The sequence below is a fragment of the Schistocerca cancellata genome, chromosome 1, assembly GCF_023864275.1.
Source record: "Schistocerca cancellata isolate TAMUIC-IGC-003103 chromosome 1, iqSchCanc2.1, whole genome shotgun sequence".
Taxonomy (NCBI): Eukaryota; Metazoa; Arthropoda; class Insecta; order Orthoptera; family Acrididae; genus Schistocerca; species Schistocerca cancellata.
In genome coordinates, this window is record NC_064626.1 from 1,002,585,352 (window position 1) to 1,002,657,440 (window position 72,089).

Sequence of the window (72,089 nt, forward strand, 5' to 3'; positions counted from 1 at the left end):
CTTACGGCGCCTTGCTGCTCGGTATTTACGTCCTGCTGCACCCCCTCATCTATTTCTCGGTTCAATGTGTCGTTTCTTGTTCTGTTCTGAGGTTCCTGTACGTCATCTCGCTGGGTGTCAATCTCTATTCGCTCAAAGACTCGATCTGCCATTGCTACTTTCTCCGATTCCCGTTTCTGCAATTTTACCTGACGTGCCGTACTTTGGAGGGTAATCATGCGATCATATGACCTTGTATTATATTGTATGGAACCGGGGACCTATAAACGATGCCACTCACCCCACCGCCGCCCCACACAGAACTCAGGGTTATTGTGCGGTTCGACCCCCAGTGGACAAACCCCCTCCACCGGGGACGTCTCACACCAGATGAGTGTAACCCCATTGTTTGCGTGGTAGAGTAATGATGGTTTACTAGTATGTGTTAATTAGATTGGTACAAGCTATTTGGCTGGAATAAAGCATACGTCTTTGCCCTCAAATGGGACATAAGCGTTAACAGTCAGCGTTCGTTGCGATTCTCAATAGTAGGAGACTTTGCAGTTTAACTCCTTATGAGGTAAGAGGAGCTGTGTCACATAATGGTTCTCCCAATCATCTCAAAGTGGCGCAAGTCGCTTTGCTCAAACCCTCGACGATTTTCTGCAAGAGAAGAGACGAATTACCCTTTCTGCAATTTGCCTGTATCAAAGCTGGTGGCCACGGATTTTCTTTCTGGCCAATCAGAGCGTTCGTATTTGTCATAAATCCACTGACTGAAGTCTTTTGTAGCCTATCACAGGCGTCGTTTCTTTCGTAGGGCAGAGTTTAACTGCTGCTGCATAATACTAAGATAAACAGGTTTTTCCTTCATGCAAGCTTTAACATAGGTGGCTAAAGTAGTCACTAGTTTTTTGAGTTGGTTACACCGAGCGTTTATCTTCCATCTCCGGCCATGTTCCTGTGGAAAGGCTTTCCAAAAGGCTGTCATTAAAAGCAGGGACAAGGGCAGCTTTGCTGGCAACCTACGCAGTTTCTCTGGCGTATCAATGTGCCATTGTGCCCCCACTGTGAAGCTGTCGACCTACATGGGACTTGCACTGCTGTCGTAAATATTCTCCTTCCCTCAGAACTGCATCTCGTAGCTGAGATCGAGAAAATTACTTGCATGCAATTACTACTGTGAGTGTTAGTGGCTTATACTGATGATATGTTGACTTGTTTACTGGATGTGCATAATAATAAAATTCATACACTTTCACATAACTATGTCATGTGACTTATTGAGTTAACTGGAATTGTTTCAGGAATCCAATGAACGGTACGTTATTTGTTTGACGCCTTACAATCATTTGGATACTTTTGAGCAACGTCACTGTTGCTACTGTTGTGCAACATTGCGAGCAGTAGATCCATTCAATGGGCTACAAAGTAATGTAATGTAGTTTGTTGCAGCGTTTTTATGGCTGCCACCATTCCAAGAAAGAAACTGTAAAGGGATTATTTTCCAGAACGGGCCCACAACTTATACAGATTCACAAGATTCAAATTAGAGATCCATCATCGACAAGTGTAATTAACTTACAGAAACTGTTGCTGTTAAATGTACAAGTGGTCTTTACTTGCAATATTATAGAAACGAACTTGCATGCTAATAGGAAGTAAGGAAAAGTTTAAGAAGTAACTTGTATGACACAGCCAGTGAAACAAACGCCAGTATGCCCAGGTGCCCTGTGGTGCTTTTTCTGAGAAGTGATGATGAGGAGTACGGGTCGCACATTGGCCAAGAGGTGGTAAAGATTTGTCTGACGCCTTGCGGTGCACCGTGCGAATTCCGGAATGTGGGAAGCGACCTGTAGTGACCACCAGTGAAAACTTTTTATGAGATGGAGTGAGAGAAAACCTTATCATAAAGTGCTATTATCTGCTGAATGTAGACAAGACTTTTAGGACGCACTCTAGAGATCACAATCAGGAAGGTGGAAAGGTCTTGGAAAAACGTGGAACACAGCTGAATGCGCGGTTCTTACACAAAACTCTTTGTTTAAGAATATAAGGAAGACAGACGGTGGTTCATCTGGAACTTTTCCAAGAGTGACCGAGAGCACGGTAATGCCAAAAGGAGCTCCACTATCGGCTGAAGAAGAGACAGTAAGAAGAAGGAACGCCTCTTTTCTTCTGGAGATTGTTAGGAAGAATTTCACTGGTTAACAAACTTAAACATATCCCAAGAAAGGCGACCGGTGCTCTTGGGAACGCATTTTTAGCGTTCGGAGGTTGTAAGAAATACTATAGCTAATCAGGTCCCACCTGTAACGAAAACGCGGTAAAGCGAGGCTTCCTAAATGGATCATGTCGCACAGTAAAATGACAATTCACGTTACTCTTTTCTCTTCTTGGTCGCCTCAAAGAGTTTCGATGCAGAATCTCTACTTAAGTTACCATCACAGACTTTCAACTTATGACGCCACACTACAAGGACGTCGGCGCTAGGTTGAGATCACTGTATTTCTGCTCCCAATAGCTGCAATATGATGAAACCAAGCCACTTCTGCATGAGATGCAGCTAAAGTCTAATCAGTTTACAACTTTAACATCTTAGCGCTTGATTCTAACGGCTTATGTTGCAAGTCGTGAAACGTTTGCTTCCCAATTCCATAATGTGTACGAGATACTATCTTCCTTAATTCAATAGCTCTATCCTTTATTGACTCCTTTCACGGCAGTTTTTGCCCTGAGCACCATGTCAGGTTAACAGATTTGCGTTTGCACGGGTTACATAAACGTTTATCGAGATTTTTGTCACAGGACGTCTTTATGAAATTTTATTAAGAATCAGGCATTTTCATCATTATTGTTAATTCTTTAGATGATAGATAAGCCAAATAATTAATATATGCAATTGCAATCAATTACACATTCCTAATATAAAATCCACCTACGTTTTTGACGACCCTGCCAAGATGCTTATACTGAGTCAGACTGTAAAGAAAAAACTTATAGAAGATTACGCCACACTACCTTAAAAATAAAATTACCTAAAAATTAAATTACAGGCTGGTTCATAACTACATATGTGGTTTTTCTAGCAAGAAGCTGAGGAGTTTGGTTGGTATTTATCTGTCATTGGGGAGGAGGGAAATTTTATTTTTGTGTATTATGTGTGCTAGGAAAGGTTTGTGTTTTGAATTGTCAGGTATTTCAGGAAATTCTAGAGTGAAGGGACAGAGTTAAGCTTGAATAACTCAAACTTCGAATAATTCAGATAAGTGTACTGAAAATTTCGAGATACAAGTACCACCAGACAGTACTCATTGAGTAAAGAGATGCGAATTGACGGAAAAGGTCAATTAGGCAGATTTGAGAAATGTGATCAGGAAACAAAGGAAAAGGAGGAGAGAGGAGACTGGGTTTTCATCTGGTACAAGAAATTTAGAAGTTAAAGGACATGAAAGTATAGAGCATACTGTTATCAGTAATGAACCAATACCGTCGCCACCTGTCCCATTAGATTTTCGAACCTACTTACATGAACAGTTCTGTAGAAGTCAAGAGAAAAATGATGAGTAAATTAAATGTATTGAAGAAAAGAGTGAGGAACGATTTAAATAGGATGAATATTTACTTAAGGAAAGTCAAGAGAAGAATGATGCGCAGTTTAAATGCATCAAAGAACATCTTAACCTGTAAGTTACACAATAATTGTCCTGTTCCAGTAACTGAACACTATTTTAGTTAGCATGACTTTAATTAAACAATAATATGTACATTTTAGACGTAATGGTGCTGGCATAACCACTGCGTATTTGCTAAGTATGTTAGATAAATAATTGAAACTTTAAGATGTAGAAATCTGTAGGTTACACCAGTATTGTCAACATATGTACATATTTTTGATAGATATTTTAGATGTGGTACTAACACGGAAACGCTTGCCAAGCATATATTTTAGCTGAGGTATGTTTTTTACAGTTATAGAAAAATAATATAGACAAATTATATTTGGGGCTCCATTATGACTTACAACAAGTGTGGTACAATGATGGCTCTATAGTCATTGACGAATGCTTCTTAAACTGTTATTTAGATCAGCAGTAGTGTCACATATAATTTGATAAATAATACAGCCATTTTAGACGCAGATATATTTAATTTTTTCCTCTATTGTGCCGTTCCATGATTAAATTTTGCTCACTGACAACTGTAGCTTGTCCTAAAAATTAGATAACTAGTGCTGGAAAGTGAGAAATTCCTTACATATTTTGATAAATAATTCAGATAATTTAGATGAGGAAATATTTAAATTTAGGCTCCATTGTGTCTTATACCAAGTATGGTACAATAAGTGAACAATCCTCAATGAAGAGTATAGCTTCACCTGTGGGTTAGATCAGCAATAAAGAAACATGTATTTCAATAAATAATAAAGATGTTTTAGACATAGATATATATAGCGTTAAAGCCCATTATTACTTACAGTATATGTGGTACAGTAACTGAACTTAGGTCATTGGCAAGTTGGAGGTACAGAGAACGAGGTTGCAATTGATTGTTTCGCTTTAATGGGTTGTAATATACTGGAATATGATTTGCTGTTTCACCTTAATTGCTGTTAAAATACTGGGTTTTGATTGGGAGAACAAAATATGTATGTGTGCGCATGTATGTGTGTTTGTGTGTGTGTGTGTGTGTGTGTGTGCGTGCGTGTGTGTGTGTGTGTGTGTTGTGTGTACGTGAGAGAATGAGAGAGAGAGAGAGAGAGAGAGAGAGAGAAAGAGAGAGGGAGACAGAGAAAGAGAGCGATAGAGAGAGCTATGAAGAATAGTGATGAGGCGAGTCTTCGCTGATGAAACGATATACCACGTTACTGCTTACACAATGTCCCGCTTCATCATGTTGGCATTCCATGTATATGATGCCTTAGCTATGTTGCTGAGCTATGAATATGTTGCCATTGTGATTCCACATCGGTCAAAGTGTGCTGTATAGTACTTTACCATACTACTGTTAAACAATACTAAAAAAGACGAGCTATTTGTCTCAGTCAAAAAAAATGGTTCAAATGGCTCTGAGCACTATGGGACTTAACATCAGTGGTCATCAGTCCCCTAGAACTTAGAACTACTTAAACCTAACTAAGCTTAGGACATCACACACATCCATGCCCGAGGCAGGATTCGAACTTGCGACTGTAGCGGTCAGGCGGTTCCAGACTGAAGCGCCTAGAACCGCACGGCCACACCGGCCGGCTTGTCTCAGTCGCTGGACTGCTTAATTTACTTGTAGCTCAAACAATCTGCAGGTCTGTTCGCACACCATCTTTACTAATAACATTGTCAAGGCAATGAACAGCTTCTAACACAAATTGAGACTTCCATAATATTTCTGTTGTGCCACTCACAAGCTTTGAAGGACATCATGCAATCATATCATGTCATCTTGTATGTCCTTAGAAAGCACTATGACAGTCTCTAAATATATAATAGGGTTTCAAACTCCTAATATCCTGTCCAATAGGCTTTAGAATATCACCAGTGTAATTTCAAAATAAATTACTTTTGGTGGTACTGGTATTGGCTGTATGGAACTCTAAATTCGATATTAGGTGTGTCCTCCAGCTCATCACCATATGGTGGTACCGACTGGCAAATCCATAAGATTAAGATTAAGACCTTACCCGAGGCTGTTCAAAGTTTCTGTGACGTTTGGCATGGGATACCCATCTGTGATCATGCACTAATTCTAATACTGATAACCACAACAGACTCTATAAGCCCTACAGCAATTTTAGCTATTTTTTGTTGTAATAATTATCCCCACAGACTAGTGATTTCTTCTTTTACTTCATCAGTGATTTGCTAGTTTAAAAATTCCTCCATCACTGGTTGGAGGTGATATGGTATTCAGTGTTGCTTCTTATACACTGATGGTTCATTTCCAGTGGAAAACCTATGCTGCATTATTGGTATAGCTGGTAATGGTACAGGAGGATAGAATAATTTTTCCTGTTCTGGTAATAATTTTCCTATTACAACCCTTTCGTCACTTTGCATATATGACACTTCACCACACATTGCAACTAAGTTGGCAGACTGATGCAGCTTAGAGCCCTTTACTCTGAAATCTCTGTCCAATTATCCTTCGTCTAATTCTTCCAGATTGTCTGCCAGTGTGCCACATGATAACCCCACCCCATAGAACTAAAATTAATCAGCCTGACTGGCACTACTCGATTATTATAAATCTCTCATACATGCCACAAACTATGCCATACAAAAGCCATGTGATTTGGCCAGTTCTCTCTCCCACTCTGAAGTTCACATATGTTGTCCTAGCGAGTGAACGTTACCCCGGCTATGTCACTTAATCTGCAATGAGGCAGGTTCAGCATTTTTCACACCAAGTACACCTTGATTTGCTATGGATATCTGTGATCCAGTATCCAGTACAAATTAGCATTCCCTTGCTCTTACGAAGGCAGTTAACAATTGTTTGCCAATGATACTGCACTTTGCTATCCAGTTCTCACATTCATTGAGAGCTACGGTTAGTGAAATTCTGGGGACCCCCCCCCCCCCCCCTACTTGTGTAAAGCGCCCTCTGAACTGGTTCCTGCAGAGTGGTCTTGTTGAAATTGTCTTCAGTCCCCTAGAACTTAGAACTACTTAAACCTAACTAACCTAAGGACATCACACACATCCACGCCCGAGGCAGGATTCGAACCAGCGACCATAGCGGTCGCGCGTATCCAGACTAGCGCCTAGAACCGCTCGGCCATCACGGCCGGCCGTCCCCGAGCGTCTGGAAGAGATGTTCAACGAATCAGCCATAGTTTCACAAGGGGCCCGCAGAAATCAGTTCGCCGTGAAGCTCGACAAGCCCCCAGTGGCCGTCTGGCATGTGTTTCTCGACGTTTGCACATTAAACTATACAAAAGTCAGCAATTGTAAGCTCTTTGTGAAGGTGACAAACAACAACGACTGGACGTCTAAAATTTTCGACCTTGGCAAGGTGAGGATGACAGTTTCCTTCCATACTTAGTGTATAGTGACGAGGCAACATTCATGTTATGGAAAGATGAATCGTCATGATGAGAGAATATGGAGTACAGAACAACCACATGAAGTTGTACAACATGAGAGGGACTCTCCAAACTTTAATGTGTTTTGTGCAGTTTTATGGGAAAATGTGTATGATCCACTTTTCTTTGCCAATAACACTGTTACAGGAAGCACATATGTCGATATGTTTGAAAACTTCCTTATCCCACCGTTACAGACTGATTCGAACAACTTCATTTACCAGCAGGATGTGGCATCTGGAAGTGCGGGAATTTTTAAATCAAAGGATTACTGAACGATGCATCGGTCACACTCGACCAGATGATTCAGCCTTACAAATTGGAAATTTGTGGTAAGGTCTTATGTGACCAAAGTATTGAGATCCTCTACCCCTAAGCTTACGCACTACTTAATCTAACTTAAACTAACGTGAACTAACTTACGCCATGCCCGAGGGAGACATCGAACCTCTGATGGGTGGGGGGGGGGGGGGGGGCGCAGCGCGGACGTGACACGTGACAAGGCACCCTAGACCGCGCGGCCCAGCCTTACATTACTGGCCTCCAATGTCACCGAACCTAACTGTGTGTGATTATTTCTTGTTGGGCTTTATAAAACACTGTTTATGTGCCTCCTTTACCAACAATGAACTGAGACATCGCACGACAGCAGCTGTGAAAGCTGAAAATGAAGACATGCTCACTGAAGTGTGGGAAAAATTTGAATAACGCAATGACATATGCCGTGTATCTCAAGGGGGCATGTTGAACACCTACGAAATGGCATCAAAAAATAGTTTTGACTTTCCTATTCATCAAAAAAGAAAATGCATTGTATACGTTTATTAGTTTTTTTAAATATAGACGTGCGAAATCGGATGATTTTTTTATGGTACACCCTGTGTTATTCATATGGCTATCTTCAATGTAGCTATCCCAAAAATAATGTTGACACATGTGATATAACTGTTTTGATGTGAACATCACTTTTTTTCAGCAAGACGGTGTACTATGTTGTCATGAGTTACGTTTTAAAAATGTTAATTATGTCTACTAATATACTCTGCGTTGTCGTGATTTGATTAATTAATATTTACTCTTCATTATCTACATCCCATTGAGTTCATTGAACGACAATAGAGAATCTTTGCAGAGCAGGTATAACTAATTTATTTGGTCACAGTTCTTTATGTTTTTGTCCTGCAGACACTTTTATCCATATATCGCACAAAAGTTAATCGATGCTGTTGGGATAAAAGAAGTGGAATAGGGAGAATGAGGAATAACGCCAATTTATTTTGATTACAGTATCATTTTATTTCATCTGTAATTTCGTGAAATACACATTACCAACATGTCTGGAAAAACGGCTGAGTTCGAGACTCATGTTTTGCTTCCAAGGACAGTCCTACGTATTCTGTGCCATTGCTCCATCCTTCCTCTTACAGCTCTCTTCTTGCGTCTTACAATTCCTCTCAGCGAGAAGAGCAGGTACGGTCACGTACAGACCCATTGTCTGGAACCGTTCATTGTGATCAGGATATTCCTGGTTTAGCGCCGTCAGCAGGGCGACGGTTTCGACAGCGGCGGCGTCATACGGATGGCTGCCGGCTTGGACAGCGGCGGCGTCGTGTGGAAGCTCGCCGACTGCAGCGGCGCAGCTGGCGGGGCTTCTCCAGGCCTGGACAGAGGGCCGCTGGAGCCCCTGCCCGACGGCTTGGGCAGCGGCGCCGTGGTCCGGAACCCCCTGGACGCGGGGCCGGAGTCCAGAATTCGCATCCCGCAGGCGGCTACCCTGCCGGACGCGCTGGCTAGCTTCGTGACAGTCGACATCTTAGCGGCGCGAGAGAGTGGCGGTTTCTCGGAGAAGAGATCCTCACAAGTGTGAAACCGTGGGAAGAGTACCGCTCTTGATGCCTGGCGGAGCTTTTATACTGATACCATCGGTCTACCACCTGTCGCCGAGTCACGCTCCCAAGGTTGGCGGGGATCTTTATCTGGCGAGATATTCCCGACGTTATCTTCGAATCCTGCTGGTTTTTCCGATCTCGGTGAACTTCTGTTTCAGCTTGGAAGTTCCCACTGCAAATGTAACTCCATGTAAATCCTGCATGCTTAAGTCTTCACATAAAGCAGTTCATTGGCCTAGATGCAATACTACACTACTGGCCATTAAAATTGCTACACCACGAAGATGACGTGCTACAGACCCGAAATTTAACCGAGAGGAAGAAGATGCTGTGATATGCAAAAGATTAGCTTTTCAGAGCATTCACACAATGATGGCGACGCCTACAACGTGCTGACATGAGGAAAGTTTCCAACCGATTTCTCATACACAAACAGCAGTTAACTGGCGTTGCCTGGTGAAACGTTCTTGTAATGTCTCGTGTAATGAGGAGAAATGCATACCATCACGTTTCCGACTTTGATAATGGTCGGATTGTAGCCTATCGCGATTGCGGTTTATCGTATCGCAACATTCCTGCTCACGTTGGTCGAGATCCAATTACTGTTACCAGAATTAGGAATCGGTCGGTTCAGGAGGGTAATGCGAAACGCCAAGCTGGATCCCAACGGCCTGGTATCACTAGCAGTCCAGACGACAGACATCTTATCCGCATGGCTGTAACGGATCGTGCAGCCACGTCTCGACCACTGAGACCCTCCGCCACACACCGTCAGGTGGCTTGCGGAGTTCGGATGTAGATGTAGATGTAGATGGGGACGTTTGCAAGACAACAACCACCTGCACGAACAGTTCGACGACGTTTGCAGCAGCATGGACTATCAGCTCGGAGACCATGGCTGTGGTTACCCTTGACGCTGCATCACAGACAGGAGCGCCTGCAATGGTGTACTCGACGGCGAACCTGAGTGCACGAATGGCAAAACGTAATTTTTTGGATGAATCCAGGTTCTGTTTACGGCATCATGATGGTCGCATCTGTGATTGTCGACATCGCGGTGAACGCACATTGGAAGCCTGTATTCGTCATCGCCATACTGGCGTATCACCCAGCGTGATGGTATGGGGTGCCGGGGTCCCATTTGTTACACGTCTCGGTCACCTCTTGTTCGCATTGACGGCACTTTGAATAGTGGAAGTTACATTTAAGATGTGTTACGACCCGTGGCTGTACCCTTCATTCGATTCCTGCCATTCTGGATACAGAAAATGTTCGACTACTGCCCTGGCCACCACATTCTCCAGATCTCTCACCAATTGAAAACGTCTGGTCAATGGTGGCCGAGAAACTGGCTCGTCACAATACGCCAGTCACTGTTCTAGATGAACTGTGGTATCGTGTTGAAGCTGCATCGGCTGCTGTACACGTACACGCCATCCGAGCTCTGTTTGACTCAATGTCCAGGCGTATCAAGGCCCTTATTACGGCCAGAGGTGATTGTTCTGGGTACTGATTTCGCAGGATCTATGCGCCCAAATTGAGTAAAATTGTAATCACATATCAGTTCTAGTATAATATATGTGACCAATGAATACCAGTTTATCATCTGCATTTCTTCTTGGTGTAGTTATTTTAATGGCGAGTAGTGTACAATAATGATGTTAGGATTGATTTCAGTTGCAGTATTTCATTTTCTGACAGAATATAGTGCAATTCAATGATACTTGAGTTACTAATATAGTAACTATGTTTTTCTGAGTAATTTACTTTTTTATGTTTTGTGACACTTGCAATAGTTTTGCCGTTGAACTAGAGCATTAAAGAACATTTATTCTTCTTTTCTAACTGGGAGACAATGAATCTCACGTGACGCAATTTAATTCGTAATACAAAATGAAATACAAACTGAAGTGTACACTAGATCTCATTAGAGAAACTTATTTCTTGTTAACCCAATTATATAAGTTAGACTTTGCAGATTGTTGGAAGGGAAAATCTAGAAATGAGTAAAAACGTGCAGAAATGTTTCGATCAATATAAGGAACTAAATCAGAAGTCTGTGGATTCTAGCATGTCCTTATTTTCATTAATGTAACTAATTTAACATATTTGGTATTTCAGAAGCAGCATCGGCCACAACATTTTTTGCTAGTATTTGTACTTGGCAAATTTCACTATAGACCTGGAATACACCTGCAGTAAACAGCTGTACACTGCTACTTAGATAATCAGAGATGTTAAAACCTGTTACGCCAGAAGGACATAGTTTAGACTGAAACGTAATGTGCCACAACAAATTGTTCCTCTGTAATGTGAGCAGTACCGTATTATTGGCTTGGTGACTTAAGATCAAGGATTTTAATTTTAATGGATTTTCGAAGTGTAGTAAGATTGTGGAATTTTAAGCGTATACAAGGTAGAATTAAGTTCGATCACTTTTCAGTTCTCAAAAGAGTTTTCTGTTCAAGAGGATAAACTGTGCTTTTCATTGGAGGACTTTTCTTTGCAAAAGTTAAGAAATTTCCTTTTTTTTTTTTAAGAAAACGCTTTTATTCTCGAGGAGAGATTTTAAATTTTCTAGCAACCCGAAATGGTGTCCCAGTGCCTTTCATGTTGAAAATGGTTATCTAATGGTAGAGCCAAATGGATGACCAATTTGGAGTAAATAAATGAGACTGCATGTAGCTCAAATTTTCCGTCTCCCACAGGCTCTTTTGTGTCACTAATTCTTTCATCTCGGGTGATGATTAGTGTGTGTCATGTGTGACAAATTGCACTGTGGTTCAGAGTTCGTATAAAACTGTGGCTCCCCTTATAAGGTTTTGGTTAAGTCAGGTCAAAACAGGTGATGCCTAGTACGTGAAACACACTGATATTCAAACCAACTATCGGGCCAAATTCACCATCGCACCAAGATACATGGACTGATTTTCAGGTGTGAATGTTGCTTAGACCTTGAGTGTAGAGTATAGTAACGAACAGTGTTAATACGAACTGCTTTACTTTTTCGATATAGCTTCCGTTGGTTCCTCATCAGTGTTCAATTATATTGTCTAAAGTTTTATTCAGTTGGAAAAATGGAACCCATTTCCAAGATGAAAGCCATGAAACCTGCACTAAGACAAGTATCAGCTCCGGCTTCCTAAGGGGAACATCAGTGCTAGAAGAGCACAGTGGCAAATAAATGGCTCTTCAAGAGTGCTGTCCAGTAGGGTCTTACAGAAGTAGACACCAGATAATCTCGTTTTCTGTTTGGCCCGATTGCGGAGTTACCTTGCTTCTACACCAAGGCCACTATTTGTCAGCATATTTGATAAGGTGTCTGAGACTTCCTTGGCTCAGCAGTACCGATTACACAGGATGTCGTCACTGCGAGATCAGCTATAAACTGCGGTAGGTGTAACGCTGCGTCACCGTGGCCTTCAAGGTGATTCTCTAACTGCTGTTCGTCGCTGTATCCTCGCTAACTCGCTATCTATGTAGCTACTGAAGAACTAATCACCCGCAATGTATGACAAGACAGATTCCGTGTTTTACTGTGAGAAGCGTACGTGCATGTAGAGAGAAACACTACGAGTGGTACAAAGGTTCTTCGTTCGGAATTATCTACCATGGTTACATATTTAGCCTTGTCGTACATAATGCTGCTCCCTATGGGTTAAATGGCAAAGATACGGATTTGGAGGAAAATATATCAGTGTCAAGACGCCAATATTAAATCTGGGACTTTCATACCGTAAGTCGTCATTCTGTAAAGTGCATACATTGTGTATATATATTCATCTCGTCCGAAAAGAGTAATGCGTCTATAAATTATTGGTGACACTACAGAATTATAGAGAGGAAAGTACGATGTGACAGGAAATACCTATCTGTGGAACAGCTCATGAAACAATTTAAATAAATATGAGATGAAACATGTCATACTCTTAGACAATGATTGGCAATAATCGTTAGTCGTTTTTGTTTTACAAATTACCATTAGAGTAAACATAGCATACCACCCACTGTGTACAGACGCTGTGCATAATTCATAATAATAATCTCAGTGTTCTTTTGAAACCTCATACTACCTTTACGCCCAGTAGAAACGGAGTGGCTGCCCCTACTAACGAAGTAGTGGAGAACTGGAATGTATGTGATGGTTATCCCTCATTGTGTCGTTAACACAAAAACCATTAGAGTGACATATCGGTGAGATTCATCATTGACTTTATTGGCTACTCAACATAAAAAATATATATTATGTAGGTATTGTTAGTCGGTGTGAAAATTGTATTAACACCACTGAGTCGACGACATTAGACAAATGTGAATTCAGTTCAATCTCAGATTTGCTTCACCATTTTATAGTGTAACGCGGGAATATATGCAGCACAGAAAATCGACGAATGAGATTACTCTCTTTGTTAATGAATTCATGATACGTATCTTCTATTGTATGGCGTTAACCCCTGTCTTTGAGTTGTGCCAGGTTGCACCAAAGTCGATAAATTCATATCAGATGACGAGTAGTTAACAACAAATAAGTTCGTGCTCTTTTCGTTGACTGCGCGTAGTAAATAGTTTTGTAACGAACCAAAGCAGTCACTTTTCTCTACTTCACGGAAAGGAGACATGAGTTAATTTTATTAATTTTCGAAGCTACATAGCGCAATTGTAAGATAAATGAGCTACAACAAAATATAGAAGCTTATTTACATTGTATTTATTTACTCCATTAGCCGTTTTTGGTGACGAATATATATATAAATGCAAGTATTAGTGTACACACATGTGAAACTATATACCCAAGGGTGTCGACAAGTAACGGAAGTACTTAAATAAAATATTTTACTTCTAGGGATTCATAACAGAGGAGAATAAATACATGTAGAAAAAGAAATTTCACAGATTTTACTGACTTTGTGCATTTTATTAACTGGGTTCTTTTCAAGATATTTATACGTTTGGACTGCCTTTTATGTTTCGACTTCATGTAATGTAACATGGTCATTTCATAACAAGTTCCATAAAGTATGTGCAAATCTGTATGTTATATAATCGGTTAAATTAACTACAGTCTTTCACCATCCCTTTTTTATAACGATCATAAGCATACATAACATCAAGAAGTAACTACGTCAAATATAATTTTAAGTTACTTATTGTGTATGGCACTAGCGCAATATTTCAATATTTACTGTTTTCTTACCAGGGAAATCCATAATGTTAAATGAACCCATATATTGCGTTTCATTTTTTTTAATCAGTCTATCAGTATCTTTGGAGGAGTCGTTGGAGGATGTTCATCATTAACAAGCAAAAGAATTAGTGTAAAATGTTGTTTTAAATACACATTTCTTTTTCAGTAACACTGTGGCTATGAAAAAGGAAGTAAGTATGTGTAGTTACAAAAAGCGAAACATGTAAAAACAAGCCTGGTAAGACTGATTTGTTGTGCTGACGTCTAGAGCATACAGCCGGCGGGATTTACAGATGTCGTCATCCTGTAACTTTTGAAAGCTATAACATTTCATCTTTTTATGATCTTGTTGATAATAATAATACAATAAAAATTGAGCAAATCCCATACACTACAAAAGGGAGGCATGACGCATGCCAATTCCTTTTTACGATCAGTTTTTACCAAGATTCAGGCTGTGAATCGTGGTTGCTGCTTCTGTGTCGTCAATATTAGCACAGCATACACTAGTCTTTTAGATCTCGACACTGCTTTAGAACACTTTGGCATTTCACACATTCGTGATCTTATGAAACCACAGGGGCTAATAAATTCTGGTGTCAGCCTAATGTCTCTCGCCAGCAACACGGGAAACATGGAACTGCCACCGATATTGTTGTAGAAAATTATTTGAATTCTTTTATCACAGGACTGCATGAATATGTGTAAAGGGTGTCCCTCCTGAAAGTAGTCAGGTGATTTTGCTCTGATGTTTCGACAGATATTTTCAATTGCATTGTTGCAGTGTGTAGCTAGAGTCAACCTAAGCAAATGCTGATCAGCAAGTCTTTCATGCAACATCCGGAGACGATGGAAAGCGCAGCTTTGTTGCCTCTTACAAGCAAAATATTTACAGAGAAAAATTTTACATGCCTATTTGTTAGAGCGGTCCCAAATTACTCTCGTGTGGTATTCGTTTCATCGATATGTATTAACACGGACAGCATAACAATAACCAGTACCCCAGCAGCGACAGTGGCGCTTTATCCCATGTATGTATGAGGTGCGACAATAAAGTAATGAGACTGATCTTCTTTGCAAAATGTGACAACTCTACAGGTTTACGTAGGCACAATATCTATGACCTTGGTCTACAAGCTGCTTCTAGTCCAAGCGGCACATCAATGCAACTGCTCAGTCGTATGTTGTGCTGTAATAAGTTAACACGTGTTTGTGTCTCTCGTCACGGAAATGGAACCGCATAATGTTGCGCAACAGTATGCCATTTCTTTTTGCGTTAAATTTGGTGTAAACGCGACGACAACTTACGGTAAGCTTCAGAAGGCTTTTGGAAAAGAGGTTATGTCAAGAGATCAAGTTTTTCGTTGGCATAAAATGTATAGTGAAGGCAGAATGAATGTTGAAGATGAAGACCGCAGTGGACGACCATCAACCTCATGGCCGGATGTTAACTTGGCCAGGGTGCGTGAACTCGTACGATCTGATCGAAGATCATCCGTGACCCCCTCTGTCTAATAGGCATGCTCATACAGGTTGGGCCGTCCGCTGTGGCCGAGCGGTTCTGGGCGCTTTATTCCGGAACCGCGCTGCTGTTGCGGTTGCTGGTTCGAATCATGCCTCGGGCATGGATGTGTGTGATGTCCTTAGGTTAGTAAGGTTTAAGTAGTTCTTAGTTCTAGGGGACTGATGACCTCAGCTGTTAAGCCCCATAGTGCTCAGAGCCATCTGAACCAGTTTTGATGAGGAGCGCCTGTTAGGCGGGGGTCTGACAGCCGATCACTTCCAGTCATTCCACGAGGAAGGATGTACACTGCTCGTATACAAACATGCCTAGACCGTCAATAACGCGGTTCGATAGAGTCCGCATTGTTACTTTGTGCCAGGAAGGGCTGTCAACAAGGGAAGTGTCCAGGCATCAAGCAGTAGAAAATCTCGCCATTTGCAGGCGGACATTATCTTGGTGAAATACAATCCCAGAATGGCTTGCCATGAAATGCAACAAAACGAGACGTAAAATATCGTCGACGTACCGCTGTGCTCCAAGGGTTTCGCAGATATCAACCAATGGATTCCTGCAATGAAATGTCGGCCGCGGTGGTCTAGCGGTTCTGGCGCTGTAGTCCGGAACCGCGGGACTGCTACGGTCGCAGGTTCGAATACTGCATCGGGCATGGGTGTGTGTGATGTCCTTAGGTTAGTTAGGTTTAAGTAGTTCTAAGTTCTAGGGGACTTATGACCTGAGATGTTGAGTCCCATAGTGCTCAGAGAAATTTGAACCATTTTTTTGCAAGTAAATGGAACGGCAACACGGACCGTCACTCTTGTTTTTCTGGCAAAATGGGTGATGACACGTTGATAGATTACTATTTTCCGAGGTGTCTTCGCTGGTCATCGGGGCCTGGAATCTCAATGACAAAAATGGTTCGCCGGCCGGAGTGGCCGTGCGGTTCTAGGCGCTGCAGTCTGTAGCCGCGTGACCGCTATGGTCGCAGGTTCGAATCCTGCCTCGGGCATGGATGTGTGTGATGTGATTAGGTTAGTTAGGTTTAAGTAGTTCTAAGTTCTAGGGGACTGATGACCACAGCAGTTAAGTCCCATAGTGCTCAGAGCCATTTGAACCATTTTTGGTTCAAATGGCTCTGAGCACTATGGGACTCAACTTCTGAGGTCATCAGTCTTCTAGAACTTAGAACTACTTAAACCTAATTAATCTAAGGACATCACACACATCCATGCCTGTAGCGGTCGCGCGGTTCCAGACTGTATGCCGAGAACCGCTCGGCTACTCCGGCCGGCTCTCAATGACAAGTAGAATTTTATTCTGTGATGGGTCTCGCTTCGAACTGAGCCCTGATGACTACGTGGCTAGAGACGCCGAATGCAGTGATTGGATACCAATCTGAGTATCATGCGACTTTTGTCTGACACCTAGAGGTGACGGTCTGCACTGCCATTTCATTTCATAGTGGGACACCTTTGGCTGTCATCAACGGTATATCGACGATATTCTACGCTCCGTCTGTTGCCCTTTGCGGCAAGCTATCATGAGCTAGCATTTCATCAAGATAATGCACTTCTGCATATGGCGAGAGCTTCTACTGCTTGTCTTTGCTTTTACGAAATCCTACCTCATGCAGCAAGGTCGTCGGATCTCTGCCTAATTGAGGACCTTTGGAGAATTATGAGCAGTGTCCACTAACGAACTCGGGATTTTGGCGAATTGATGCGCCAGTCGGACAGAATTTTGCATGATATCTCTCAGTAGGACATCCAAAAATTGTGTCGATCAGTGCCAATACGAATAACTCCTTGCATGAGGACCAGAGGTGGATCAACGAGTTATCGAGTTGCCCGATTTGTAAAACTCTTTCTCTTGCATAGATCATCCAGTTTTTCTGGAATTGTAATCATTTGTTTCACTGTACATGTACGTCACATCTAACGATTTCCGCGACATTCGGGTAATTTCTTCGTGATGTCTCGTTCTCTCTCTCTCTCTTTCTCTCTCCCTCCCCTCCCTGCCACCTCCCCCTCCCTCTCTCTCTCTCTCTCTCTCTCTCTCTCTCTCTCTCTCTCTCTCTCTCTCTCTTTGAGTATAGTTGTGCCTGGGAATTAATAGTTGATTTAATGTCTCCGCGTAGCAAGAGGGAGACACCGGGTTTCTTTAACACTACCAGTGACATTGCTCAAGGGCTTGCTTTAAACGGATCAACCATCCCATCGTCGTGAAGTCGAACGTGTTCCTACTTAACGGCTGTCCGTGAGGAGACTAGAATAGTTCTTGCTCAGCAGAAATAGGGCGCTATGCTTGAACGCAAGGAAATATGAGCCGTGAAATCTGTGGCACTTCATCAGGTTCGAATATAGGTGCCAATGTGGCACAAAGGTCGACGCTTTTGTGAATGGGAACGATCACATAAAAGTAATCTCAAGTAACGCAGATGCCAGACTGAGGGTTACTTAAAGAATCCTCAGTAAGTGAGTTCCACCCACGAAGCAGGAAGCTTACAAAACCGATACTTGGATATTACTCGACAGGTCGGGAACTTTACCAGACAGGATTGAAGGATGAGAAGACACAAAGAAGAGCGCGTTTCGTCACGGGTCGATTTAGTAAACATAAAAGCGTCACGGAGGTGCTCACTGAAATCCAGTGGCAGAGGCTACAAGAAAGGTGTTGTTTACTCTGCAAAATACAACAGTATACGATCCCAGAAGAATCAATTAACAGTAATAAAGGAAATAATAAAATGATAATGGCGAAGCCAAACGACTTTAAATATATCAAGTGATCTAGACGCTTTATTCACAAAATAATCATAATATTACCGTGTACTTCGCAAGAAGAGCATAAACGTGACATTAAAGAGATTCCAGCTCGCTCAAAAGCTACGTAACGAATACCCGATCTCTCATGTACCAGTCGTGACTGTAATTGGAGGGGTGAGATGTGACAATGACACACAAAGTAATCTCCGCCACGCACCGTAATGTAGCATGCGGAATATAGATGCAGCTATAAATGTATATTAAATCGTTTGCCTTTATATAGTCCAACCATTCACATTCCAATTATTCGAATAGTTATTTTATCGATAAAATTTTCTGCAGTCACCGTACTCGGCGTGAATTTGGCGACTGCTTGCTAACTACGCATCTATAGTAGAAAAAGATATCTAAGCTACGGATTTTAGACATGATCCTAACTGAGGGAAGGACATCTTGAATAGGTCAGGTAAACGTTGCCTGTGAGCTAGGATATGCGATATGACTCTCGCCTGAAGTATTACTGATAACAATAATGATATCACATGATGTTAGCTGAGTAAATATACGGTGGGCCAAGGAGCTCGAAAACAGTCCTTGGAGGCTGAGATAATGCCTTCTGATGGTTGGCGGAGTTATCGAGCGCACGCCTATTATCATGGCGTGTTGGACTCGTTTCGGAAGATGAGGGCCACATTTTGCGTCATCATCTGACGTAACGGAAGTGCGCTTAGCCGAGATGACAGGTAGGCCTCCCTTTTGGGCGATATCCGCTGAGACAGGCAACTTCAAAGTTCCGCAACGGCTAAAGAGAACTTACGCGATTGAGGTGTGACAAGTGTAACAGAATGTTCGTACTGTGGTCACACTAGGTTCTTACGGACGCTACTTTTCTCAGTCGCCTAGAGATTAACGAGTCTCTCGTATTAATAGCTGAAAGTAATTTTTCTTGCGTTAGTAGCCAGCCTTTAGATTGACTTTGGTGAGGATTGTGGCGTTGTTGATAAGGTACTCTATCGAGTAAGAGCTCGTCGGATTCGAGCTTCACATTCTCCCTTCCTTTCATTTAACTAAGCATCATTAATAGATTGAAACAAAATACTGTTATGCTTCTGAACGAAAGAAAGCGGGATTGCCTACAGCAGAAAATGAAATATGAAAACGTATAAATATATAGCTTAAATACACCAAACGTGCATTTGTGAACTGGAACCTCCCATCCGACGATCACGCTAAAGGGGAAGACCTTCATTTCCATTTATCGAAAGAAGACGTCAAAGGAAAAGCTTCTTTGCGCTAAAAACTCGAAGAAGAGCAGTAAAATTTTCAGTTTTACAAAAAGGTAAATATCTAATGCCAAAATAAAATAATGTTTTTCATTGTCTCTGTCGGGCCTTATCTGCCTCGTAGTATAACAATGAATGTAGTGTAAATTTAGTTCCAAATTACATTTATATGGGATAACCGCAAAATTTTTGGAAGGCATTATTTGATAAAAAACAAGTGATTATTATCGTAACAGAAGTTCGTCCTGGAATTGAAAGTGTCCGTGGAAAAAAGTACATACCTACGGGAACAATATTGCTGTAATACATTTGGTTAAATTTAAAGGCAAAATCTTAAACACAATACGATATAACCTGGTACATATAGAACTTTCTGTTGTCATCCTCTACTCAAATCGAAAACACTACAGGACGTGTGAGCAGTCTAATCTTTACTAAAGTGAGGGTTAGGTTTTTCCAGAGCCAGGGAAAGGATTTGTCATTTTGATGGGTACCATGACATTCAGGGTAACAAAACAGCAGATGCTGCAGCTATGGATGCCTGTTTGGAAGTTACAATTTCTGAAAGTGCTTCCCCTGTCCATGCACTTACCTCGCTATTGAGACTTAACACCATGCGTCTGTGGGAGTGTTTAGGATTGGGAAGCTGAGGCTCGGGAAACCAACCACAGGACCGTGGAGTTTCTCCTTCCGGACACAGCGACGGGAGCAAGTACTTTGAACGCGCCTCCGCATAGGACACTGAGGAATGGAGTCCTCTTTCAGCGGGAAGACCCACGGTACGCAGCGCTTGTGGTGTACGGATTTCTGTACGCTACATTTTAACTGAATGCATTTAATACCAAGCGATGAGGGCCACTACTCGTTTACCAGTTGACCAGTCCTCTACTTGAGGTAATGATGAATCGAATGTGGTTCATGTTTTAAGATTCTGTGTGATGTCTGGTCTTCTCAGTAGTATCTTGGGTATAAGGTTTCAGTGTGTTTCCAGGGTGGCTGCTCTATAGTTTATTTGCAACTGATCACGTAGTCACAGTTCCTTGTTCCACCATTTTAGAAGGTGTCTGGTTTTAGCCTATGTATTTCACTCAAGCACTGCCCTGAGGCATCCGTCTTTTGCTGTATTGCGTGATAGTGTGCGTGTGGGAGTCACAGGATGTCTGCGGATTCTATTTTTCAAAAATGGTTCAAATGGCTCTGAGCACTATTGGACTCAACATCTTAGGTCATAAGTCCCCTATAACTTAGAACTACTTAAACCTAACTAACCTAAGGACATCACACACACCCATGCCCGAGGCAGGATTCGAACCTGCGACCGTAGCAATTCCGCGGTTCCGGACTGCAGCGCCAGAACCGCTAGACCACCGCGGCCGGCTTCTATTTTTCAATTTACATTTTGCTACATGCTTCCAACAACTCATAACTACACTTGTACTCTTACCTCCAACGCCACCACATAACTCTTTCCAGTGCCGACACCTTTCATTCACTCCACTCTGAGTAACATTCCCAGTGCCTGCAATACACGTATCTTAAGGAAGTGTAATTTACAATGCTACTTGTATAACACAGAATTTTCTGACACGTGGAGCAATAACAGTTTCAAATTTTAGTTATGTGTCAGAATAAGTAGCGGCGCACAGACTTCCTGCTAATGAAGTACTTCTCCTGCCCGTGCCGCTATGTACGTATTTGTTTTTGTCGACATCACTTACTACGTTGCCCGACAGCGTAAACATATTTGCAGCAACAGACGACAGTAAACATGGTATCTGTGTGATGTAAGGAGCCCGCGTTATCGGAGCGGATGAGCTTTCGAAGACCTGGCTACGACAGCAAGCAGCAGATGTCACTGCTTGCTCTTCTGCGTATATGACTGTCGTCACTAATCGACAGATTGTGGACTATCGGAGCGCCTATAAATGCGACCTTGATTGCTAGAACTTTTACTTCTGTCTCTGGCTCACAGTTGAGCAGACCACATTTAACTCACGGTTGTTAAAATGTCGTCTTTCCTCCTAAGCATGTGAGGCAGGGCAGCCATCAACAACTTCCTGCCACAGTGTTTGGTTCCGTCGTTTATTGGTGCCCACGGATCGCTGCCACTTCACTCAGCTGCTGTCCTGCGCTCTGCCCTAGCTATGCAGACACAGGGAACTTCTGCGACGAACCTGGCAGCATTTCACACCACTGCACCTTTGCAAAAGCCGGCGTCAGACAATCATGCGTCGCCCTTACTGTGGAAGCCTACAGAATTTCCCACTACACCTCCTCTGTCAAAACCACAACATATATGGATGAAATAGAGCTTCAAGAAGTTATTGTTATAAATTGCATAATGATGGCGATGAACGTCTTGGAGAACAAAGAGGGTGTCTTTGAGAATCACTTCGTATCTCGCAGATGACAATCGTAAGCGCTTGAGGTCTACGAGCAGCTGGAAGATATCAAATCGGTGCGGTCGCCGTGAGTAGAGACATCGTTTACGAAGAAGCTCTCCCAAAACTTTACGTTTGTGAATATTGTAGAAAGTAAATGTATTTCACAAGTAATTAATAAAATTAAACCGAAGGTTATGCTCCTTTTATTGATTTACTATCTATATTACCACTCACATATGTTATCCTATTCCCTAATCTTCCCTCTAATACTGTAACACCGTTTTCTACCATGTCTGTACTTTGAGACATAAAAATTAGAGTAAAAATGAAAAATAAATCATATTCCATAGCATTACGTTCCATAACCACCGAAATGGATGTTGCATGGTTCTCAAGAAATGAAAATAACGTAGCATTTCGAGAGAAACTCTTTACGTTCGTATAGTTACGAAAAAGTGATCGAATTAAAATTGTTTTGATATGTTGTCATGATACTACGAATTTTTGAGAAACATAGCACGTAGTTTAAATTAGATCAATGTACAAAACATACAAAACGTGCAAGGCGTTTTTCGCCTTCACCTATACTGGGCGCTCTAATTTTTTGAAAGATGGAACTGAGATGAGTAACTTAAAATGTGAAACAAGAATTGCACAGTCTGACTTTCGGGCAGACAGATGATCCAGCCGGGCGGAGTGGCCGAACGGTTCTAGGCGCGTCAGTCTGGAACCGCGCGATCGCTACGGTCGCAGTTTCGAATCCTGCCTTTGGCATGGATGTGTGTGATGTCCTTAGGTTAGTTAGGTTTAAGTAGTTCTAAGTTCTAGGGGACTTATGACCTCAGATGTTGAGTCCCATAGTGCTCAGAGCCATTTGAACACATGATCTATTATTCAGTTATTAAGATTGATTTTACATAGGTAATTAATTTTTTGTTTTGTTTTGTTCATCCGTACACTTGTCAGGCAGTAGATACCGAAATGTGACTTGGGAATAATGACAAAATTTTAGTTTCAACTTGCCTGAAATTTTAAAACAATTGCAGCCTAACAAGCTATAAAATAAATTCCTCATATCCACGTTAACTATTTTGAATGACAGCTATAAATTCTGCACGAAGCGTAAGGAAAGTAAAATTGTTTACTAGTAGTCCACCTCCTGGTAGTATCTTACTGGCTAAAATCTCCACGTTGTAATGTTACCATTCTAAATATTGAAGTAAACCGGAGTCTTTACCTGTCACATTTCATATACAGGGTGTAAACTGTAAGTGTTTATAACTTACCACATTGGTGTAGGGGATGCAGAAAAGATCAATTTAATATGGAACACTCGAAACAGCCTCAAAATGACAAAAGTCACTTAAGTTGCAGCGCTTTCGCGTCGCGTTAGATTCTGAATATCCTCTCGCCCACTAACTCTATCGATTTGTCGATCATAAGTGTTTGAAGGTCATTTCTTTTTCTCGCTAAAATCGTCCTTCAATATTAAACACATATTGTTCTACGATTTACAAAATGCAGAATGCCCTTACATAGTGTAAAATTGACATATGTGTTAGTTTTACCTCAAATTTTGTGAATTTTAACAGCGTAAATTAAGAAATTCAGTTGTTTTGTTTCTCTGCCCTTATTGCCGCAAGACTTCCGGTTGTAATGATTAAGTTTAGATACAATTGTTAAAGCAAATGATTTTTTGCGTAACATCTGCAAGGTGTCTTTTCATTTCATAGCCCTCACGGAATATCTTATGTATCTTAACGAAATAAAAAAAAAATCAGAAATATGATAAACTAAGCCGGTAGCTTAAGAGAAAGAGAGGGCATTTAAAGACTATGCGCACATACGCTGTGGCTCACATGGCTTTTGTAGGCCATTTTAATGTTGTTTTCCAGTTTGAGAGAGATAGACCATAGTTGTCCGCTATCAAATTGTTCCTCTTGTCTTCCCCTTAGGCCAGTGGGGCACCTTGTAAAGAGTTCCTTTTTTCCATTACCCTCTCATTGATCAGTAAAACCTAGCAAACGACAAAAATCTGCTGCAAAGGCTGTCGTAACTTGGATTACAGTTTCCATTTTGTCTCGTTTATTACTGCATATTTTCATCTGTGTAGCCAATTTGAAGTTTATGCTATGATCCGCTAAGGCGGACATATTTGCGGAACAGTCAAAACTTAACGCTGGTCATGTACGCTGGTCATGTACAGGGTGAATATTAGTAAAACTGTAGTGACGGATTCTCGATCGGAAGTGGATGAAAACAGGTCTTATGAATATGTGTCCGGAAATAGTTTGTCGCCACGGGTGATGGCGATGACGAATGACAGCTTCTCTGATATTGTACAGTGTGTTCCGTGTGTGTTGCAGGCTGTGTGACTGGCGCAGCCTACCATAAGCAGCAGAATGGTACCATACAATATTTCAAGCTCTTTTTGGGCATTTTTGCGGTATGAAATGGTCGTATGGCATTTATTGGCCGGGGTATCCCCTTCGGGGTTCGGCCGCCGTATTGGAAGTCGTTTCAGTTGACGCCACTTCGGCTACTTGCGTGTCAATCATGATGAAAACGATCAGTATGAGATTTTCACTCTTCAGCGGAGTGTGCGCTGATCTGAAACTTCCTGGCAGATCAAAACTGTTTGCCGGACCGAGACTCGAACTCGGGACCTTTGTCTTTGCACTTGCCCGCGAAAGTCAAATGTCCCTAGTTTCGAGTCTCGGTCCGGCACACAGGTTTGATCTTCCAGGAAGTTTCATGATGAAAATAACAGACGGACGTTCAGGGAGGCGGCGAACTGCGCACACATCTGATTTGTAACAGCAGGTTCTACAGGATGAAATCTGATACAAGCCACCTCCCTGCACATTCGTCTGTCTGAAGGACCATGATCACACAAAAAGGGCTTGAAATATTGTACGATGTCTACTTGGTTTGGTATAGCCGTACTGCCTGTCGACCATTTCCATCTGCTTGACCGTACACAGACATCATATCGGCTTGCTCCCGGCATGAATATCCGACCATTATGCTGCTTACAGTACACTGCGTCAATCACACAACCTGCAACATACGAGAAACAAACGGTACATGGTCAGAGGAAATGTCATTCGTCACTGTGGCAACGGAGCATTTCAGGACACATAGTCATAAGACCTTTTTTCTTTCATTTCCGGTAATTAATCCGTCACTGCAGTTTGTCGGTTTTATTGATATTCTCCCTGTACATGACCCACATTAAGTTTTGACTGTACCCTAAATATGTCCACTTAACGGATCATACCATAAACTTGAAAGCAGCTACACAGATGAAAGCGTGCAGTTGTAAACGAAACAAAATGAAAACTGTAATTCAATTCAGGAATCCATCCCTGCTATTTGTATTATTAATGTTCACCCTGTATTCTAAAATGCAGCTGGATGGTCACTTGCAAGTACAGCAACGAGCTGGACCAAGTACAGCAACACATCGTGGCTTGCTATATACTGTGATATATACTGAGCATCTGTATCTTGCTCACAAATGATTTGACAAGGATTGACTTTCTTTGTACGTCGAATTTGTGTAAATTTTGAAATATACGCCCGCTAATTTTTGAGTTTTTATATTTGCTTACAAACATCGAGCGAGAAGCCGTCTGAGAGAGAAGCGCAGTTCAGATCGTCGCCTAGACATCCAAAATTAGGTTTTGTGTGGTTTTCCTCAATCGCTCCAGGATGATTTCGAATTTTTCCCTTTGGAAAGGGTGTGTTCGACTCTGTTCCCCGTCTCTGTCCAATTCGAGCTTTCGCTTTATAAATAATGACGTCGTCGCCGCCGAAACAAACTTTAATCTCCCTTCCATCATTCTTAACCCCGATGTCGCCTGTAAGGCAAGAGTTAATCGAAACTTTACGGCTGCCACTGTAAGCCCTGAAAATTGAGTTTGTCTGCAGGCAGCTGACGGTTCTAGGACACGACAAAGCGAAACGTCTGCTACGTAGACAATCGTGTATTCCCTACTATCTATATGAGTTACAATACCCCAGTATATGTTTTTTGCTTTTTCTTTTTTCAGATGGGAGAATAATGCGTATTGCGAAACGTTATACACTCCTGGAAATGGAAAAAAGAACACATTGACACCGGTGTGTCAGACCCACCATACTTGCTCCGGACACTGCGAGAGGGCTGTACAAGCAATGATCACACGCACGGCACAGCGGACACACCAGGAACCGCGGTGTTGGCCGTCGAATGGCGCTAGCTGCGCAGCATTTGTGCACCGCCGCCGTCAGTGTCAGCCAGTTTGCCGTGGCATACGGAGCTCCATCGCAGTCTTTAACACTGGTAGCATGCCGCGACAGCGTGGACGTGAACCGTATGTGCAGTTGACGGACTTTGAGCGAGGGCGTATAGTGGGCATGCGGGAGGTCGGGTGGACGTACCGCCGAATTGCTCAACACGTGGGGCGTGAGGTCTCCACAGTACATCGATGTTGTCGCCAGTGGTCGGCGGAAGGTGCACGTGCCCGTCGACCTGGGACCGGACCGCAGCGACGCACGAATGCACGCCAAGACCGTAGGATCCTACGCAGTGCCGTAGGGGACCGCACCGTCACTTCCCAGCAAATTAGGGACACTGTTGCTCCTGGGGTATCGGCGAGGACCATTCGCAACCGTCTCCATGAAGCTGGGCTACGGTCCCGCACACCGTTAGGCCGTCTTCCGCTCACGCCCCAACATCGTGCAACCCGCCTCCAGTGGTGTCGCGACAGGCGTGAATGGAGGGACGAATGGAGACGTGTCGTCTTCAGCGATGAGAGTCGTTTCTGCCTTGGTGCCAATGATGGTCGTATGCGTGTTTGGCGCCGTGCAGGTGAGCGCCACAATCAGGACTGCATACGACCGAGGCACACAGGGCCAACACCCGGCATCATGGTGTGGGGAGCGATCTCCTACACTGGCCGTACACCACTGGTGATCGTCGAGGGGACACTGAATAGTGCACGGTACATCCAAACCGTCATCGAACCCATCGTTCTACCATTCCTAGACCGGCAAGGGAACTTGCTGTTCCAACAGGACAATGCACGTCCGCATGTATCCCGTGCCACCCAACGTGCTGTAGAAGGTGTAAGTCAACTACCCTGGCCAGCAAGATCTCCGGATCTGTCCCCCATTGAGCATGTTTGGGACTGGATGAAGCGTCGTCTCACGCGGCCTGCACGTCCAGCACGAACGCTGGTCCAACTGAGGCGCCAGGTGGAAATGGCATGGCAAGCCGTTCCACAGGACTACATCCAGCATCTCTACGATCGTCTCCATGGGAGAATAGCAGCCTGCATTGCTGCGAAAGGTGGATATACACTGTACTAGTGCCGACATTGTGCATGCTCTGTTGCCTGTGTCTATGTGCCTGTGGTTCTGTCAGTGTGATCATGTGATGTATCTGACCCCAGGAATGTGTCAATAAAGTTTCCCCTTCCTGGGACAATGAATTCACGGTGTTCTTATTTCAATTTCCAGGAGTGTACTTGTTTTTCCACTTTTGTTTTGCAATGAGTTTAAGAAAAACCCATGTCTTTGCCTGCAAAGCACAACCGACCACTACGTTCTTCCCACAAGCAAGCATATGCCCCCATTCCTCACGCAATCTTGGTAAATATAGAACTCAGGTTAGGATGAGTGATTATCTACGTAGCATGTGACATGTACAGTTAATTTTCCACTTTCTTTATTTGCATGAACTCCACCGTATGAACTCGTGAGTTTCACTTTAGCCGTCTATATCTACAGCTATGTCTACATACCGTAGGTCATCTTATTGTTTGTGGTGAGGGGTATTTCTGTGATTGTTATCATTTCCCCCTCCATTGTCCCATTCGCTAATCATACGTCGGGAGAATGATGGCTGGTAATCACCGCACTAACAGTGAAATGGCAGAAATGTCACATAGTGAAATACGTGATCGCAGAGCACAAAATTAACGAAAGCACCTCAACAGTGGAAAGGCATTTGGACTGGATGAGATGCATATGAGCTCCCACAGACATAATGCAAAAGAACCTATTCCGCTCCTAGTAACAGTTTACTGTAGGTCATTGGAGCAACGAAGAGGAAAACTGAGATTGTAAAAAGGCGCAGATGCTTCCGGTTTTCAAGTAGGGTCATCGAACTGGTGCACGTAATTATAGGCCTAGGTCAATCCCTTGTAGAATTCGGAACATATTTTATGCACACGCATTATTTACAGCTAAAATCTCACTGGATAATGATCGACATTTATCCTGGAGCTCACTCTGTTCGTCCACGAGAGCTGGATAGCTGTATGAAGAAGTGCTCTGTGTGTGCCTTGTCTTTCGAAAGGCGTTCGACACGCTCACTATGCACTGGAGAACAAAGTGCGAACTCACCGACTCGCCGACGTCTGGACCGGATTTGTGGCTTTGGTAAGAACTTGCAGTACGAATCGAATACGCCGCTCTAATGGAATAAGAGTCATGTAAAGGTAATTTCAGGAGAACCACAAGGTAGTGTTTTAGGGTCGTTACTCCTCACAATAGGCAGGGTGGTCAGAAGCAGTCTGAAAAGCTTTTAAGGGTGTTGCAGGGTAGGTTGTGCTAAGAAATAGTTGTTAAGAAAGACAGTCGATATGCTGGGCCGTTACGAGTTAATTGATACTGAAGTCAGCCAGTCAGGGCGTTGCGCAAGCAATTTCAAGCCATCCTCCAGAGATGGTGTCACCAAACATGTTCTTCCTTTGGTTGTCTAAAACACAACAAGAGAGCGATATGGGGCGCTAGCAAGGATCGAACCATAGCGAAAGGCTGGGCAGTCTCGTGCGCTGTCATCTACGCTATGGGAACAACTGACACCAGCTGTATCTGTCGGGCCGCTTCAATGCTAACGGTCTTGTAAACGGTACAACACATCGTTCTTAACCATTGTTTCTCAGAGTAAAATAGCCTGCAACAACATAACTACAGCTTTTCAGACATTTTATGACCACACCGTATATTAATGATCAAGTGGCCAATATTGTAAGCATGTAACGCCGGAAATGCATATCCTCCTATTTCCATCGATTGTACTATAAATTTGTTTTCCTTATTTTTGTTACCTGACTATATGACATTTCTGTGTCTTTACAAATTGTAATGGTTTTACTATTTGTATATATATATATATATATATATATATATATATATATATATATTCTTCTTCTGCTTTTACGGCCTCGTTGGACCACTTCAGTCAATCATTTCTGGTCTTCTTCTTTGGTATTTTCCCCTTCCGAGTGGTCCAGTATCTCTTCATTCGTTCCGATGCTTTTCGTCGTTCCTCATCTGTAAATACCCTTTTCATTGTATGTCGTTTGTCAATTTTTGGTTTAAATCTTATTTCTGTGTCCCTCAACTTCTTTAAATTTGGCGTTTTGTTCAGCAAATCATTCAGAGTTATTTCCAGTTCTTCCATATCCTCTCTTATTTCCTTTATTATTTCCTTAATATATATATATATATATATATATATATATATATATATATATATATGCATTTATGTCAATGTATAATTGGTTTGTTTCGTAAATATTATTTGCAATTTTACGCTGGGTCTTGCCTAGGGAAAACTGCTATCGAACGATTACATCGATAGGTCGTGTGAAGAATCAAAGTGTGTAGGATCTTTGGTAGTGTTAACTCTGTCGCGTGGAGCGCGGGCAGAGAGAGAGTCTGGCTGGAGTAGCGAGTGGAGCAGGCGTGTTGTGTGACGCTCCCGCGAGTTGCCGCGCTTTCGGGGTTTGGCAGCATGTAATTGCGCTCGACTCGCGATGATAGTTTCTGACATGGTGTCGCGGACGGGAAGCATTAGCTGCCGCACATCAAGAGCCCGTTTCGCCTGGTGACCGTGTCGAGAAGAAGGCGCGCCAACATCCAGGTTCTGCAACAGCGACGGCCGACAATGAGTGACTGTCGCCACCTCCTCGATCGACGGCTTCAAACCTTCAATCAACCAACGAGGAAGACTGGAAGCACGTAGAGTTTTAGAACTGTGTGGCAGACGTCAGCTTTTCAAACTTTTAAAATTGTTGCATCACAAAATTACAGCAACGTAGCATGAACCTTTGTTGCTCATTGTCCCAAATGCATTGCCAAGCAGGGTCCCTTCCTTTTCCGAAATGAACCCGAGTGTCGTTGAAATTCAAACGCCAGCATTAAAGTAATATAATTCAATTTTGCTGCTTTAATTTCAAAGTTCAGTTAAAGTATTCATAGCTGGCTACAATAGTTAGATTACACTAGCACAAATTAAGAGTGCGAGTTTTGTTACCGTATTTTAGCTTACCTGTGACTGCAGCTCAGCTTGGTACGCACTAAATTTTACTATTGTTAATTGTTCAGAATCATTTAATTCAAGTTCAAAGTTAAATATCTTATTTCTAAATTGCGTAGATTCAAGTAGCTTTTGAAATGATTGTTGAGGTAGTCCAAGACTAACCGTATTTTGCTGAATTTCGATGTGCTTCAGAAAGAAAGCTCACTATTAACTTCAGTCACTAAATTAACTTTCGATTTTCCGGTTTTATTAATTCTTTTGCTAAATTAAGTCAGAGTGTAGCGAAATTTATTACTTCTGACAAACTTTCAGTTTTCACACTACACTTGGCAACCTTCAGTTGCCACGCTTCTAGTGCTAATTATATGTATAATAATCTTTCTATTTCAGTTACTATAGTAATTGTCCTTAGGACTGGCGACCGTAATTTCCCCCAAATCTCAAATATCTAATTACCGCTAGTTGATTGTTAACGTAACGGCCGCACATCTACTTTCTTTATTAACTTTACCCCTATTTCAAAATTAATTTCCACCAGTTTCATTAGCATTTTTCCTTTCATTTAGATGTAACCCTTTCCTCCCTCTTTACTGACAAATTAACCTCGGTGACGATTGCTTTTCCCAAATTTCCATTAGGTACACGCGGTTTAATTTTTCACTGTCATTAAGGTCGATAAGTGAGGGGGAGGTTACAAGCAGCGTAAGGCGATTCACGGACGGTGTTGTTGTTAGTATGTCTGTAGCAAGACTGAAACGCCAGAAGGCTCTAACGATATGAAGGATGACTTGCAAAGTATAGATGGCTGGTGTAGAGACTGTCAGCCCATCTTGAATGGAAATAAACGTAACATATTTTAAAGATTTTAGCAAGTGAGGAGCTGGGAGTGGTGAAGTACCAAGCTCCCTCCCCCCCCCCCCCCCCCAATCCCCACAGACACACACACATACACACACGAACAAAAGAAGTTAAAAGAAGTTAAGCACACTCACGCGAAGAAGAAAAATTTAACCGGAAAAGACAAATTTATCAGCTAAAAACTGTGCAAGATATTGTTACAAATTTCTTCTAACATATGAAATTAACTATCTCATATAAATGCAATGCTAGATGTAAACAGTCAAAAGCGTCGGCGCATTCGCGAAGAAAGTGTCAAAGTAAAACCAACAGCTGTCACAGTGAAATACCACGTGGATTGGGGATTTAATACAGATTCTCACTATTTTTCGTTTTAATTTTTATTCTTAATCAAATGTGTCTTTGTACCGATACTAAACAGGAAATAATCCAACAGCCTCTAACATATTTGCAGTTAATGTTCGAAAGTGCTAATTTAAAAAATAACATTATTATTTCACAAAATGACGTACGTAACTGTCGCATGGTAACATGGAGTTTTGTGAACCAGTTGAAATTTCTGTATGTGCTAGATTTTCTCGGAAACTCTTTGATATTGGACAAACAAGATTAAGTACCATAGCGAAAGAAATAGCATCTGGGAGAGGAATAACAGCTGAAAGAGGCGGTGATCATAAAACTGCAAAGTACGAAACTTAAAGAGATCATGTAGTAAACTACTGGCCATTAAAATTGTTACACCACGAAGATGACGTGCTCCAACGCGAAATTTAACCGTCAGGAAGAAGATGCTGTAATATGCAAGTGACTAGCTTTCAAGAGCATTCACACGAGGTTGGCGCCGGTAGCAACACCTACAACGTGCGGACATGAGAAAAGTTTTCAACCGATTTTTCCTACACAAACAGCAGTTTACCGGCGTTGCCTGGTGAAACGTTGTTGTGATGCCCCGTGTAAGGAGGATAAATGCGTACCATCACGTTTCCGACTTTGCTAAAGGTCAGATTGTAGCCTATCGCGATTGCGGTTTATCGTATCGCCACATTCCTGCTCGCGTTGGTCGAGATCCAATGACTGTTAGCAGAATACGGAATCGGTGGGTTCTGGAGGGTAATACGGAACGCCGTGCTGGATTCCAACGGCCTCGTATCACTAGCAGTTGAGATGACAGGCATCTTATCCGCATGGCTGTAACGGATCGTACAGCCACGTCTCGATCCCTGAGTCAACAGATGGGGACGTTTGCAAGACAACAACCACCTGCACGAACAGTTCGACAACGTTTGCAGCAGTATGAACTATCAACTCGGATACCATGGCTGCGGTTACCCTTGACGCTGCATCACAGACAGGAGCGCCTGCGATGGTGTACTCAACAACGAAACTGGCTGCACGAATGGCAAAACGTCATTTTTTCGGATGAATCCAGGTTCTGTTTACAGCATCATGATGGTCGCATCCGTGTTTTGCGACATCGCGGTGAACGCACACTGGAAGCGTGTATTCGTCATCGCCATACTGGCGTATCACCCGGCGTGATGGTATGGGGTGCCACTGGTACCTCTTGCTCGCATTGACGGCACTTTGAACAGTGGACGTTACATTCAGATTTGTTACGACCCGTGGCTCTACCCTTCATTCAATCCCTCCGAAACCCTACATTTCAGCAGGACAATGCACGACCGCATGTTGCAGGTCCTGTACGGGCCTTTCTGGAGACAGAAAATGTTCGACTGCTGCCTGCCCAGCACATTCTCCAGATTTCTCACCAATTGAAAATATCTGGTCAATGGTGGTCGACCAACTGGCAAAACGTGGACATAAGATGTTCTCTGCCATTGAAAGAAGTGTATTAGTGTTGTCAAGCATGATAAAGGAATAGAAAAGGGAAGATATGAAGAAACTGCCGCTTTAAGATTCGGCACGCAATGGAAAATAGAAGAACAACATCTTTTTTTTTCGGTCGTTAGAGGCTCCATGCAGCAGCTTCACTCCAGAAGATATCGAATGTGATTGTTTACAAGAAGAACAGGAATGGACAAAATTTCGTTAATTATGCCTGTGACAAATTATTGTGTTGAACAGTTTTTTATGCAATTTAAGGCTTTGTGACATTCCTTCATGTAAATATTAGTGTTACGTTGTTCTGAGTTTTATAATTCATGTAAAGCTTGAAAATTACTGTAAGTTAATAATGAACAAGATGTATACTGTTCAAAACATAAATTGATTTTATAGTCATCCTAATCAAATTTTGATCTATTTATTTATTTATTTAGCGTATGGCTAATACAGACATATCATGAAATTAAATTACATATAAATATGTACATATTGACACACAAGAAACTTAAGTTTGACTTTATAACTGAATATACAATCCTTCAATCCGGCGCACTGCATCTGGAGTTGCTAGCAGGAAGTCCTCTTTGGCTATCCATAGGATCTCCTGGTAATGACATATCAACTAAATAGCAGAAACAGTTCTTTTCAGAGCTCATTAACAAGAAACATTGGACCAGCTATCAGACTCCTTTGATCTATTGCGAAGTGGGATTGAATTCAATATCCCAACACAGAATTAATTGTGAAAACAGCATTATGTTCCATTGAATAGTTAGTAAATATCAGTTATTCGCTTTTCCTGAAAAATTTGAATCATCGGACATTATACGTTCTGATTAGTGGCTCCTCATATAACACTTTAACTTGCCAGGCAGGAAAAGTCCGGAAATGGTAGACATTTACTCTCCTTTCTGTGTTTCCAGTTGGAGAACTATAAGGTGTTGCGGTGGTTCCTGACAGACGTAACAAGCAGCTGCGATATAAGCTCACAGTGGACTCGACAACATTTCCACTCGTCAAAATATTATCTTGTTTTGGTACAGCACTTCATCATTACTTACGAAATCTTAACGCTGTCTCGTAGATCCGTCATCATAACTGAGGTCCGTAACGAACAGTGTCATAAATTTTACGTAACCTGATATGACAGTACGTATATTTCTACGTCGTTAAAGGATACTTCTGTGGTATTCTATCTTTAATGATTACGACATCGGCAGGAGTTCTACGCTCTTGCCCTATTCTGAAATGGAGAGTGAATAATTTTGAAACACGCAGAAACTTCTCTTATACACTGATACTATCTTTCTCAATTATGCGACTATCTGGAGCAGTGCTGACTTCACGATGGATGCAGTAAGTAACTTACTTTACTCTGTATTTTTAGCTCATTCGATAATTCGTTGTCAGTTACCGTACAAACGTAGTCACTTGCACTTTGTCACACACGACGGAGATACATTCTTCTTATGATGCAGCTTTACAGTAAGATTACGTCAGTCTCCCGAAATGTCATTTCGTTATCAATGCTACTGATTAAAGAACAAATTACTTTTAACTGAGCTATCAGCACGTAGCCCACTTGCAGTGTGGGAACTTTCGGGTGAAATGTGATCATCTGCAACCTATGTAACACCTGCATGATGTTAGGGGACATGGTTGAGCAGTCGAGCACTGGGCTTTTATACTACTGAGGGTGGTCGGGCGGAAAATTAATTTTTTTAATTTTTATTTATTTATTTATTTATTCGTTTTTCCCAGTCCAAACTCTGTTGATAAGTCTTGTGATCGGACATCGCTTGGACGATAGATGTGACAAGCTGGCAATTTCGACAAGAACAGCATAGGTAGCAACGACAGCGCACGTCCCATACGTGCTGATAGACAGGACTAATGGAAAGCGGACGACTGGATCAGATCTGTACAGCCAATGTGGTCTCACCTCAGTTAACCACTGGCTAACAACTTAAAACACACAACTTAAATCATTCCATCGAACAGCATTCTACATTTGAACAAATTGCAGTGAACCATCATTCAATAAAGAGTTCAAAATTTCTGGCCTCCTAGAATACGAAATAGACAGACATCGCCCACTACAAATCACGTTGACTACAAAACAGGTGCATACGTAACAGACCCTGGCAACAAAACAGTTACATGCACAACAGAGACCTCCACGTACCCGGTTAGTACTAAAATTCATAACACATTAGCACACAATGGAAGCCGCTTGTGGCTCAAATGGCTCTGAGCACTATGCGACTTAACTACTGAGGTCATCAGTCGCCTAGAAATTAGAAACAATTAAACCTATCTAACCTAAGGACATCACACACATCCATGCCCGCGGCAGGATTCGAACCTGCGACCGTAGCGGTCGCTCGGCTCCAGACTGTAGCGCCTATAACCGCACGGCCACTCCGGCCGGCGAAGCCGCTTTTAAGCTATAAAAAAACTCCCTAAGCTAGAGCACTCACTGTTATCTCAAAGTCAGTTACTACACCAGTAAGCATTTATCACAAGATTTCACTCAACTATAGGGTGGTAAGCCTCTTATGGTAATTGAAACTAGCAGTAACTTGATCTTTCAGTTTATAGAGGGGACTTAACTGCTTTATAACAACACAGGCACCATTCTTATCAAAACTAATATTATATCACAATTATATGGACGTACCATTCGTAATAATCAACGCTCTATGCTAATTTGTAGCTAAAAGACTTAGAACCACTCTCGCAGTATAATACTGCTGTGAGGGTTCTGAACAGCCTCAGAGGACGGCGGATGGCCTCGACAACGAAGACTCGTCCGTTGACCTTTAGACCTAACGCAGGACAACTCATAACACTCGCCCGCGCGTGCAGTAAACACAACTAACCGGAGAGCGAAAGGTTCACCTAATGCAAACAGCATGGACGTCATTCCTTTGATCCAACTAACACACCACGACAAAAAGCAAGTCAAACTGATCAAAACACGGTGACAACTAAAATAAACATAGAGCTGTGTGTCTCATGCACAATTAATAACACCACGAAAATACTGCAGGCAAATACATACCGGCACAAGGCGACAACGTAATTAAATGCAGTCACGTTAGTCGAATAAAACGGCATTCAACAGTTTAATGCAACACAGCCAGCGAAGTTAATTCTCTCTTGGATACGGCTCTCACTGAGCCGTATGGCAGACGATGAAACAATTCAGCAACAGTTTCACTTCTAGGAGCGTACTGCTCACTATCTAATTCTGTGCAGGTTTCGTTGTTAATGTCTAACTAATGGTTCAGTCATTTCCATAGAAACCCAATACAAGTTTCAATCAGATTTCAGAAATCAGATCTCAACATACAGCTGACAGTACCAAGCATCGCCAAATAACCTAGCGAGGGCCCAACCTCCAGATGTTTGCATGCACAGCGGAAGGAAGTGTCCTTTTAGGAACCACACGACACTGTGGAAATCTCACAAAACGATCCAAACCAGATTTACCTATATGTGATTCCTAATCCCAGTCGGAACACACACCTATAACAGTAATGATAAAACCCGCACGTAGTTTGCATACAAACCAAACACATCACGTAATCCAACTAGCCACGCGTCATTGCGAAAACACATTAGAATAAAAGCCCATTTCCTAACATATGATACAAGACTGACTGGAATTACAAACACCCACACTAAACTCACTTTGAAAGCGTATAGGCTTCAGCACGCCGCTTCCTACAACAAGTAACAATTTACTGCTGATGGTAGAAAGTAACACCCTAGCCGATGCTTAATCAATTCGACAGTTACTAAACAAACGATTGAAAAATTGAAGGAAACCCTCCAAGCACTTCCGTTACGTAGGAGAGTACCAAACAGAATGCAACTGAACTTGGATACCCATGACAGAGCGATCGAACCTGTCGCAGCAACCACTACAAATGTGACTGCTCGCCGCAGTGATAAAACAGGAAAAAACCTATCACGTTACCGCAGGACAGGGCCAAAACAGGTTGCTAGTTCCGCACTGCTCTCTGTCACGAGAGAGAAGACCCAGTCTCTCACCGCTGCACACCTCAGGACGCGAAAACAGCTGTCGAAGAGCCTAATTTTGACAGAAGCACCGTGGGGGGATCTAAAAATCATCGGAGGGCAGAACTACACGGCACAACATGGTAACAGCAATGATGGATTACCTCGTTTGCGTTTCTCTATCAGAGATTGTTACCCTTAGCTATTAAAACTATTGATTTACTAGCTAACCCGGTAATGCTCTGCAATTGCTAAAGATGTACGGCAATTGGATACACCTCCTAATGTCCTTCTACCACCCGATCTCCACCCCACCTCTTCCCCCCCTCCCTTTGTCCATCCCCTCCTCCTCCTCCTATCTCTATCCGTCACCTCCTCCCTTCTTTCTCTTACCTTTTTTTTTTTTTAATTGAAGACGGAACGTTGCCTGGGAATAGGAGTCAAAATTAATAGGTAATCGGTTGGAATCATTAGTATAGGGAAAAGGAGAGAGACATTTTCAGCTAGTGGATCAGGGAGGACAGCGGCTTTAGTGATAGTATTTCTCATGGTTTTAATCTACGAAAAGACATGATTATAAAGTTAGCCGTAAACACGACATTTCTGTTCTCTGTGAAAAGGAAAACAAAACCGCAAATTTTCACAGCTAGCTTTGTCGCAGCTTCAGTCAAGGTTCGTGGCCAGAAAGCAATGATGACAGGGCTCTGTTGGCGGTGTCAATTGTAATTTGACCCTTCGGCTCGCACAACATAATCCTGGCAAAGCACTGCAGTGTTATCAAACATTGTTCATTGTTCCGAAGTAGGCCAATACATCCGCAGCATAATCGACGTTGGATCCTATCTGAACGCTAAACGTTCAGTTCGTTTTGTCATCTTTCGCCGTCCGTTTTGTCCAAATTATTTCGTGCGTAATTTCCAACCGAGCGAGTCGAACTTGACTATGTGCGTTGTTCCGGAGTCATAATGGATCGTGCTTGAAGAATTCATATTCGACATGCCTCCAAATTAACAGACATCACTTTCTTTTCTTAAGATTCTACTCTCATCATCGTGGACTGACAGTTTTACGAAAATAAATGTTTCCTCATAAACGAAGTTTCATACGGTAGATTGAAGTACTTGCCATCTCCTTTCAGTAATTGTGCTTGAAGATTTTACACATTCGCTGATTGAATGGCCAAACTGCGCAGTCGAAGTGTTCTACAGAGAATTCAGATTCACATCATTTAAAATTACTTGTAGCCGTGTTGTTAAATAACATGGACTCCAGTGATAGTGACCGAAATCTCTCCTAGAAGATTTCAATTTATTTAATAAATGACTCTTATGAGAGCTCCCTTTGACTGGGAATACGTTCATACATAAGTAACGATATCGTTGGATCACTGAATTATACTAAGAAGTATGATCATGATTCTTGACGCCGCAGGCATTAATCATGGAAATGATTGAGGTTTTCATTTTTCAGAAGTCACACACGTAATCCACAAGGCAATTTATATTTGTTCTCCGAGTGGCAGTTACATATTAAAAGTACGATTTTGGTTGGTTTTCGGACAGCTATCTGGTGGCCGAGGAAGCTACTAACTCCATTTGTGATAGACATTGATTAATGTTGGCTGTTTAATTTTCGATTTTAATTTACATTTTTTTATGAGTAGGCACGGTTTAGAACGGAAAAATAGCAACCACGAGCTCCTGAGAAATATCTGTACTGGAACTCAATGAACTCGTTGTCTATATTTCTTGAAACCCGCTAGTCCTCACACATCGGTACTGCTTCACGTTCAATCCAGTAGTGGCCCACATCTCAGAACTTCGTACCGTCTCTGATGTTCTACCGTGACTCCAAATATCCCCACCAGGAGATGCTCCTCTTAGGTTATCGAAATACTGGTAACCAAACTCTTCGAGCATTCATACCTCTTTTCGTTTATTACGTATCTCCTTGGAGGTCAATCATCGACCAGACATGTAATGGACCCAAAATTTATGTCCCTCGATTTCTAGTATTCTCAGGCTAACAGAAGCCATTAGTATTTCCTCCGATTTAGGATGAGGGCAGTTCTGATACGTGTTTGTAGCGGGCGATGGCCAGCCACGCAATGCCTCCCTGTTGTGACAAGCACTTCGACATCACTTTGCCTTCAATCCAAGAATAATCTTTCACATCGGGCAATCAGCCTGTTTACACTACCAGTTGCGGCTGCTATCATATCAGACGCTCCAATTATCCACACGAGCTTACACAGATGGTTCTCCTGAACAAGAATCCTTCTTTGATAACTCAGCCGTGCGGCTCACTTCGACCTCTCGATTGTCGGTTGCCCCGCTGTGTGGCCACCTTTGCCCGGGGGTGCTCTGTGGTGCGACAGTGGCGCCAGGGTGTTTGGAAGGTGGACTTAGGCAGTAAGGGGTCAGAGGAAGCACCACGGCGTGAAGGAAGTGTCCGCGGAGCGCTTTTTTGTTAATTGAAGAAGCCGTGAGCCTGTTGGGGCTGGCGGGTGTTTCGGACGACCAGCTGAGATGTATGCTGGGATAGTGGCGGTGACTGAGCTGCGTCCTGTCTTTATGCCTGCCGGGATATGTTTCGAGAAGTAAGCTTATGAGGACTAACGCGAAACGTGAAAGTGCAGCCATCCCATGCCAGACGCGAATGGCCCTTTCCTGTTGTAAAAACAAGAAAAAAGAAAAAAATACTCTGTTTTACATTGTGGACTGTTGGCGCCTCTTTGTCGAGGTGCCGTCGGAACCTTACCTTAGTGAATTAAAACCTTGACCTTTTGTATGAAAGTTGCGGTCGTTAAATTGTGTGCAGTTATTGTGTTTCTGGCTGCAAGGTGTTCGGCCGGAATAGGTCAGATGCTGTGCCAACTCTAAATTGTGCTGTTTCCGAGTGAATTTGTGAGTTTAAATTACTATTCTGCTTGTTTAATTGGTATTGCAGTACAGGCGGCGACGGCCGTCTTATCGTGTGTTATTTTTAAGAATCCTGAACTTCAGAAATCTTTCCTTGTTAATAGTACAAGCAGCTTCAGTATGAGCGTGGTTTTAAGTCGGACTTCTCTTGCCGATCCAGTATTAGACCTTATGGTCTGTTCGGCCTCACCATTTAATACACCTAAAAGCATTAATTTGATTTCCCTCGTTTGTGGAATCACGAACTTGCCATATGTTAGAAATGTGAAAAAAAACTGCTCAATGAGCTCATGTGATGCGTAGGATCTGGCATTTCAAGGAAACATTGCACTGCCATGCTCCTTTGGAACTTATCTTTCGTAAATTATTTTGCAGATTATAATGTTAGTCTCATGCAGATGCAGTTTTCTCCAAGATCATCCAGTGGGAAAGAATTGTACGTCATTGTACAGGAATGAACAACTACTTTTAAGGGAAAGTTTCAGAGACTTCGTTAGCCTTTGAAATAAAGAAACTAGTAGCTCACAATTAAGAATGCATGTTTAATGTTCAGTAGGGCATCACCATTAAATGTTTTTCCCCCTATTTGTCTCGCATTTGCGTAAGCTTGCTCTCCCTATAACTATTCTAATCACATCGCGTTATCATGCTAAATTGGTTCTTATATCTAGCGGTCCATTTCAGGCCATAAAAATTATTCAAAATTTGCAAGATTGTGTAAAATTTAGTTTTAGGAAAGCTTACAAGTTTTATAACGCCTACACAAATTTATCACTTTACTTTGCGCTGAATTATGAGAAATGTGATTCAAGCCTTGCTGTCTTGAACTGTAATTCCGAACACTAACAGTGTTAAATGATCTGGTTGGTCAGAATTGACTGCCAATGTTTCCTTTTTTACGCAGGCTGACCATATTTAAATGTTTGTTATAACCGTGTACATATCATTTGGCGTGTACGTCTCAGCTAGTAGTAGGTCCTATGTCCGATATTATCTAGTGCTGGCAATATGCACAAGGACGTCAAACAACATACCGAAGATGACCCTGATATAGCTACGAACGATCTCTAAAAATTCATAAATGTCTGAAGACCTGCATATATTTTCCGTCTTTACTGCTATCTCTCGAGATTTATTTGGACTAAAAATAACATCCTTCTTTGACGAGCTGTAATCTCACGTCATATCGAGTGACTGTTACATAAAGTCTCAGAAGCGTTCCATTAGGTTTCCACAGACTACACTGTCCCATTTAGCAGGTAGATAACTGTCACTAAGTGCAAATGCCTTACATAAACACCGTTGCCTAGCTGTCTGGCAAGTTCTCAGGTTGTTAATGCGTTCGTCTCTGACTGTTAGCGTTTACGACAGAGTCGTTTCATCTATTTCGCTACCCTCAGGCTTGTTCCAGTACTCATATGTGTCGCAAAGTTAACGTTAGTTTTACTGGGTACTTATTAGCCAGCACAGATATCGAGAAAGCAAATAGCAGTCAGATGACACATGATTTCACTCTGATTCCAGCAGTCCAATGTAAGCTATATTTCTACTGCGGGTGCAAAACAAACATGGGAACGTGTTCGAAATCATTTCTCAAAGCAGCCGCCTCTTGGTATCTAACCAAACAACGGCGCTTTACAAGACTGAATTATTCCACTCCTTTATACTCCGCTCTGTGTTTATACTCCGCTCTATGCATTCTGTCGCAATAGTTACTCAAAAAGGTGTAGGCAGATGTTACAATATTTCTCGCTACAATCACAGGGCCGCAATGCATGTGCGGGGGCCTTAATTCATGTTTACCGTACCATTTGAAAGTTTATGTGGTAGTATACACGTAAGTCCATCAATTTATTGTAAAAAATTATTTTCTTTTTAATTCTGTTAGTTGCTTTTCGCAAGAGAGTTTCGGCTAAAAGCGGGCCTTGTTTTAAATTATTTGATGACTACACTGTTCACATCTGACAGTAACAAACAGTCATCTGGTGTTGCATGTGCAAGGTAAAATGTGTAAATTCCAAAGGCCAGTCGTACGTGTAAAGCTGTTTCGATGTATACTGAGACACATTTACAGGAGCATCTGTATGTTACCTCTACATTAATCCAGATGTCATTCAGCAAATAGAATCGTCTATTGCAAGAATGATCTCATGAACGCCATCACTGATGATAGGACACTCCATATTCTAAGGAATACTTTGTTGAATTAATCTCTGGAAAACAGTTTTAATGTGTCCAGAGGCTACAATTAGGGTAAAGATCCGTAAGCAATCGAAAATGAAACAGATCTTCTCGTTTACATTTAACTAAAAATTAAACTCCCCATCCAAGTGGTAACCAAGGCCAACAGCGCTTAACTTTTGTAATCTGACGGGAATCGGCAAGGCTGTTGGTTCAAAAATGACTCTGAGCACTATGGGACTTAACATCTAAGGTCATCAGGCCCCTAGAACTTAGAACTACTTAAACTAACTAACCTAAGGACATCACACACATCCATGCACGAGGCAGGATTCGAACCTGGGACAGTAGCGGTCGCGCGGTTCCAGACTGAAGCGCCTAGAACCGCTCGGCCACAAGGCCGTTGGCTTTTTTATATTTAGTATTTCATAAACTAGTAGCCTTTCCTCGTAATATCATTTAATGGCACGATCTAACCTAGCCAGTAAATACATACATTTACCATCAATTCATTAAAAAGATATGTTTTGTTAGTTGTTAAATAAAAGTACTTTGCTCTGAAAGTGATATTAATAGTGGAATTAACACATTTTACTCTTGGACTTGAATTTTTTAATCACACCCTGCGCTTACATTTTCTTGAATATACATAGACAGATAACAAATCCCAGCATCAAGAAGGGGATGTGCGACATAAACGAAAGTTGGTAGGCGTGTTTCTAGATCTAGTCAGATTTCGCGCCCGTCGCATAAAAGTCGCGATACTAACGCCATCATAAGTATGCAAATCAGACTTGCTTTAAATGTACGCTATGACAGTCGTCACCGTTAGATTAGACGTGGTAATTAGCTGTTAGCCAAGAATGCCTTTAGGCACAAATACGTTATTAATAACAATTCACTGCGTTTGAACGAGACCATGTTATGTTATGTTAACCGGGGACCTAGAAACGACGGAGAGGCTCCGTCCCCGCCGCAGCCGCAGTGGTCCGCAACCCCACGACGACTACCGCAGTCCACTTCGCCCCTCCACCGCCTCACACCGAACCCAGGGTTATTGTGCGGTTCGGTGGACCACCCAGGGAACGTCTCACACCAGACGAGTGTAACCCCCTATGTTTGCGTGCTAGAGTAATGGTGGTGAACGCGTACGTGGAGAACTTGTTCGCGCAGCAGTCGCCGGCATAGTGTAGCTGAGGCGGATTGAGGGGAACGAGCCCGCAGTTGGCGAGACAGATGGAAAACCGCCTAAAAACCATCCACAGACTGGCCGGCTCACCGGACCTCGACACATATCCTCCGGGCGGATTCGTGCCGGGGACCGCGCTCCTTTGCGCCCGGAAAGCCGCGCGTTAGACCGCACGGACAACCGGGCGGGCAGACCATATAATAGGTCAATGAGAATTAGCATGTTCTTTCTGCGATACTATAGAAGGATTTCGCAGGAAAGTAGCCACTGTACGTGACTATTGGCAGTGGTGGTCACGAGAATGTACGATCCCAAGAAGACCGGGCTCCTGAGGGCCACTTGGCGCTACCGAGCGGGATTGGCGTCTGGCTGTGGCGTATCGTACTGCTTTTGCAGCAGAAATTTGGACATCAGTTGGCACCACAGTGACACAACGAACTGTTACTTCAAGGACAGCTCTGATTCAGTCGCCAGTTAACGTGCGTTCCACTGAGACCAAACCACCGCCGTTTGCGACTTCAGCGGTGTCAAGCGAGAGTTCAGTGCAGGGCAGGTTGGACGTCTGTTGTGTTTGCTGATGAATGCTGGTTCTGCCTCGGTGCCAGTGATGGCCGTGTGTTGGTTAGGAGGAGGCGAATTGAGGGCCTGCAACCAACCTGCCGGCGTGCTAGAGAGGCTGGACCTGTGTCTGGAGTTACGGTCTGGGGTGCGATTTTGCGCGACGGTAGGTGGACTCTCGTGTTTATTCCACGCACCCTGACTGCACATTTGTACGTCAGTCAGGTGATTCGATCTGTTGTGCTGCCATTCATGAACAGCATCCCAGGGGGTGTTTTCTAATAAGCTAGTGTTCGCTCACGTACTGGTGTTGTAACCCAACATGCTCTACAGAGAGTCGACATGTTGTCTTGGCCGGTTCAATCATCATATCGACTTGCTTGCATTCAGTATTCCGAAAGTTAAACCGGTTATTAACCTGCCAGAATCTCACATCTGCAGTGGCTTACCTCATTCCTACACTAACTTATTGCGGTGTGTATCGTGTCGAGGCGCGTAGAGTGTCTGTTTGTGTGAATTCTGTTATTGTATTAATAAATTGCAAAGACAAGAACACTCTGTGAAATGTATCGTACGAATCTGATTAAGCTTGTTTTGGATGTGGACATAGTTTAATATTGTTTGCGTAATATGTTACTTGAATCTTTCAAAATATACACTGCAAACAATCTGCGATGATACTGAATGTATTAAAACAAAGATAGATAGCCTTATCTCTGAAACTTACTTTAAATTGAAGCAGTATGCCCATACGTAATAGCAGTCCTCTTTCGTGGTAATATTCTGTTAATTTTTCATATGCTTTATCAGAGAATACATTTAACATCACTGATAGGTGCTTTCCTGCATAATAGGAGATTTTTCGTCTGTCTCCAGGGCAAGAAGAGCAGGTGGAGAAATCAGAGGAATGGCCTACCTCAGGGAAGCGTCCTCGCCCCAGCTCTGTATAATATATATACAATCGACCAACCAGTGCCAAACATCACGCGCCAATTTATGTATGCCGATGACACTGCAGTTGCAGCCCAAGGTAACAGTTTTATGGACGTAGAGGAGAAACTGACCTGTACCTTGGAAGCTCTCTCCCAGTACTATGAGGCAAACCACCTAAGGCCGAACCCTTCCAAGACGCAAGTCTGTGCATTCCATTTAAATAACTGGGAGGCAAATCGTGAATTAAATGTAGTATGGAGAGGTGTACGTCTCGAGCACTGTAAAAAGCCCAAATATCTTGGTGTCACGTAGGATCGCACACTGACCTACAAACATCATTGTAATGTCACAAGGGAAAAAGTCTCAACTAGAAACAACATCATCAGAAAACTAGCCAGCGGATCCTGGGGTGCAAACCCAAAAGTCCTGAGAACCTCAGCCCTTGCGCTCAGTGTGTCAGCCGCGGAATACGCCGCTCCAGTATGGTCCGCATCAACACACGCGAGAAAAGTTGATGTCGCGGTGAATGAAATGGCACGGATTGTTACCGGATGCTTGAGGCCAACCCCAGTGCACAAGATGTACTTAATCATGCGGATCGCACCGCCCAACACACGACGTGACATCGCTGCAGAAGCCGAAAAAACCAAGCAAGAACAGGACATGCGTCACCCTTTATATGGACACCAGCCTGCTGACCGACGGCTTTGTTCGATGAAGAGTTTCCTGTCACGTACCCGAGCCCTGGAAAGGTCGGCTGCAGAGAATCGTTTGAGAAGGTGGGGAATCGACCTGAGAAACCCCCATAAAGATATAAAAAAAGAACTGGCGCCTGGTGGAGACCTACCATACACAGTCTGGAGAACCCTAAACCGTATGAGGGTAGAAGTGCCAAAGTGCAAGACAAACCTGCAGCAATGGGGTTTCCTAAAAGAGAATGAGAACACTCTCTGCCGGTGTGGTTAAAAAATATGGTTCAAATCGCCCTGAGCACTATGGGACTTAACATCGGAGGTCATCAGTCCCCTAGAACTTAGAACTACTTAAATCTAACCAACCTAAGGACGTCACACACATCCATGCCCGAAGCAGGATTCGAACCTGCGACCGTAGCAGTCGCGCGGTTCCGGACTGAAGCGCCCAGAACCGCTCGGCCACCGCGGCCGGCCCGGTGTGGTTCTCTCCAGGACCCTCAACACCTGCTTATCTGTCCATATTTAGACCAGCCCTGCACAATGAATGACTTATGGGAGGCAAATGACAAGGCCATATTAACTGCTGATTTTTGGAAGTCTGAAGTCTAGCTCCGGAAACGGAAAGTAAGTAAGTATCAGAGCATACATCTCAACTACACGCACAATCTACAACCACACGGAATTAAACTGTCTTTGGTGGGTAGAGCTTTAAGTTCCGGTTAGTAAGCTCTCAGGGCTCTCTTTTTATTAAATACCAAATAAAATATCCAGCTATCATGGGTTACATCCTAGCATAAACAACTGTATGTACCATGTCGTAATATTTGAAACTTCTCTCGAGAAATATTTGCTTTCTTTAAGTGTTGATAAAACATCATCTTTGCCACAGATAGAATCAGCACACACAACCACGATGCTATTCGTACTATTTTTTTAAGGTAAGTCTGAGTTGAACATTATTAATCAGTTCAGAAATATAGTGGAATATCACTATCGGTGTTAATATAATGATGATGTTGGGTTTCTGGGGAGCTAACTGCGCGGTCATCAGCGACCGTACAAAGTCCCAATTTTTACGTAGTCCATTTTTTACTCAATCCAATTTAGCCACTGTCACGAATGATGATGAAATGGTAAGGACAACACAAACACCCACTCACCGCACACAGAAAATCGCCAACCCGGCCGAGAATCGAATCCAGGACCCGTGATCCCGAGGCAGCAACGCTAACCACTAGACCAAGAGCTGCGGTCATCGGTCTTAAGATGACGCACATTAATATATCATCTGCGCCCCTCGAGGTTTATTTGAAATAATACCAGACACTTCTTAAATCGTAGGCTGGTGGGGTTTACAAGTACTACACTAAGAGAGTACAAAATTATTTAAAATTTCATTTGTTGTTTGAAAATACCAAATTACACTTACAGCTGGACTCCTGCAATCTTAAGGTACAGCATCAGAAATCGAAAAAGAAGAAGAAGTCATCAGAGCATTTGTTTTAAAAATGACTATAAGCATAGATATTAGTTTCCCATAGAACAGTTCATTTTAGGTAATGACACAATTAATTAATATTTTTCGTAGTATTTTTGTAAAGAAAGTTTATGACACTTTATAACTCGTAACGAAGTTTTTGGTGGTAAATAAAGTTCACTTTCACGAAAGTTTATCACACAAGTGTCTGCTCCATGAGGCAAGCAGTACATTGCCCCCTGGAAGCAGTGTACGTAATTACTGTCCGGTACTGCTTGTCGCTTAACCGTTCGACCACCAGTTTATAAGCTTCAGTTCCTAACATCATCGCGTATTTAGTTCACCGAAAGTCACTTTAGTTTGTACACCATTGACATTGTAAAATCGTTATAGTTCATCTAACATTTGAGTGAAAGAGTCTTTACAGTTCAAGTAATAATGAAAGTTAATGCCGCTTTGTATTTATGTCTCATTTGCGTTAAAAATCATTACAGTTCATGAACAATTACAAATTTAAGGTGCCGTTAAGTGCTGGCCAGATTATTACAGTCTGATATTCTTACGCCCAGGACGTTTACAGTGATGGCTCCTCCCTTCGGGTTACAGGAGCCGGAAAACATGGGAAAACCCCACCGGAGCCTCTAGATTGGATTATATATATATATATATATATATATATATATATATATATATAGTCAACTGATTATATTTTAGTTACATCATCCTTTAATTGATTGTAACTAATCCCACATGCCAAAACAGACCAGTGGCCATTCTGGACTACAGTTGTGTGTATTCCTAACTTAATCGGAGGACAATTATATGTGTATCTAATATCCATAGCTAAACACTAACATCCGTCCAACGAAATGAAGTTAAAATATGCATGGAAATACATAGGCTGTCCACAACGGACTTCTCCGACCGGTAGGGAATTGCAAAATCACATCTACCCAGAACGCTGTGATTCCATAACGGACAAAGGGAATAACTAGCGGCCTCAGGGGCATGCTTATCGCCTTACTGAGGGCTCTATCTAATTCCTTACACAGCACTGTTGTGGGAACGAAACGCCGAAAGAAAGACGCTAACCAGCGGAACGATTTGAGTTGTTTCTTGGGGCTAGGATACAATACGCGTCTGGCAAAATTCCTACGGGAGTTATGAAGTGTTACAGAAACTTTAAGCTCTTCGTTTCCAACTTTTGATTTTCACAGGTTCACTATTACTCCCGCGTCTGCAAATCATTGCAGAACTCTCTGTATAAGTTCCAACTGCTTCTCCAATGTCCTGGTGGCCACGAGGAAGTCGTCAACATAAAGTTTGACTTTTTCAGGCAGATCCAGCTACATTACAATGTCTATAACCGCTGACAATGAGCCGAAAGGGAAAGACTCTAAACTGCTAGCTTCGACCTGAAAACATGAAGGGTGTATGTTTCCTACATCTTTCTGATAACAGGACCTGCCAGTAGCTAGCACCGAGATCGAAGCTAGTTAGATACCTAACACCCTGGAAATTCTGTATTTACTCCTCTATGCATTTCGGTCACGTTCGCACAAGTATAATAATCTCATTAATATCACTAGCGTCAAGTAAAAATCAGATGCTTTAGTCCGCCTTGGGTACCACAGTCAAGGGGCTGCTATAATGAAGTCTCAGTTATCTCCCATTGTATCATTCTGTGTATCTCCTTAGGCACAGCCTCCTTCTTATTCCACGGTACCGAGTAAATGGGTCGATAGTAAGTTTCGTGTGGCTTTACTGCCATGTCGTACACGAATCCGTTTATTACACCGGCTTTCGCAGTAAAAATTGCGGCATAATCTTTAAGCAACCGTGTGAGGTTTTGCTACTGAGTGTCAAGATAGCATGATTCAGCAACCTTACGCTCGATTTCCAGACAAATCTCGCGTATCTCGTCATCGCCGTCAGACTGTACATGAGGATAGTCTTCCTCGGTATACTCTCTTGTGATGTGCAAATCTATAGTGCACCATAGGTCGTAGCGCCCGGTAATACTTTCCGTGAAAGGCCGTGGTAGTGTTTAATGCCAGTTCTAACCGTCTGCCGTTGTTCATCATTGAGCAGCGCTCAGAGAAAGGTCGATCATTGCGTCCAATTCACGAAGAAATTCCCAGCCAGTTGTCGAAGGAATCGTGAGATTGTTTACAGTTAGGAACGAGCATGTAGTAGCATCGTTTCCTACGATGCTGCTGAATCCTCTGGATGCGGCATCTCATTGCGCCGACCATCTTACGGTTTGGAACGGGCAAACTAGCAACCTACGACTTCTTATGTAAGTCATAATACATGACCGAGATATTGTCACCTGTATCTATGATAATAGTCACAGGAGTACCGTGAATCATGCCGACAAATGCAGCCTGAACTAATTTTAGCTTCTGTTGAGCACATCGGTGTGTGTCAGCGCACAGATCGTCTTGGATTTCAATGCGTTCATTGTATGGAAGCATGGATACAGCGACAGGTGTATTTTCACCACCACTCCCCCTTTTGTGCCTCCCACGACCGACTGCGGAGAGCTTACATCAGGCATGAGGAGTTCGACGCCTGGGATGTTCCCGCTTTCGCATCGTCAGTCTCCTCCATTATTCGTACATTCTTTTGTTGTGGCTGTAATGCCAGTGTTACCTCGGGTTTCTGAGGCAACAACAACTGCGCTTGACATTTTGACGGCATGGGAATAACATTTACACTATTTACAGGATGGTTTCGATCTGCACTGCTGCCACCCTGCCAGTTAGCTGGTGCGGACATGTTGTGTCCTTGCCAATTGTTCGATTTATTACCTTGCGAAATTTCATTATTATTCCCATGCATTTTCTTGGGTTGGAATTGGTTGGAAAAATCATTGCCTTTACGCCTCTTCCGATTAAATTTACTATTTCATTTACCAAGAACGAGTTCCCACTGGTATTTCCGTTTCCATGATAATTTGACTGGTTATTTGACTGTTGCCACATCCCTTGATTATCACTACGCTTATTTCAATTCTTTCTTGGACTATTATCAGTCGATGATTTATTTTTCGAATAGGTTCAAAAATGGTTAAAATGGCTCTGAGCACTGTGCGACTTAACTTCTGAGGTCATCAGTCGCCTTGAACCTAGAACTAATTAAACCTAACTAACCTAACACAACACACACATCCATGCCCGAGGCAGGATTCGAACCTGCGACCGTATCGGTCACGCGGTTCCAGACTGAAGCGCCTAGAACCGCACGGCCACACCGGTCGGCCTTTCGAATAGGCGTTTGACTGATTCACAGCCGGCCGCTGTGGTCAAGTGGTTCTAGGCGCTTCTGTCCGGAACCACGCGGCTGCTCCAGACGCAGGTTCGAATCCTGCTTTGGGCATAGATGTGTGTGATGTTCTTAGGTTAGTTAGGTTTAAGTAGTTCTAAGTCTAGGGGACTTATCACCCCAGATGTTAAGTCACATAGTGCTTAGAACCATTTGAACCATTTGAACTGATTCACATGTGACTCATGCGGCTTTGCATTCTCTTGAATAAAGTATAGTGAATCGATTGTAGCCAATAATAAGGTAAGATCGGAGTTTGGAACGTGGAATAACTTTTCCCTAATCGATACTGGCAATTCACCTTTCAGAATTCTCAGAACTTCCCTTGGCGACATCAGTTGATCCTAAAATCACGTGTTGTTCAAATATTTTTCAATATAACTATGTAGGTTTCTCTGACTTGGTTTGTATACTTCGGGATTGTAAACTTGTTTACTAAGACGCTCTTGAGCTGACTTTGACCAAAAGTTCCTAAAAAGATCGTTTCAAATTCGGTAAAAGTGTCGCCGTTATCCGCTGTCTCCATTCCCCAGATATTTGTAAAGGAATTTCATTATTATCAGTTTTTGGCACTTTATAAGTCGTAACGAAGTCTTTCGTGGTAAATAAAGTTCACTTTCGCGAAAGTTATCGCATAAGAGTCTGCTCCAGGAGGCAAGTAATCCACTATGACCTTACAACGTTAATCAAATGTGCCCCGAATTTTCATTACTCTACATTAATTGTTTCTTGTGTTTCGTTTTGTTTTCAGCAGTATTTTTGGAAACTCTTTGGGGAATTACTCTTGAAAATCTTCTCCAACAGTAGAATAGCGAGATCAATGTTTTGCTGTACATTACTTTTGTAGACGATATCAATCACAAGGTAGTTTGTTGTTATATTCGTCTGGCATCCGTCCTCATTGTCAAGTTCTGCCATTTACATTAATGTTGCCTATAACATTTTTCACGTAAACGAAGAGAAAGTAATTTATCATTATAATACTCTAGCGTTTATCATCATTTTAGAGTTGTACAATGTTCGTAACTGTGACGAGTAGAGCGTAATAGTTGAATTAACGCAAATAGCAATCCGGAAAGAGTATTGGGAAAAATTAGAATGAGAAAGTTTCTAGTTTGAAAACGGCTCGATGGGAATCTCATCCCGGAGATGAATCACAGTCTCAGTGTTTCCGCCTCATAGGAGATTGCACTGAGGTTTCTGGTTTAACCCATGACATTTCACGCAATCTGTTGAATAGAAAGTTGGGATTTTCGTACTTCGCTCCTTCTAACCCGGTAACAACGAAAGCTCATCTACTTCATGGTAATAAACAGATAAGAGCGTGCTGTCAGTCAACATGCCACACATATAATGCAAAGAAAGTCATACGGGTTACAGTGTCCACGTAAAAATAATTCGCTTTGTTCTTCCTGTACACCAGATAACTAATTTCAGACCTTCTTCTTAAAATCATAATATCAACGTTAAAACAACAATAAAAAGATAAATCATAGAACAAACTAAAATAAAAACTGAAAGAAAATTCCAAATTGCTCTTCCTTGTGTATCTTATCGCTCAATAGGATCTACATGAGAATGGTAATGACATTTTTGTCATATAATAATGACGACTCTGTCCCCATTGTCATAGAGGTATTACGTTATCAACATATTTGTCATGTAGTTGTCTAAAAATGCAGATTTTGTCAGACTCTTCTGTCTGTGGAGAGCCAAAGCAACTGTTCTGCATTGTTTCATTTATGTTTTTTTCCGATTCGGCTTCTTAGAATCATCGACTCCAAGATGAAGTATTTCTCAGTGGAAGTTCAGACGTTAGCTACAAGTTTTGTTACATGCAACATTCTCCGGTCACATATCGTGTTTCAGTAAAATAAGTCATTTGCTGTGTCAAAATACTTTCTCCATGATTATTTGTTTCAAGAAACTTCAGTTACTATTAGCCCCTCACGTTGTGTCTATACCCCAGTGAGACGGTTCCCTTTTGTTGATAGCTGTCAGTAATGGAAATTTTTCTTTTCAGATAATAACAAAGCTGTTCCGCATGTTACCCATAGTGGTAACGCATGTTTCTGAGATTTTTCTGCACAATAAAAGCAATTAGTTCTGTTGCTTCTGTAGTATATGCCGTGTGAGTAAATTAAATTTAGTGCAACCGGTCAATAAGTGTTTTTTGAACCTTTTCGACGCACTTATAACTTCCAAAAGAGTCCTTTATTCCTCACACTAAAAGTAATGTAAACTGCATATCACAAAATAAAAGAATCTAAGCTTGCCTAGTTGCGAATAACATGTGCAAATGCGGAAACACAGTGTAGTGAGGACTAGATATTTTGTTACTAGACACAGAAATTAACTTTACCTTACATAATAGTAGCATGTATCACAGTCACATAATGACATTGCCTTTAGAAACAATCTTTTAACAAACAATAATTTTTCCGGTTCGTAGAATATAAACTTTATTCCAAAAGCATAACAGTACTTCCAGGTTTACTGCTTCCTCGAGACATTAATTAACACATGCACCAAAACATTTTATCTATTCACTCAATCTGCTGAATGGGCAAAATTTAGGAAATCTGAACAGTTCCGTATCCTGATTTCCAAGATTCAGTCTGGGGCATTGCCTGACGTATTAATTCATTTTACATTCTCTCAGAATGTGGACGTACGCCTTTCATCAGATAGCTTGAAATTTTGCACGAAATATGAGTGAACTCTGTAGAACTGTGTTATCGATGCAATGCTTACTGATTGAGACAGTTGAAGAGATTATTTATACTATATAATAGCTTAGTGCCAGCTAATTCGCTTTTTTATGCTGTTCACAAATCGCTACTTCTTCTAAACTTTTCATGCTAAAAAGAAAACCATGGGAGCATGGTCTTTTCCGAATGTACTGACCAAAACGCGATTCTGGTAGCAGGGGTCAGACGCTTTTTGAGTTCTTGTAGTGCTATTTCTATAGAGACTATCATCTCCTAACAAATAGTTCCTTTGTAGTCCAGTACCAATTCTCATATGGTTTGCTTTAAAAATGTTTTAATATACTGGTAACGAAATATTTTCATAAAATTTTTCGTCCCCTATTTCACCTCATTATGGATTGAATTTGAAAAAAAGCATTTTATTTTATTTCCTCACGAGTGGTCAACTACAAATTTTCTAGAATTTAGCTTTCAAAATTCTTTGGTAATGAAATATTTTCATAAAAATTTTGATCCCCTTTCACGCTCATTGAATTTCCAAATACAATGAAACACTAATTTCTTATTCTTAACCTAGAAATCAAGTGCCAATTTTCATAGTGTAACATTAAAACGATTTATTTTAATAAATATTTTCAAAAGAACTTTCACCCACTATTTTACCTCCTTAGTGATTGAATTTCCAAACTGCAGATGCAACTATCTTTTTAACTTCTGACCGAGAAACCAAACACCAGTGTTCGTAGCTCTGCTTCGGAATTGCCTTAATAGCGACGTATTTAAAAAAAAAATCTTTCATCCCCTTTTTCGGCCCTATATGATGGAACTTGGAAAAATATCTTCTTAAATGACGTCTACAGTATAAGACTAACAAGCCTTACAAATTTTAAGTTTTTCTCCTTAGCGGTTTGGGCTGGGTGACCATGAATCATCAGTCTGTCAGGACATTCGGATGACAACATCGTCACAGCGCTTTCGCGCTGTAACAAATACGTATGAAAAGGCCGTGCGTTTGGACCGATCTTGGTGCTCACTTCCTATCTGTTTGAGCTAGGGACACGGAGAGAAATGTTTCTGGTTCACCCCGAACCAGTGGCCGTTTCTATAGCCATTCGAATAACTACCTTACGGTAGCTATGTTACACTTCATTAAGAAAGTTTGAACGTCGAACTTAATCGATTAATTCATCTTCATAAATATTTTAATTGGGCTGAAATTAATGCTCAGCTAATGGTGCCATTTGTATGTGCACCGTTCAGATTTTACGTGCAAAAACAATCACCCTCGTCCGGATTTAAAGTGAAAAACAGTCATCCTTAAATAATTCCGGACTGGAGCGAGACTGATGGTTCAAATTTGGTCCATCGGTGCATCGAACTCTGGTGTAAGATATGTTTACAGAGTTTCAAAATAATATTGCTTCGTTTGAACTATACGGGCAGGAAATAAGTTTTGTGGGACGTTTTCGAAGCGCTCCGCTTCTATTCTTTAAACTTGTATGAATCGGATATAAACTTTGCACAAAAGTAGATAAATGGATAAAATCAAAGTGAATTTTTTTTACGTGATTATCTTTATCTGTCGTCCAGATACAGCGGTTTAATTTCGAGTTTCATGCAGCAAATAAAATTCGTCCTCACGTGAACCGAAGGTGCGGAAATGATTTAAACTGAATCAGGTAAATAAAAAAGGCGTTCTTATGATGAAATTGAAAACTCACTTTCAGAAATATAGCTTCATTCGGATTGTTTCGGGAGTTTTTTTTTCTCGCACCACTTCTCTATTTGAGACTCCGGGGATTCGAATCAAATTTTATACGAAGGAAAACAAAAACATGCAATTAACGGGTCTCCTGCAGTTTTGTGAATTCTTTATCCATTGGCACGATATAGCGGTGCAAAATTGCACTTTCATTGCCCGTGAAATCGAGTTCTATGCGATTCAGTCGTTCTGAGACTGCTTAAAGCGAAATAGATCATAAAAAATGTATTATTACCGTAATTGTAGGAATCGTTTGCAAAAATCTTTCATCGTTCAAGTTTTACGTGCGTTTGCACATGAAACTGTGTTTCGTAGAAATTCCATGAATTTTACGCGCTGCATTTGGATACATTTATTATTACTGTTGATTATCGTTTATTTTATTCATCAGTGGCTTAAAGTATTGAAAATTCCTTGGACATGCAAAATAACGCATCTTCCAAACTAGAATTATTTCGAACCAATAGTAAACGTTTTACTGCATTTTCACGGAAAATACCATGCCATCTTCTAGAAAATTTTATTTTTGGGAAAAACATGCTGAAGTTTGTTTATTATCGTACAGCACTGAAACGCTAATAGTATTTAGTCGTGCATACTTTGTTTCGCAGTTGTTCTGCTTATTTCATCCAATGATACTCATGCTTAATTCAGATTGCTTGTTGCAACATTTCGCCTCAAAATTATTCAAGTGAGTGTTACTAGCAGCGGTTTCTTAATTTTCAATTTTTATTTTTGAATAATTTAAACAAACAATGACAAGAGTCTTAAGACAAGAGATAATAACAAGACGTATGCTTTTCAATAATTTATTATTTTTCTGCACGAGTCTTTCAGCTTCCGATATAGTAAGTTTTAAGTAAATTTTTCTATGTAATACGGTCGTATCGAAAGTTTATCAGCGGAATATGAACTATGTACATTCATTATTATCATCAACTTCACACAGTATTTAAAATTTAATTCCTTATCATATTTAAGTTCACTGTTAATATGTGCACTGCATTATGTATTTATTGTTTTTTCATACATTTGCATGTACTGTCTCATGTGCGTGCGAATAAAATGTGTCACAATACAAGAAAAAAATTAACTGTTGTTGTTGTTGTGGTCTTCAGTCCTGAGAATGGTTTGATGCAGCTCTCCATGCTATCCTATCCTGTGCAAGTTTCGTCATCTCCCAGTACCTACTGCAACCTACATCCTTCTGAATCTGCTTAGTGTATTCATCACTTGGTCTCCCTCTACGATTTTTACCCTCCACGCTGCCCTCCAATGCTAAATTTGTGATCCCTTGGTGCCTCAGAACATGTCCTACCAATCGGTCCCTTCTTCTTGTAACGTTGTGCCACAAAATTTTCTTCTCCCCAATTCTATTCAATACCTCCTCATTAGTTATGTGATCTACCCATCTAATCTTCAGCATTCTTCTGTAGCACCACATTTCGAAAGCTTCTATTCTCTTCCTGTCCAAACTATTTATTGTTCATGTTTCACTTCCATACATGGCTACACTCCATACAAATACTTTCAGAAACGACTTCCTGAGACTTAAACCTATACTCGATGTTAACAAATTTCTCTTCTTCATAAAAGCTTTCCTTGCCATTGCGAGTCTACATTTTATATCTTCTCTATTTCTACCATCATCAGTTATTTTGCTCCCCAAATAGCAAAACTCTTTTGCTACCTTAAGTGTCTCGTTTCCTAATCTAATTCCCTCAGCATCACCCGACTTAATTCGAATACATTCCGTTATCCTTGTTTTGCTTTTGTTGATGTTCATCTTATATCCTCCTTTCAAGACACTGTCCATTCCGTTCAACTGGTCTTCCAAGTCCTTTGCTGTCTCTGAGGGAATTACAATGTCATCGGCGAGCCTCAACGTTTTTATTTCTACTCCACGGATTTTAATACCAACTCCGAATTATTCTTTTGTTTCCTTTACTGCTTGCTCAATATACAGATTGAATAACAATGGGGAGAGGCTACAACCCTGTCTCACTCCCTTCCCAACCGCTGCTTCCCTTTCATGCCCCTCGACTCTTATAACCGCCATGTGGTTTCTGTACAATTTGTAAATAGCCTTTCGCTCCCTGTATTTTACCCCTGCCACCTTAAGAATATGAAAGAGAGTATTCCAGTCAACATTGTCAAAAGCTTTCTCTAAGTCTACAAATGCTAGAAACGTAGGTTTGCCTTTCCTTAATCTTTCTTCTAAGATAAGTCGTAAGGTCAGTATTGCCTCACGTGTTCCGATATTTCTACGGAATCCAAACTGATCTTCCCAGAGGTCGGCTTCTACCAGTTTTTCCATTCGTCTGTAAAGAATTCGCGTTAGTATTTTGCAGCTGTGACTTATTAAACTGATAGTTCGGTAATTTTCACATCTGTCAACAAGTGCTTTCTTTGGGATTGGAATTATTATATTCCTCTTGAAGTCTGAGGGTACTTCGCCTGTCTCATACATCTTGCTCACCAGATGGTAGAGTTTTGTCAGGACTGGCTCTCCCAAGGCCGTCAGTAGTTCTAATGGAATGTTGTCTATTCCCGGGGCCTTGTTTCGGCTTAGGTCTTTCAGTGCTCTGTCAAACTCTTCACGCAGTATCGTATCTCCCATTCCATCTTCATCTACATTCTCTTCCATTTCTATAATATTGTCCTCAAGTGCATTGCCCTTTTATAGACCCTCTATATACTCCTTCCACATTTCTGCTTTCCCTTCTTTGGTTAGGACTGGGTTTCCATCTCAGCTCTTGATATTCATACAAGTGGTTCTCTTTTCTCCAAAGGTCTCTTTAATTTTCCTGTAGGCAGTATCTATCCTACCCCTAGTGAGATAAGCCTCTACATCCTTACATTTGTCCTCTAGCCATCCCTGCTTAGCCATTTTGCACTTCCTGTCGATCTCATTTTTGAGACGTTTGTATTCCTTTTTGCCTGCTTCATTTACTGCGTTTTTATGTTTCCTCCTTTCATCAATTAAATTTAAAATTTCCTCTGTTACCCAAGTATTTCTACTAGCCCTCGTCTTTTTACCTACTTGATGCTCTGCTGCCTTCACTACTTCATCCCTCTGAGCTAGCCATTCTTCTTCTACTGTACTTCTTTCCCCCCACTGCTGTCAATTGTTCCCTTATGCTCTCCCTGAAACTCTGCACAACCTCTGGTTTAGTCAGATTATCCAGGTCCCATCTACTTAAATTCCCACCTTTTAACAGTTTCTTCAATTTTAATCTGCAGTTCATAACCAATAGATTGTGGTCAGAGTCCACATCTGCCCCTGGAAATGTCTTACAATTTAAAACCTGGTTCCTAAATCTCTGTCTTACCATTATATAATGTATCTGATACCTTTTAATATCTCCGGGATTCTTCCATGTACACAACCTTCTCTTATGATTCTTGAACCAAGTGTTAGCTATGATTAAGTTATGCTCTGTGCAAAATTCTACCAGATGGCTTCCTATTTCATTTCTTACCCCCATCCATATTCACCTAGTATGTTTCCTTCTCTCCCTTTTCCTACACTCGAATTCCAGTCACCCATGACTATTAAATTTTCGTCTCCTTCCGCTATCTGAATAATTTCTTTTATCTCATCATACATTTCATCAATTTCTTCATCATCTGCAGAGCTTGTTGGCATATAAAGCTGTACTACTGTAGTAGGCGTGGGCTTCGTGTCTATCTTGGCCACAATAATACGTTCACTATGCTGTTTTAAGTAGCTTACCCGCAATCCTATTTTCCTATTCATTATTAAACCTACTCCTGCATTACCCCTATTTGATTTTGTGATTATAGCCCTGTATTGACCTGACCAAAAGTCTTGTTCCTCCTGCCACTGAACTTCACTAATTCCCAATATATCTAACTTTAACCTATCCATTTCCCTTTTTAAATTTTCTAACCTACCTGCTCGATTAAGGGATCTGAAACTCCGCGCTCCGATCCGTAGAACGCCAATTTTCTTTCTCCTGATAACAACGTCCTCTTGAGTAGTCCCCGCCCGGAGATCCGAATGGGGGACTATTTTACATCCGGAATATTTTACACAAGAGTACGCTGTATCAATTAACCATACAGTAAAGCTGCATGCCCTCGGGAGAAATTACGGCTGTAGTTTCCCCTTGCTTTCAGCCGTTCGCAGTACCAGCACAGCACGGCCGTTTTGGTTAACGTTACAAGGCCAGATCACTCAATCATCGAGACTGTTGCCCCTCCAACTACTGAAAAGTCTGCTGCCCCTCTTCAGGAACCACACGTTTGTCTGGCCTCTCAACAGATACCCCTCCGCTGTGGTTGCTCCTACGGTACGGCTATCTGTATCATTGAGGCGCGCAAGCCTCCCCACCAACGGCCAGGTCCATGGTTCATGGGGGGAAAAAATTAACTAAACAATAAAAAATTAAACATGATTTTAACAAATTAAAAACATAATACGAAGTAACAAAATAATATAAATAATAGAAATAAATTATACGAGAAAATAAAAGAAATAAAAAATAAAATGACGATTCTCCTGGAGCATGTGACCTTGACGTGGTGGCTAGGCTTGCATGCTCTGTGGGCTACCCTCAACATATTCAACTGTTATAACGGGGAATAACACAATAACCTCTTCAGTCTGGTTTATTACATCACAAATCACTTTTTAACAATTATGTTAGCCAAGCGTCTACCCAGGCTCACACTCAGAAGTAATGCATTATTAAAGTTTGGTTACACCAATGTCCAAATGTGCATGGTGGGGTGCACGTCCCGTAATTATTCCCAAGTCCAGTGAAGTTCAGTCTCTCCAAGTGACGTCGCAAGATTTCCGCCGAACAGCCAGGTAACCTCGAGTGGTGCGGCGAGTCATCCACAAGCAGCTGGAACACGGCGTACTGCACTTCCCGCTGAGAACTGCCGTTTGCGGCGGCGGCCGGGTTTATATAAGGTTTGCTAGTTAATGGAGCCGTCGGCTGGGGTCGCTGTTTCCCAGGGAAAACCAGTCGCAATGTTTCCTGGCGTAGCCAATTGCTGTGTGCTGACAAACGCGCGAGCGCGAAGGCGGCCAGCGATGGTAGCCGCGGGCCGCCCGGAGAAGTGCGGCCAGCGATGTATTTCTCGGTCACGTAAGGGAGCGTGCGTGTGAAGACGGCCAGCGATGGAAGCAGCGGGCCGCCCAGAGAAGTGCGGACAGCGATGTATTTGGCGGCCGCGTACTGGAGCGCGTTGTTCGGTGTTTGTTAGAAGTGGTGTATACCACACCCCTTCCCCCGTGGGAAAGCGTGGAAACATTGGCTGCGAATGAACGCCACGTCCATGGCGTCCTCCTCCTCCGAAACCTCGGCGTCGGTGGTGAGACTGGGCACAGGAGCATACGGGCGAAAACGCCCTGGCCGGGGCGAAGGTTATAGCGTGCGGACCGCGGCAGCAGGGGAGGCAGTGCAGGAGGAATCATTGGCATGTCTTCATCGGCATCCGGAGTGACCTGGAGGTGGCGATCGGGGGGGACCTCGGAATCCCCGGCTGGCTGTGGCTGGGTCTGGTCCACGTCCGGGGAAAGAAGCTCTGGCTGGGAGGCGTCGTCCGTGAGCCGACCGGGGGCCAACTGCAAGGACCACCCTGACGTGTCCCCCTCTGGTTGGCGTGGGGAATCAGGGGAAACAGGGGACAGGAGGGGAATATGCCGAGGGGGGGGGGGGGAAGGAGAAAAACGATTGGGAAGGAAGGCGAGGGCGAAGCTGATTGACATGTCGAAGTACCTCCCGATCGGGAAGTTGAACCCGGAATACTTTCCTGCCCCTGCCCTGGATGATGGTGGCCGGAATCCAGGCTGGTTGTTGGCCGAATCCCTTCGCCCACACCAGAGTACCTGGGCGGAAACGAGAAGCAGACAGCGACGGAGGCAACCGAGGTGTCGGCAGAAGCAGATTCAAGAGGGTTCGGGGCTGCAGTCCGTGAAGAAGTTCCGCCGGGCTTTTATCTCCGATGGGCGTGGACCTGTAACTGATCAAGAAAAAAGTAAGAGATGCGTCGGGGGAGTGATCCTGGAGGTATTTCTTCATCTGCGTTTTGAAGGTGCGGACCATCCTCTCTGCCTCACCATTAGATTGAGGATGGAAGGGGGGCGTCGGAATGTGGCGATTGCCATGCCGGGCACAGAAAACCCGAAAATCCTCACTGCGGAAGTGCGGACCGTTATCCGAGACGAGAACCTCCGGCAGACCTTCAATGGCAAATATTTTTTCTAAGGCTGCAATAGTGGTGAAGGCGGAAACGGAGTTGCAGCGGACGATATATGGAAACCTGGAATATGCGTCGACGACAATAAAAAACATGGCATTAAACACCCGCCCAGCAAAATTAATGTGCACCCGTTCCCAAGGGCGAGCACATGGTGGCCAAGAGGCAAAGGAGTGTCGTGGAGCTGCCTGCTGGCGCTGGCAGGAGGGACACGTCTGCGTGAGGCGTTCAATCTCCTGAGTCATAGCGGGCCAGTATGTGAACCGGCGAGCCAAAAGCTTCGCCCGGGATATCCCCCAATGACCTTGGTGTAACAGGTGCAGAACGTGCTGACGTAAAGACTGCGGAATGACGACCCGTGGATGTCCGTCGTCCGAAAGAAGTAGAAGGACCCCGTCAACCAACTGAAGCTGATGGCGGACAGTAAAGAAATGACGAAACGCCGCAGAAGCCGTGGGAAGCGGTCGTTCGGGCCATCCATTACGCACGTGACAACAGACTTGTCGGAGCACCTAGTCGTGACTGGTTGCGTCCGCTACCCGAGAGCTGGTAATGGGAAACGCCTCTACTGCGGCCTGTGCTTCTTCGTCTATGTGAAAACACAGAATTTCCTCTTTGTCGAAATCCAAATCCGGTCCCCATGGAAGGCGGGAGAGGGCATCAACGTTGGCATGCTCGGTTGTGTTGCGAAACTGGGTTTCATACTGGTATCGTGCCAAAACCAAAGCCCAGCGCTGAAGACGGTGAGCAGCCCGGTCAGGGATCTTTGCTGCAGGACTGAATAATGATATGAGGGGTTTATGATCCGTAATGAGGTGAAACTTTGTGCCTTACACAAAAACATGGAACTTCTTTAAGGCAAAGATGATGGCCAGTGTCTCTTTTTCAATTTGGGAATACCGGCGTTGCGTATCGGTTAATATTTTCGATGCATAGGCCACAGGGTGCTCCGACCCATCTGCCTCCCTGTGAACCAGGACCGCCCCGATGCCTGTATCCGAGGCATCCGTTGCATGACGATTTGCTTAGCAGGGTCAAAACGTCCGAGGCACGGGGCCTGCAGTAATTGGGATTTCAACCTGTGGAAGGCGCGGTCGCATGCCGGCGTCCACTCGAAAGGAACCCCTTTTTTGCATAACTGAGACAAGGGGGCAGTTGCCGTCGCAGCCACGGGTAAGAATTTTCGGTAATATCAAATCTTCCCCAGAAAGGAACGAACTTGTGTCATCGTCGTAGGTCGTGGCAGCTTGATGATGGCTTCTATATGTTTCTCTAACGGACGAACACCCTAACAGGAAATGACGTGGCCAGGTACTCAGTTTCAGGTTGGAAAAACAACCTTTTTCCTTCCTACATTTGAGGCCAGCCTCCCGTAAGACATGGAATAAAGATTGCAGGTTGTGAAGGTGTTCCTCGGTCGTACGACCCGTCATCACGATGTCGTCCAAATAGTTAATGCATCCATCCACTTTAAGGACTAATTGTTCCAAAAACCGCTGGAAAATAAAAGGGGCACTGGCTATCCCAAACATAAGGCGTTTCAGACGATATAACCCTTGTGGTGTGTTGAGGGTCAGGAACAGCTGAGATGCTGCATCAACTAGGAGTTGTAGGTATGCTTCAGCGAGGTCTATTTTCGAGAAGAATTTTCCATCCTTCAATTTGGACAGTAGCTCCTCCGACTTTGGAATAGGATATGTCTCGATCTCTGATTGGGCGTTAACTGTTACTTTACAGTCGCCGCAGAGACGGAGCTGCCCTGACGGCTTCCGAACAACGACGAGGGGAGTAGCCCACTGACTAGAAGGAATAGCCTCAAGAACGCTACTTGCCGTGAGGCGGTCCAACTCCTTCTTCACTTGATCTCTGAGAGCTAAAGGAACGGCACGGGCACGAAAATACCGAGGCCGCGCATTCCGTTTCAGCCTGATGTGTGCCTCAAAATTCTTTGCGGAACCGAGGCCGGGGGTGAACAGGTCTGCATAATCCTGGCAAAGACTGTCCAGATCCGAGTACGGAACCTCGTCCGACACCAAATTCACAGAATCGTCGATTGAAAAACCAAATTTCCGAAATACGTCCAGCCCAAATAAATCCTCAGAGGAATCCCTGTTAACGACTAAGAAGGTGACCTGGCGGGTGACATTCCGGTATGTCGTCGGCAAGACGACTTGACCGCGGACTGGAATGGAATGTTTACCGTACGCCATGAGGCGTCGCTGCGTGTCGTGCAAGGGAGGAGCGCCAAGTCTCAAATATGTGGCGTAATTTAGAATGCTCACGGCTGCGCCAGCGTCGACCTGTAATTGAATCGGTTTTTCCGCAATCAGGACTTCAATAAAAAAGCCTATTGGTGGTCTCCTGATGATCAATAGCGGCGATCAGATTAACATCCATCGGAAGATCCGAAGGTTGCTGCGGCCGGCGGGACTTTCGACACACAGAAGCTAAATGGCCCTCGGAAGAATATTTGTAGCAAAAGGCCTATCGATCAGGACAGTCATGTCGTTGATGTTTTTTAAAACAAGCAGGACATGATGGCAAACGTTTTGGCAGCCACGACCGGTTTGAGCGGTTGGAGCGAGGTGGCGGACGGTTCTGCTGAGTGGACCGGCGGCCTGCCCGCACTATTGCTATTTCGGAATTATCACTCGGGTGGGCCTTAGCCGCCGGCTCTGATGTGTTGACATTGACTGCTGCGATGTCGACCCATGATTCTAGTTTCTTGCCTGCTGCACGGATCACCTCGAAGCTTTGTGCCACGTCCAAGACTTTATCCAATGAGGGGTCGACGAGCTGAAGGGCCTCGTGTTGGAACTCCCTGTCTGGCGTACCCCTGATTATCATGTCCCGAGTAATTTCTTCGGCGCAGGAGTCCTTATTTTTAGAGGTAACGAAGTGACATCGTCGCCCCAAGCCTTGCTATTCCGCTGCCACTCTCTATGCGTCTGATTCGGCTGTTTCTTGCATTGGTAAAAGGCGACTCGAGATGAAATAACATGGGTATGGCGCTGGTAATATTTAGTGAGCAACGAGCGAATCTCGGCAAAAGTCAGCTTCGAAGGTTTTGATAAGGGGGCCAGTTTGCACAAGATCCGATAAATCTCAGGTTTAGACCAAGACAAAACAAAGATTTCATGAGGCCAACGTCAGTTACCTTGAAAGCATGGAAATGTTCCAGCAATCGGGATTCGTAGGCTTCCCAGTCCTCTAACGTTTCTGCAAAAGACGGAAACGGCGGTACTTGCTGCGTGGCCTGCGTCTGCATGAACCCTTGCGTAAGTAGCTGGAGGGTGTTGAGTAGCAGCCTGTGGTTCTCGTCCTGCTGCTGGAGAAGTTTCTTGAGGAGATCTTCCAACGTCTCCTGGTGCGTGTTCGTCGCCATTTTATTGTGTTATAACCGGGAATAACACAATAACCTCTTCAGTCTGGTTTATTACATCACAAATCACTTTTTAACAATTATGTTAGCCAAGCGTCTACCCAGGCTCACACTCAGAAGTAATGCATTATTAAAATTTGGTTATACCAATGTCCAAATGTGCATGGTGGGGTGCACGTCCCGTAATTATTTCCAAGTCCAGTGAAGTTCAGTCTCTCCGAGTGAAGTCGCAAGATTTCCGCCGAACAGTGGTGCGGCGAGTCATCCACAAGCAGCTGGAACACGGCGTACTGCACTTCCCGCTGAGAACTGTCGTTTGCGGCGACGGCCGGATTTATATAAGGCTTGCTAGTTAGTTAATGGAGCCGTCGGCTGGGGTCGCTGTTTTCCAGGGAAAACCAATCGCAATGTTTCCTGGCGTAGCCAATTGCTGTGTGCTGACCAACGCGCGCGCGCGAAGGCGGCCAGCGATGGTAGCCGCGAGCCGCCCGGAGAAGTGCGGCCACCGATGTATTTCTCGGCCACGTAAGGCAGCGTGCGTGTGAAGACGGCCAGCGATGGAAGCAGCGGGCCGCCCAGAGAAGTGCGGCCAGCGATGTATTTGGCGGCCGCGTACTGGAGCGCGTTGTTCGGTGTTCGTTAGAAGTGGTGTATACCACATCAACCATACAGGACAGGTAACTGTGAGAAGCCAAACTTACGATGCCCAACTCAAGCAACATCGTTCGAGAGGGAATAAAAAAAAGTCTGTACCGGATTAGTCGGCCACCGAGGCAACAAAAATCTATGTCGGTTGAGGGGCTATGGCGGTCTAATGTCAAAATTATGGTTGAACAGAAGTTGGAAACAGAATGAAAAATGTATCATAGAACAAAACAGGGAATATGTCCTGGGAAGAGTTAGTAATGTAAAAGAGGAAAATTAGCTTTTCGACTTACCCGGCAGCTTCAAACATATTTAAATCAAAACATCGTGCATATTCTCGCTTTTTTGCGAGTTAACCTCACTTCCACAGCGCATTAGCTCTCTTTCCTGCGAGGTGGTGGCACACCTACATCTTGCAGTTTATAGGTTAAATTCTCTGATCCTGTGCCAAAAATCCAGATGATTTGTTAGCCATACTAAATAATATGTCACGATGTTTTGATTTAAATGTCTCTGAAGCTGCGAGATAAGTCGTGAAACTAGTTACCTTCTCTTTTATCCCTTACTCAACCAAGGACGTATTCGCCTCTTTTGTGCTACGATAGGAGCATTTTTCACTCTGGTAACTTCCATTAATGGGCTCTTATACATATGAAGCTGTAAGCTCCTTAGAGAAACGATAAGTGACGGCTGTCAGAATTGGTACTCCCGTGCATCTAGACAGGTATGAATCACGAAAAATTGCTTTTTATAACCCACTATCACGGATGGTACAATGAGAAGTCTTTATTATATTAAAATGCAATGTTCATATGCGTTAATTATGTCATACTGCTTCAAGAGAGGAATAGTGTAAACGTGATTGAAGTGGTTCAATATCGATTACCGATTACTGTGCAGAGTACTGCGCTCCTTACCTGACCTTATATGTCAAAATGGAAACCGGCGGGTAATTCTGGACAACAGGTGCCCTCCGTTATAGGAGTACGGAGTTCGTATTTCAGTTGTCAACTTCCCACACTTCCTGAGACAAGTAGCGCTGTCAACAGTTGTTACACTCATACACAATACCATAAAGTCAACGTGATAATCAGCTTTGTAAATAATAAAAAGTTTGCCCCATTTGACATTAGGATGCGATTCTTCGTGTGTGAATCAAAGAAGTAGACGAATAACACATTTCAAACAAACTAATTGCCTCAAATGAAAGATACAGTGTGCGACTCCTCATGACGGAAAGACAAACAGTTAAGTGGTTTTAAATGTGTCAACCTCTTCCGAACTCGCTTTGGTGAGTGTCGAATGACACTTCGACGCACGGAATTTTTCTGTTACCACGGCTCTATGTGCATTACGATGGAACCTGGTATGGCTACAGAAAGTGCTATAACGCCGAGTGCTGTACTCAGGAGGGGAATAAATAGAGTGTAGATATACAGCAGAATATGGGCTTTGTGGTAGGAATGAGGTAAGTAAAAGAACGATGAGTTCTTCCATGAATTTCTGCTAGTGGTAGAGAATACTCTTCAAAAATCACAAGAGGATGACGTATATTTCCGAAAGGCCGGAGAGCTTGAAAATTCCTGCTTGATTACGTTGCAGCCAGAGATATCAAAATTATATACATACCCGTGAGCAGATATTGACACATATCATAATATATTAAACGCCTACAGCTCGTGGTCTAGTGGCTAGTAGTGCTGTTTCTGGATCACGGGGTCCCAAGTTCAATTCCCGGTCGGGTTAGGGATTTTCTCTGCCCGGGGACTGGGCGTTCGTGTTGTCCTCATCATTTCATTCTCATCATCATCATCGTTCGTGACAGTGGCTAGAATGGACCGTGTAAAAGACTGGACTGTGAAGAAACTGGGACTTTGTACGGGTTCTGATGACCACGCAGTTGAGCGCCCCATAAACCAAACATCATACTCAAAATATATTAACGTTAGACAGTAAACTGAAGCTTAAGGGAATTATCTGAAAGAATCAACGTGGAGAAAAATAGCATACTGATCACAATGATGATTACAGTGCGAGAAGAATGGACGTCTATAGAAAAGACAATACACAGACTAATATACACTGATCAGCCAGAACATTATGACAACCGACCTAATAGCCGGTATATCCAACTGTGGCACGGAAAACAGCGGCGACGCGTCGTGGCATGGAAGCAATGAGCTCTTGGTAGGTCTTGGAGAAAATAGGCACCGCATCTGCAACACAAGTCACCTTATTTCTGTAAATTCCGGGGAGGGTGCCGATTAACTCTGATGCCATGTTCAATCACATCCCAGATGCTTTCGATAGGGTCAGACCTGACGAGTTGCGAGGCCAGTAAATGAACTGCAACCGCCACTGTGTTCCTCCAACGATTCCATTACACTCCTGGATCTGTGACATGGCGCATTATCTCTTTTAAAAATAGCCCTGCCGTCGGGAAACATGTTCGTCATGAAGGGCTGTACGTAGTCTGCAACCTTGCACGAGCTCCCCCGGGTCCATGGATGCCCAAGTGAATGTTCCACAGAGCATAACGAAGCCGTTGCCAGCTTGTCCCAAATTACAGGTGTCAAGGAGTTCTTTCCCTAGAAGACGACGGGCTAGCATTCTTCCATCGGCTTAACGATCCGGATTCATCAGACCATGCAGCGCTCTGCCATTAAGCCAATGTCCAGTGCTATAGCTCACGTGCCCATTTCAGTCTTGCTTGCCGCTATCGTGGTGTTAACATTGGAAACTGCATGGATCGCCGGCTGCAGAGGCCCATCTTTGGGATTATTCGGTGCACTGTATGTTCGAACTCACTTCAGCTTCTAAGTCTGATGTTAGTTCCGCCACAGCTCGCTGCCTGTCCTATTTTACCAGTCTGCCCAGTCTAAGACGTCCGACATCTGTAATGATGTGTGGCCGCCCTACCCCACGACGTCTGGAAGTGGTTTCACCTTGGTTTTGTCACGATCTCAGCACGGCGCTCCTCGAACACCGGACAAGTCGTGCAATTCCCGAAATACTCGTGCCGAGTTTTTGGGCCATCCCAGTTTCACCTCGGTAAAACTCAGACAGATCGCGCGGCTTCCCCGTTCTACAAACGGACGGAACGTTCACTTATGCACTATGCGTGCTTCTGACTAGAAGTCATTCCTTGCCAGGTGACGGTGCAATCGCCTGGACGGGTCTATAACGGTAGGTTGGTGGTCATAATGTTCTGGCTGCTCAGTGTAGCTATGAGTAAGATAATTGCTAAAAATCATAGGGTAACGCAAGAAATTCTCGAACTCATCAAAGAAGGAAAGCAGTACAAAAATGTTGAAGAAAGCACAAGTATAAAGAAACAGGTCACAGGAATAGAAGAAATAGAAATTGCACTGAAAAAAAATGGAAAAATGTGAAGAAATCAGAAATGATGCAGTCGTTGGGCTGTTGTGGGACACAGAAAACTCAGAAAAGCGGTAAAATTAAAAACAAATTCGTCAATTTTAAAAGTGCAAGAGGAATTCCAATGTTAAACTCAGAGAAGAGAACTGATAGGTGGAAAGAGTCTTTAAAGGCATCTGCAAAGGCGAGGTAATAGTCAGACGCTATAATAGAAGAAATGGGTATCGCTATTGAAGATATACGGGAGTCAGAGTTTAACAGAGCTTTGGAAGACTTCGATTAAAAAGGGCGAAAGACGTAGATAACGCTCCTTCGTAATTTCTAAAATCGTTGGTTGATGTGGTAATCAAACGACTAGCCAGGATTGTTTTTAGAATCTATGGATCTGGAGACATATCATCAAACCTTTTTCGATTTATTGGATTTCCATTTCTGCCCATTCCGCCATCTTAATAACGAAAAGACTTTAGGGCAGCGTACTGGAGACGATTTCCTTGTCAGTAATAACGATACGAACTTAAGGACAACGTAACAACCAGTGCCCGAGCTAAAAAACATCCCACCTAGTCTGTAATCTAACCCGGCCCTTTCGGTTAGTATCGTCAAACTTTCGGAAATATACAGATAACGCTGAAGACAGTAAGAGTAAACAACTGTCACACAATCAGCTGTGTTTATCATGCAACCAAGATGGTCACAAGAATAATACACAAAAGAATAGAAAAGAAAATTGAAATCTGTTACATGACGATCAGGAAAGGTAGGTACTACAGAAAGACGGTTCTGGCGCTGCTGGACTTTGGAAAACAGAAGAAACGTTCATATGATTTGTGGATCTAGAAAAGCGCTCCACAATGTAAATTAGTGCAAAATTTCCTAACGCACCAGTAAAGCAGCTTTTAGCTATAGGGAAAACGGGTAACACCCTACAAAAACAGAAAAATAAAAATGGAAAGTCAATAACGAAGTTCTCGAATTAAAAAGGGTATAAGACGGGGATGCTGTCTTTCGCGTCGCTCGGAGTGGCCACTTGGTTTGAGGCGTCATGTCACGGATTGCGCAGCCTTTCTCGCCGGAGGTTCGAGTCCTCCCTCAGGCTTTGGTGTGTGTATTGTTCCTAGAATACGTTAGTATAAGTGGTGTTTAAGTCTAGGGACCTATGACCACAGCAGTTTGGTCCCTTAGGCATTCACACACATTTGAAAGACATCTTTGGCCTCTACTGTTCAGTCTATACATCAGAGGAGCAATTGCGGATATAATAGAATGGTTATGGAGAGACTCGACTGAAAAGTCAAGAGAACAAGCTATGGTCTGAGAGCAAATTGAAGAAAGGTGTATGTAATAAGGAGTAGCAGAAATGAGATTAGAATCAAATTTGGGAACCCGAAGTACACAAAGACTGCAGCATGCACAACAAATAATTGAGGACGTCGGTTGAAACTGTTATTCTGAGAGGAAGAGAATAACACAGCAAAAGAATTCGTGGCAAACCGCATCAAATGTCCGATCTTGCCCGGTTGAAAACTTTCTGGCATTTCACCGATCCAACATTTCATCATTTAATTAGCTCAAGGATGTAAGAAAATGTTGGAGGCATATAGACTACAGAATTGTGAATGTAGAATAATGCTGACTACCATAATATACACTCCTGGAAACTGAAATAAGAACACCGTGAATTCATTGTCCCAGGAAGGGGAAACTTTATTGACACATTCCTGGGGTCAGATACATCACATGATCACACTGACAGAACCACAGGCACATAGACACAGGCAACAGAGCATGCACAATGTCGGCACTAGTACAGTGTATATCCACCTTTCGCAGCAATGCAGGCTGCTATTCTCCCATGGAGACGATCGTAGAGATGCTGGATGTAGTCCTGTGGAACGGCTTGCCATGCCATTTCCACCTGGCGCCTCAGTTGGACCAGCGTTCGTACTGGACGTGCAGACCGCGTGAGACGACGCTTCATCCAGTCCCAAACATGCTCAATGGGGGACAGATCCGGAGATCTTGGTGGCCAGGGTAGTTGACTTACACCTTCTAGAGCACGTTGGGTGGCACAGGATACATGCGGACATGCATTGTCCTGTTGGAACAGCAAGTTCCCTTGCCGGTCTAGGAATGGTAGAACGATGGGTTCGATGACGGTTTGGATGTACCGTGCACTATTCAGTGTCCCCTCGACGATCACAGTGGTGTACGGCCAGTGTAGGAGATCGCTCCCCACACCATGATGCCGGGTGTTGGCCCTGTGTGCCTCGGTCGTATGCAGTCCTGATTGTGGCCCTCACCTGCACGGCGCCAAACACGCATACGACCATCATTGGCACCAAGGCAGAAGCGACTCTCATCGCTGAAGACGACACGTCTCCATTCGTCCCTCCATTCACGCCTGTCGCGACACCACTGGAGGCGGGCTGCACGATGTTGGGGCGTGAGCGGAAGACGGCCAAACGGTGTGCGGGACCGTAGCCCAGCTTCATGGAGACGGTTGCGAATGGTCCTCGCCGATACCCCTGGAGCAACAGTGTCCCTAATTTGCTGGGAAGTGGCGGTGCGGTCCCCTACGGCACTGCGTAGGATCCTACGGTCTTGGCGTGCATCCGTGCGTCGCTGCGGTCCGGTCCCAGGTCGACGGGCACGTGCACCTTCCGCCGACCACTGGCGACAACATCGATATACTGTGGAGACCTCACGCCCCACGTGTTGAGCAATTCGGCGGTACGTCCACCCGGCCTCCCGCATGCCCACTATACGCCCTCGCTCAAAGTCCGTCAACTGCACATACGGTTCACGTCCACGCTGTCGCGGCATGCTACCAGTGTTAAAGACTGCGATGGAGCTCCGTATGCCACGGCAAACTGTCTGACACTGACGGCGGCGGTGCACAAATGCTGCGCAGCTAGCGCCATTCGACGGCCAACACCGCGGTTCCTGGTGTGTCCGCTGTGCCGTGCGTGTGATCATTGCTTGTACAGCCCTCTCGCAGTGTCCGGAGCAAGTATGGTGGGTCTGACACACCGGTGTCAATGTGTTCTTTTTTCCATTTCCAGGAGTGTAGAACCTACCGCGTGACAATTGTTGAACTTTATGAAAGAACCGTAATTTAATTTCAAACTACAGCGCACACCCTTCACTTAACATCTATACGTCATTACAGATATTCGGATTTAGGTTATGACAATTTCGGTATGCCTGCCATCATTGGCGATGATTTGGCGCATACTAATAGCGAAATTCTACATGACCCACTTAGGTGTCAAGAACATACACTCCTGGAAATGGAAAAAAGAACACATTGACACCGGTGTGTCAGACCCACCATACTTGCTCCGGACACTGCGAGAGGGCTGTACAAGCAATGATCACAGGCACGGCACAGCGGACACACCAGGAACCGCGGTGTTGGCCGTCGAATGGCGCTAGCTGCGCAGCATTTGTGCACCGCCGCCGTCAGTGTCAGACAGTTTGCCGTGGCATACGGAGCTTCATAGCAGTCTTTAACACTGGTAGCATGCCGCGACAGCGTGGACGTGAACCGTATGTACAGTTGACGGACTTTGAGCGA